Source organism: Chenopodium album, chromosome 4 (genome assembly GCF_948465745.1).
Source record: "Chenopodium album chromosome 4, dcCheAlbu1.1, whole genome shotgun sequence".
In the NCBI taxonomy this organism is placed as follows: Eukaryota; Viridiplantae; Streptophyta; class Magnoliopsida; order Caryophyllales; family Amaranthaceae; genus Chenopodium; species Chenopodium album.
Window position 1 is genome coordinate 58,156,281 of NC_137837.1, and position 72,089 is coordinate 58,228,369.

At 38.2% G+C, this 72,089-nt stretch overlaps 2 protein-coding genes across 2 annotated transcripts; both read right to left on the reverse strand.

Moving 5' to 3' along the window:
- Positions 1–9,792: 9,792 nt before the first annotated feature.
- LOC145627962 (uncharacterized) lies at positions 9,793–10,176 on the reverse strand. The gene has a single exon (XM_081680302.1). The coding sequence runs from the start codon at positions 10,174–10,176 to the stop codon at positions 9,793–9,795; it is 384 nt and encodes a 127-aa protein (XP_081536428.1).
- A 14,636-nt stretch (positions 10,177–24,812) lies between these two features.
- Positions 24,813–40,890, reverse strand: LOC145629150 (polyadenylate-binding protein-interacting protein 9-like). Its single transcript, XM_081681685.1, has 10 exons — positions 40,303–40,890; positions 39,478–39,588; positions 39,329–39,373; positions 32,339–32,411; positions 32,141–32,253; positions 31,987–32,046; positions 31,806–31,853; positions 31,646–31,714; positions 25,427–25,488; positions 24,813–25,280 (listed from the first exon to the last, which is right to left on the reverse strand). The coding sequence occupies exons 1-10, from the start codon at positions 40,576–40,578 to the stop codon at positions 25,223–25,225; spliced, it is 915 nt and encodes a 304-aa protein (XP_081537811.1). The 5' UTR covers positions 40,579–40,890; the 3' UTR covers positions 24,813–25,222.
- Positions 40,891–72,089: the final 31,199 nt, after the last annotated feature.

Sequence of the window (72,089 nt, forward strand, 5' to 3'; positions counted from 1 at the left end):
GAACGACGCCCCACTAACCCCAATATTCCTGAGGACGTTGAGATTCTTGACGTCAAACCAGTTAGCGTCCGATACCATTTGCGAAGTTTTGCCGACAAACCTGATGATATTGATCAATACGGTACCAACGTTGAAAATATTCATATTAAGACTTCGATAATGCCAAGGGTTAAGCGAACTAGTTATCAGCCTCAGGTTGCAGATGATGCGGTGGAGCCTAGTGTTAGGGCCGAACCGAGCTTTAGGGCCGAGCCCAGTAAGAGACCTGGGCAAGCACAGGTGATAAGTTCCTCTAGCTCTGAGTCCGAGAAGGGTTCAAAGTCTCCCGTTCATGATTCGGCCGTTAGATCTGTACTAAATGATGAAGGCGATACTAGAGAAGAAGTAAATCAGGGTTAAGATGCCAAAAGCCCTGAGAGGGCCAAGATGATTGATCTCATGGCCTAGGTTACCCATGAGGAAAGTTTGGATGAGGAGTATAACTCTGAGACCGATGATGGTGATTATCGGCAACCTCTTATTTTACCGTCTAACAACAAAGTTGCTGAAGCAAGCTACCGTCAGTGAGAGTTGATTGCAAATAGCTGAGGAGAATGAGTATTGCTGAAAAGCAAAAAGATTCTATCGCCTACAAGATGGGTATGAACTAAAATTCCCGCCGCCATCTGCAACTGTTCTTGATTGTCCTGATGACCATGTTGCCATTTGTGCAAAGCATTTTAAATTCGGCCTCCGCTTTCCCCTCCATCCCTTTATCGCAAAAATTCTTAGGGCTTGGAATGTGTGCTTGGTGCAGGTTTGCCCTCCTACAATTCGTGTTGTTGTTGCGCTTGTCTGGGTTTTGTTGCTTAAGAACTTCCTGCTAACTCTGAACCTATTTAGGAGGTTGATAACCTTGAAACGTGATGGACAATCAGAGGGTTGGTGGTCATTATATACAGCCTCTCACAAATTTACCGTAAATCCAAAATTGTCAAGCTGCAAAGGCTGGCAAGATAAATTCTTTTTTATGAGTGTTCCGGATGACTTTCCCATCCGGAGGGCATTCTTTCGGCCTCATCCTCGTTTCGGTCATATTGCCGAAAGGGACCTTGGCCCTCAAGAGCAAAGAGCTTTTGATTATTTTGATGTCGTTAAGGTAAATGTCGGCGGTGGAAAAACTCGGGTTGTTCCCAAAGTGTGGGTGCCAAATGTTAAATATATTTTGGGCAACGCACCACTATCTTATGTCGGTATATGCTGGACCGACTCTTATGGTACTTACCTTGCATATTATTATTGTCACTATACATTATTATTACTTGTTTGTACTTTGCTATTTTTGCTGTTTTATTTATTTATTTTATTTTATTTATTTTTTATTTTGTTTATCGGCCTTTGTTTCTTTCCTTTCCTTTCATTTTTTTTAAAAAGAAAAGAGTTATTTTAATGGCTTTTGGTGTTCGTAGGTCCGAAGAATTAGGACAAGAATGCCCTCGGCTTATCATCCGACGACAAAACAGTGATTTCTCGTTGCCCCCCATCTCCTAGACCGACTCTAGAGACTTTCGTGTCTTACTGTTCACGCGCCCTTACCCGTAATCCTAAAAGAAGAGCTGAAAAGATGCCTGACGAGAACATAAGGAGAAACCGACGCCTAACGTCACTCGACAACAGACGTGGTGGTAGTGTTGCCGCCGTTTCAACAAGGAAAGAGGATGAGCCGCCCTCTAAACGCTCTAGGGCCGATACTCAAGAAAAACAACCCCTTTCGCCCCCTAAGAGTTCTGATCCCAAAAAGGTGGTTAACTCAGCTGTGCCGACAACTAATGTTAATGCGAGTGAGACTATGGTTGAAGATCTTACTCTCTTTCCTCGTCCCACTCAGGTATTAGTTTCGGCCTTTGCCAAGCCTCAACAAGTCGGACCTGTTGGCTCCGACGTGAGCACTCCCGGCATCACCTATCGCGGCAATTAATGGATTGAACGTCCTAAGGGCAAGATTCCGAACAAGGTTTTGAAGAGGGTTACAGCTCCGGAGGGTCGTTCCTGTGACCGATGGCAACCCGAAATGGATGTGTTCCGAAATGAGCCTATATTTGCTGATGAACCTCTTCGGAGCGGAAAGTTGGGATACCAGCTGCTCCGAAACGCTGTCACCTCAGTTGACAGGCCATTAGGCCTTATCGGTCCTGTTGCCGCTCACCATATGCATGACTTGATGAAGGTGCACATTTGAATTTTTTTTGCTTATTCTATGTTGCCAGATTGTGTGTGCGTTGTTTTTTTTTTTTTTTTTTTACCATTTTAAGTTTATGTTAACTCCTTTCTTCTTTTTTTATTTTTTGAAAAATAGGTCGTTGCTTCTGGGACAAAGTTGGTCGAAATGTACAGGTTTTATCAGGAGCAGCAGCACCACCAGAACGTATCCAACCAACAGTCTTTGGAGACGGCCTTGAAGAATGCCGAGAAGGCCCTTGACGGCATTAAGCTGATAAAAACAAAAGATGACGCTGAGCTGAATTCCTTATGTGAGAGAGTTGGCACCGTAAAGAATCTCAAAGAGGAAATAAAGGACTTGAAATCTCAGCTTGAGGAGAAGAGTGTTGCCGCCAACCAGCTTTCTGCCTTGCAGAATGATCTTTCTAACGCTAAGGCAACCATCAGCAATCTGGAAACTAAGATTCAAAGATGGAAGCCGACAAGCCTGGGGTACGTTAGAGAGCCGTAGCATATTATGTGACGTCGACGAAATTCTGCACCAGACTCCAAGATCATTTTGACAGCGGGTGGACCGCTGCTCAGAGATGTGCCGCACATGCTATCGGCCTGAAGAAGGATGACTGGGCCAAAATTGAGAAGGTGTTTGAGAACGATGCCCACAAATACCTTCTGGCTTTGAACAACAAAAATTCTCAGATGAGGACATTTTTAATCTCATCCCTTCTACTGATGCCGACCTTTCTAACCCTAACATCTTAACTCTCCTGAGCCTGAGAACAAACAAGCTTAAAAGGGCGGGCAGTTATCACCGGTGTCATCTTGCGGCTCTTGTGTAATAGGGCCTTATCTGCTTTAATCTGCATTTTTATATTTATGCTTTTGACAATGCTGTATGTTTTTTTACAATGCTGCTTTATCGGCATATACCCTTTTGTGGTGGTGCATGTCGATTGTCACTTTGATTTGCTAAAACACTTTTTATCCTTTCTGCAATATATATAACTCCAGTATACTTATGTTAATATTTATGCAATTTCAATTGATGTTATAACTGCGTTTGTTCCAACTTTATCAGATTCGTATGCACGTTTTGCTTTTAAATGTTACTGTTAACAAATCACAATTTTTGCTTATAGACGCCGTTAACAAATCACGATTTTTGCTAATAGATGATAGGTTGTAATTGTTAGGGTGCAACCTCTTCTTCCCCCTTTTTAGTACAAGCATCATTTGCTTGATGCATGTACTTAAGGCTTATTCCAGGCTTGTAGTTGCTGTTTCAACCTAATCCATTGGTCACTTGTGGAGCTATTTTTACAGCTAGACAAGTACCCTTATCAGCGATCACTGTTATGGCTATGCCTCATATTGGCACATACCATACAATGATTCAGCCGGGATTATATGTTGAACCAGCAACCTCGCAAACTAACGAATACAACTGATTAGGTTATAAGTGCGTTAATTTCACGGAAGCGGTTTTTAGCTGTCCGTCCCACTTAACGGTGGTCTGTTAAGTGGAGGATATATGCTTTATATTTGTACACGTATTATAAGATGGAAAGCGATGTATTTACTTTTATTCACAGCCAACATTACATACAAGCCTTCCCCTTGACATATAGTTTTTTCTTAAACAAAATATTTCTTAAGAACCGCTGTATTCCAGACATTATTTAGCGGTTTTCCTTCTTTCGTTTCTAGATAATACGACCCTTGTATTACCATGTCTCTTATTCGGTATGGCCCTTCCCAGTTAGCCGTTAATTTTCCCTCTTCATTCCCCTTTCCAGTTGTCGTTGTTCTTTGCAACACTAAATCTCCGATAGCCAATGGCCGATGATTGACTCTTTTGTTGTAGGCCCTCGACATTCTTTCCTTGTATGCATCCGATTTAACTGCTGCCTTTTCTCTCACTTCTAGTAAAAAATACAACTGTTGTCTCAACAATAGATCGTTTTGCTCTTCACAGTAATGTTGCACTCTGAATATCGGCAAACGAACTTCTGTCGGTATTACGGCTTCTGTCTCGAAAACTAGGTTAAAAGGGGATTCTCCTGTTGCCTCCCTACTTGTTGTTCGGTTTGCCCACAAAATTTCGGGGATTAATTCTGCCCATTACCCCTTTGCATCATCAATTTTTTTCTTGACAGTCGTTATGATCTGCTTATTTGCTACCTCTGCTTGGCCATTCGACTGAGGATGGCATACTGCTGCGTATGCAAATTTGACGTTTGCATTCAAATTGTGATCCATGATCAAAGACCATTTCCATTGGAAGGCCAAATCTAGTGAAGATATTTTTCCAGATAAATTTTTGCTACCGGCTCCGCCTCAATCCATTTGGTGAAGTAATCAATTCCGACTCATAAGAATTTTCTCCCTCCTGTAGCCGACGGAAAGGGACCAACTATGTCCATTTTCCACTGCACGAACAGAACTGGATTTAGTATCGGCGTTAGATCATTCAGCGGCTGGTTTAAAGTAAGCGCAAACTTCTGACATTTCTCACACTTTCTTACATAACGAGAAGAATCTTCATTCATTGTCAGCCAATAGTATCCTCTTCTCATAGCTTCCCTTGAAAGGGCCCGTGCACCCAAATGATTTCCACAAGTCCCCTCATGTATTTTCTTGATAAATCTTGTAGATTCATTGGCTGTTATGCACCTCTGAAGTGGCAATGAAAATCCTCTCTTATACAACTGCCCTTGATACATAATGAACCAGACGCTATCCTTTTAACTTTCGGGATTCCCCTTTATCCACCGGTGATGCACCTGTCAGAAGATATGCTAGGATTTGGTCGTACCATTGACTTCCTGCTTCAACACAGAGAACCTGTTCCGCAGATTCATCTATACTTCTTTGCTTCAGAACTTCCACCATGAGGGTTCTCTCCAGGTCATTAAAGCTTAAGCTAGCCAACCTAGCTAAAGCATCAACCTGTGAATTTCGTGCCCTCAGTACTAATTAGACTTCAAAATGCTGCAACTAGGCTGTTAACTCATTTAATTTTTCCAGATATTTTATCATTGTTGATTCCTGTGCTTCATATTTCCCACTGAATTGACTGGATACCAACTGTGAATTTGTTTTAAAAATCAATCGCTTAGCGTCCGCCGCTATTGACAGCTGAATACCTGTTATCGTTACTTCATACTCGACTTTGTTATTGGTTGCTTTGAACTTAAATTTCATAACATATTCAAAAGTTTACCCGTCCGGAGCTATTATCACAATTCCTGCTCTACACCTAGTCGAGGTTGCCGACCCGTCCACGGATACCTGCCATGTGCCTAGTTCTTCCTCCTCATCATTGTAAGAAGTTTCTAGGCTTATAGTGCAGCTCATATTCCGATAACTCCACAGCCCATTTCAACAGTCTTCCTGATGTATCCATCTTTTGCAATGATTTTTCCAGAGGATGATTCGTAAGGATCTCTATCAGATGTGCATCAAAGTAGGGACGTAGTTTCCTGGAAACAATGACCATAGCAAGTGCCATTTTTTCTATCACATGATGTCACCGCTCAGCGGCATTCAAGACATGGCTGACAAAATATATCGGCATTTGCTGCTTTACTCTTTCAACTAGCAAAACTGCGGCGACAGTTTTCGAAGATGCCGATGTATACAACTGTAACTGCTCCTCTTGTTCCGGCCGAGCCACTGTCGGGAGAGACCTTAAATGATTTCGTACAACCTCTAAGGCATCAGCTTGATCTTTTCCCCACTCAAATGCCTTTTTCTGCCGTAAAACTATAAAGAATGGGAGTGCTTTATCGGCTGATTTGCTAATAAAGCGCGTTAAACCTGCCATTCTGCTTGTCAGCCTCTGCATATCTCGGATTGTTTTGGGCTGATTCTTCTCAAGGATGGCATTGAACTTATCCGAATTCACGTCAATGCCACGTTCACTCACCATGAACCCCAAGAACTTCCCTGACCGAACCCCAAACACACATTTCTCTGGGTTGAGCTTCATTTGATACTGCCGCAAAGTAGCAAAGGTTTCCTTCAAATCAGTTATGTGGTCCTTTTTCACCTTACTCTTCACTATCGTGTCATCCACATGTACCTCTACATTGCGCCCTTTTTGCTTTTCAAAGATCTTATCAACTAATTTTTTGTATGTTGCTCCGGCATTCTTTAACCCAAATGGCATTGCCTTGTAGCAATACACCCGGCGTCCGTTACAAACGCCGTTGTAGGCCTTTCTGATTCGTGAAGGCTCACTTTATGATATCCTGAGAATGCATCCAGAAATCTTAGCATCTCATGATCGGAGGTCGAGTCCACCAATCTGTCTATCCGAGGCAACGGATAGCAATCTTTCGGGCAAGCTTTATTCAAATCTGTAAAATCCACACACATCCGCCATTTTCCAGTCAGTTTTTTCACCATTACGACGTTTACCAACCATTCCGAGTAAGTGCACGGTTCTATGAACCCTACCGCTAAGAGCTTATTGACTTCTTCTTGTATTGCCTCTATTTTTTCTGTCGAGAAGTTGCGCTTCTTTTGTCTTATCGGCCTAAACTTTCGATCCACATTAAGCTTGTGTTCCATTACTTTAGGGTGTGTTCCAGGCATCTCATTTGCCGAAAATGCAAACACATCCGCATTTTCTCTCGGCAGGCTAATTAAATGACATCTCATTTCAACATCCATATCGGCCCCAACCTTCACCGTCCGACTTGGATTTCCTGGTTGGAGTTCAATTTGCACCGTCTCACCTCCCAGTGACGGTCTCGGTACAGTTTCTGGCCTTGCATCAAAATTCCCCATGGACAAGTCCCGCACCGATGAATCTCTTTCCCTTTTTGGATTATTCGCTGTCGACCCCTTTTGCACTGGATTTTTTATAGCCGTGACATAGCATGATTTCGCCATCACTTGTCCGCCGTGCACTTTTTCCACACTTCCCATATTTGACACATAGGTAATAGTTAGGTGGTAATTTGATACCACTGCCTGTATGTCATGAGTTATCGGTCTCCCAATAATCCCATTGTATGCCGATGGCACATCTACTACCAGAAATTCAGCCATTACATCTCTTGTCGTTATTCCATCTCCGAATCTAATTGGGAGAACTATACTTCCCTCTGGTCTCACCGTTGAGCCGTTAAACCCAATTATAGGGTAAGATACCGGCGTTAGGTATTGTCTTCCTATCATGAGTTCATTAAACGCCTGCATAAACAAGACGTTTACTGAGCTTCCCCCGTCCACCAAGACTCTTTTCACATCAGCCTCGTTAATTTTTGCTATCAGCAGTAGGGGGTCATCATGTGGGAAAACTATTCCCCTTGCATCTTCCCTTGTAAACACTACATCTGGAATCTCAGATGGCCGCGGGCGATCATTAACATCTAAGGCGTTAACGATGTGCTGATGTTCTGATAGGTGCTTCCGTGCCCCACTTATCATACCTCCGTGAATCGGCCCACAAGTTATCACATCAACTCTTTTTCCAACAGACAGGGGTGGTTGTCCACTATCCCCATGCCGACTTACTTGTCCTTTCCTCTCTGGCCTAGCTTCAATCTGCTGGCGCTCCGGTTGCCGATACAGTGGTGGCTGATTTCCCCCCGCATGTAGCCGATACTGAGCCAGATGACCCCTTCTTATTAATTCTTCAATATTATCTTTCAACTGTGTACAATCTTCAGTATAATGTCCCACATCTCGGTGAAACATACAATATTTTTTCGCATCCCTTCCTTTTTCTTTCATCGGTATGGGCCTTACCCATCCTTCTCGGTTTTGATTTACATAATATATTGCGACCCTTGGTGCGTTTAGCGTTGTGTATGAACTATATCGCATTGGTACTTTGGTGCTTCTGACCTCTTGCCGACTTCCTCCCCTTACTAGGGTCGTATTCCTCGGCCTTCCTCCTCCTCACGATCCCCATCCGATATAGGATGATTTCTATCGGAAGAGCCAACTCGACTACTTGTTTTCATCAATTCTTCACTCTTTATGTAATCGTGAGCTTTTTTAAAAGCTGCTGCCAGTGTCGACTGATTCTTCCTGGTTAAGTCACTACTAAAAAAAAGTCGATTTCCGACAGAAAAGTTCCGTCGGAAACACCCCGTTTTGCGTCGAAAAACCCGTTTCTGACGGAATTTCCATCAGAAAACTCGTTTCTGACGGAATTTCCGTCGGAACTGGTTATCGGAAAACAGTTCGTAGGAAATAGGACCTTTTCCGACGGAATTTCCGTCGGAACCACCTTTCCGACAGAAATTACGACGGAAATTAGTCTGTCGGGAGAGGTTTTACGGTCCGGAAAAATCCGTCGTAAATTTCCGACGGAATTACCTGTCGTCTAAAAGTTATGACGGAATTTCCGTCAGAAAATGCATTAAAAAAATTTTAAAAAAATCTGGTGGCACCACCGCCACCAACCCCACACCTGCACTTCACCACAACACGCTCTACCACCACACACCACCTCAAAACACCACTATAATCCGCCCACAACACCAAAATAATAAACAATAATATTTAAAAAAAATAATACAAAAAAGTGAAAAAAACACAAAAAAATCCAAACCAGTAGATATACATATTTGATCGGAATTTCAATAAAAAGAAAAAACGACAATTAACTATGATAATTAAAATTATTTAATAATTCATAAACTAACATTTACATAAATAATTTACTATAATCATAAATGTTCAAAAATAAAACAAGATCTAAAATTTAATCAAAATTAAAACAAGATCTAAAATTTAATTTAAGTTAAAACTAGATCTACAAAAAAACCTTAAATGCTCGCGACGGTGGGTTTTTTTTTTTTTGCAGTGGTGTTGTTACAGAGACCTTGAGATACTCATGACGGTGGATAGAGGCGGTGGTGTTAGTGCGGCGGTTGCTGTTGTTTGCGGTGGTTGTTGTTAGGCAGTGCACCGTTGTTTGAGGTTGATGTTGGAGGTGGTTGTTGAAGTGGTGGTATTGTTTGAGGTAGATGTTGGTGGTCGTTGTTGCAGTCGCGGTGGTGGGAAGAAAGAGGGGAAAGAGAGGAGAGAAGAAAGAACGGTGGTGGTTTTTGTTGCGGTGGTAAGAAACAAGGGAAAGAAGAGGAGAGAAGGAAGAGGAACAGAAAAGAAGATCCGGAAGAGAAAAGGAGAGAGAAAGGGGAATAAGGCAAAAGGGGAAGGAGAGAGAAAGAGAAAGGGAAATAAGGAAAAAGAGAGGCGGAAAGATAAAAAGGGGAGGGAGGAAGCTGCGTGCTTTAGGGTTTACTTTTAAATGGGCTTTTTGTTTTTTTCTTTTTAAAAAATAATATTCCGACAGAAAAATCCATCGGAAATTTCCGATGTTTTTTTTTAAAAAAAAAATATATTCCAACGGAAAAATTCGTCGGAAATAGTAATTTCCGACGGAAAATTCCGTCGGAAAGTGCATATATTCCGACAGATTTATATTTCCGACGGATTTGCGACGGAAATTTTAAATTCGTCGGAAATATCCGACGGAATAAAAATCCGTCGGAAATTTTGGCATTTCCGACGGAATTACCTGTCCGTCGGAATTCGACCTGATTCTTGTAGTGAGTACCTTTTGAATTCTCAGTCGTTAAGACCATTCATCAACGCCATAACCGCTATCTCTTGCTGCAATTTCGGGATTGTATTGGCCTCATTATTAAATCTCCTTATGTAGTCCCTTAGAGACTCATCTGCCTTTTGCCCAACAGCCATCAACTCTCCTAAAGTTATCTGCCGCACACTATTACTTATATATTGCCCTACAAATATCTCAGCCAGCTTATGAAAGCTATCAATTGTTCCATTCCCTAGATTGTTGAACCAATCCGCCGCAGCCTCGGTCAGAGTGGTTGGAAACACTTTACACCATACAGCATCCGAGTTGGTGTATAGGATCATATGTCCTTCATATGAAGTTATGTATCTACTGGGATCTCCTCTTCCATCATATCGACATGTCGGCATTTTAATTTTCTCCGTTGGCTGAGCTAGGATGCTCTGCGCAAATGGTGACGCCCTCAAGTGGACTATTGTTCACACCGCACCTTGCTGTTGAGTCCTTGTACTTACGGCAGGACCTGAGGATTGAACCTCTGATTCCTAGCGAATCGGTTGTGATCTTACTGGCGACTTTTCATGCCGACGCCTCTGCGAACTTCCGGCCTGATTAAAATGATTGCCATGATTTGTAATCGGCACCCCTCCTCCATCTTGGGTTGCCCCTACTTCCTTCCTTTTCTTTCTCATGGCGCTCATTACCCTTGCTGCCGTTTCCAATTCCTCTGATGTAAACTCAGCCATGGGGTCAGGATCCATCCCAACTTGCCCTTCCGGGGTTAACGACATATGAAACTGATTATCCTCTAAAGTGTGGGTTTCATCATCAATCTCAATTTCTGGGTCTGGAACCCCAGCCCCCACTATGACCTTCCGGTTAACAACCTTTTTCAGCTATCGGTGTGCCTTGATTTTCAGGTATTTTTTTTTTTTGAAAGAAGTGAGGTTCTTAGGCGATAGAAGCAATTACTTAGCTTCCCCTCCTTCTAGCGCCAATTGTTCCTGCAAGGATTCGACAACTCGATTCCAAGATCCAAAGCTCGAGTATGCAACCCGTTAAGCTCCTATCGGCCAGACGAGAACCTAAACAAAGAGTAGAGATTAGCTAACCCCGGGGTGGATCCGGGGATAACCACTTCGATGACAAAGTCAGAAAATGTTTGAAGAAGATAAGAAGAAGAGAGAGAATATAGAGAGAGAAAGGGAGAGAGAGAGATAAACAAATGCTACCTTAATTATGAGGTAAAACCTGATTATTTATAGCTTGGTTAAGTGACAGGTGGCTGCATGGCATGCAAACCGATTTGCGCCAGGTGTCAAGTTGAAGACAACACGTGTCGGTCGCTGACAAGCTGTCTACCTTTTGCGTAAATGCCGATATGTCTAAAGTTCCGGAGAACCCGAACCCGCTTAAGATACCGGCCTTTCTTACATCATCGACTCTTATTCAGTATCTCCCCATACAACCATTAATCAGTTAGATTATTGGTCCAAAAAAAAAAAAAAAACTCCCTCTGTTTCGCATTAGTTGCAACACTAGGTTAGGCTCATAGTAGTTTAAGAAAATTATAAACTTGGATTATAGGCTTATAATATAAAGTATTGTTAGTCTCATATATATATATATATATATATATATATATATATATATATATATATATATATATATATATATATATATATATATATATATATTGTGTGTGTGTGTAGACATCTAAAAATGTCTCCCCAAAATCCGATGATTAACAACCTTTCACCGCCATTATTAGTCGGGCTAAGTATTTAATCCCGAGAGTGCTTAAAGTCCATGTTCAATCAAGCTCAGCTCACAAAATAGTCAACAGGTCAGTCTTAATGTTTAGTCAAGGCATAATCCTATATGTATTTTGGCCCGAACCCTTTTTAATTCATTTCGTATTATTTATTAATTGAGCCTAATTAATGAATAATAAACCTAAATAACCCGAAATTATGAAACGACACTTAGAAATACCGAGCTTAATTAGGTTAAAAGTGAGTTTGGATGCATTTCTGAAAATATTGTACACGCGACACGGTAGAATACACCACGGTGGACAATGCCACGTCACTGTGTCCAGTGTCGTGTCATGGTACACATACTGTGACACGTGATTTTTCTGTGTTTTCTCCGCGTACACAACTGCACGCTCTTAATCCATCTGAATGTATTTAGGGAAAATAGTGCCCCGTGACACGATAAACTATACCGTGTCGCGGCAGACATGCCGTGTCACGGTCCCCCAAATTAGGTTTTTATCTTTTCTAGGGTTCTGTATGGTCCTCTACTCATTTCCTCTATAAATACGAGCCTCATTTCTGCAGTTCGGGGCATAAAACAATTCTCGATTCTCTCTTCTATGCTCTAGCCTAAACATTAGCCTACCTTATTATCTCACAATACTTCCCTTAAGCACTCCAAGGAGTCCATACTTTACCCGAGGTTCCATCCTTAAACCAAGGCGTAAAAAGGTAGAACTGTTTAAGGGTTTGACCTATAATCAACTTAATTTAATTTAATTTTTATTATTGTTTTATTAATTTCCTTGAAGTTACTAATGCGTTTATTATTTTGTAGTTGCAAGCAAACAAAATCAAAGTAAGGAATCATGTTCCTTTTTTTCTATTATTTTTCAAATGATTGTTGTTATGTTTGTCATATATTAATTGTTGGATTATTGTTGAATTGCTTCCAATATTAATGTTAATTTTATTATATTTATTGATAACCATATTGCATGTTTAAAGGGAATATGTAATTAAAAATCACACCTAATAAGATAATTTGGACGACCGATTTAGATTCCTTTTTAATCTTGTTATTAATTCAAGTGATCACAATATTTTAGAATTATGTGTTGCATTAATATTCAACCAATTTAGCCTAATAATAGTTTGGAGCGAATTGAATCTTTGTTTTCATGCCTTTGAGATCGTAGGAATACTTTTCACTATAAGAATCGAGTAGAGGCCAATACGGGCGAATGCGACTCCATGACTCACTTCGTACCATCATTCCCGATCCTTCTTTCGTGGTTCCAAACCAGATGGAGTTATTAATCTCATGGATTATGAATGGGGTGTAACCTTCACGGAACAATCATTGTTGCCTACGTTGTCCCTTTATTTGTGGTTCTCTTTTATGACCCGCGAACAGTTTACAAGTTCCTTAAAAACTTGTTGGCGGCTCCCTACTTTCTTTGTCCCTAATCGTATATGTCAATTCCCACTTCCTATGAGTGCCAAGCATATTATTCACAACATGCTAATGTAGGCGCGCTTCGAACGAAGCCTACACGTGGGTGAGATTGATAGGAAAGATAAATAATAAAATATTTGTAAAAGTGGGGTTAGTGGGAGAGAGAAATTATAAAATAATGGTGGGTCTTTTCCAAATACTTCCTCCGTTAACGGTTAATTGCAACAATTAATAAAAATGGGTGCTAAGCTTTAATTGCAACAAAAAAAATTCTTTCCTTTTTGGTAAGTTTTCTTTACCAAAATGACCAAAAGACCGTCACTTAAAAATTATTATTAACACATAAAACTATACATAACTACAAATCATTATAATCCTAATTTAACTTAATTAAAATCACATTCATCCCCATTCTCCATTATCTTTCTCTCTCCTCCTCCTTCTTCATCTTCATCTCTCATTTCCCCATTATATTTCTCTGTCCTCCTTCAACCATTCTCATCAATTGAAGAAGAAGACCACCTTTTTATTATTCAATTTCAGATTTGGGTTTTGGGGGTCAAGCAAGTGTTTCGTGGGTGGTGGTTTTGTGGGTTGGTTGTTCGTGGTGGTAGTTCGCGTAGGTGGTGGGTTAGTTCGTGGTGGTAGTTCGCGTAGGTGGTGCTTGGTGTTCTGTTTAATTGTGGTTTTAGTTTTTGTTGGATTAATATTAAGTATATGCCCTTACTTTTCATTAATTATAGTTAAGAAATTTTACCTTGGGTTCCGTGCACACCCTCTTTGTTGCAATTAACCGTTAACAGAGGAAGTATAATAGTTTTGCAACTAATATGAAACGGCCCAAAATGGAAAGTGTTATAACTAATACGAAACGAAGAGTAGTTACATTAAGTTCGTGGGCTGATAGCGAGCCGATGACCATGAGGCCCACCAAGAGAATATAGGTCATACAACCATGGCGCACGAAAAGCCTACATGGGCTATAGGGCCATAGATGTATGCCCAAGCACCATGAGCCTAACGGATTGTGTCACATGTGTGCACACATGCCGCAATTTCTTACTTGCACTATTGTGCAACTAAGATAGCTCGCCTAACTTAAAACACATCAATCAATCAATAACATAATACTAAAACAAACACCGGAAATGACACGTGTCACTTTCTGGTGCTGTTTTTTCCCTCCAAATTGGTTTTTTTTTTTTAATTTTTTTTAACTTCTTATGTTAAAATTTGTATTTATAATATATTCATCAAATCATTTAATTGTGATTCACTTCCAAAAAAAATAAAAATTTGTGATTCAGATATTATATTTTCCATATCTTTATTATATAGATTATTATTGAATGTTTATATTATTCCATCTATAACGTAATATTAAAATAAACACTAGCCTCTCCTCTTTTTTTTTTTTTTTTTTTTTTTTGCACAATGAGATAACTACTTATTGTAAGTTATACTAAAAATATTCACCAAATCATATAATTGTGATTCACTTACCTTAATTTATGATTCACAAAATTTTTTTTATAAAATATTAGTCTAATTTATATTACTTTGTTTATCATAGGGAGTATTTATTCTTTAAAATAAAATATTTATCTTTTAATATGACAACACTTTATATGTAATTTTTTATTTATTTGTTCAAATTTTCAAAATATTTTATCTATAGTAAGATTCCGTTCTCTTCACCTTATTTTTGCTGAACTGAAATTATTTTTACTGAAACAAAATTATATTTGCTGAACTTAAATTAATTTTACTGAACTTAAATTAATTTTATTGAACTGAAATTATTTTTGTTGAACTGAAATTATTTTTACTGATTTTCTATTATAATACTTCTTTAAAAAAAAACTGAATTTTACTGTACTGAACTTATTTTTATTGAACTGAAATTATTTTTACTAAACTAAAATTAATTTTACTGAACTGAACTTATTTTTATAGAACTGAAATTATTTTTACTTAATATTAGTTTTGTAAGGTGAAGAGAACATAGCCTAATTTTGTAACAAAAATAATAATAATGTGTTTTTGAAATAATAGATTCATATTCATATTCATATTCATATTATTGTTATTTTTAGGCCCCGTTCTCTTCACCTTATTTTTGCTGAATTGAAATTATTTTTACTGAAACAAAATTATATTTACTGAACTTAAATTATTTTTACTGAAGTTAAATTAATTTTTACTGAACTTAAATTATTTTTACTGAAGTTAAATTAATTTTACTGAACTAAAATTATTTTTGCTGAACTGAAATTATTTTTATTGATTTTCTATTATAATTCTTCTTTAAGAAAACTGAATTTTACTGAACTGAACTTATTTTTACTGAACTGAAATTATTTTTACTTAATATTTTTTTTAAGGTGAAGAGAACAGGGCTTTATTGTTATTATTCCCTTACAAATTATATATGTTTTCAACTATCCCAAAGTGTATGCATAATGTCGTAATTAAATTATGTTACAATCCTATCTTTTATCTTTTTAATACACACAACCTTAAATCTTATTATATCTGAAGAAATAAATCAGTATCCTACTCATAGTGTTTAATATACAATTTTAAAATACTTAATTATTTAGCTAATAAAATGAAAAACGATACCAATTCATTATTAATATTCTAAATTATTAATTTGTCTAATTCGGTATTTCATTATGTTTCATATTTCATTTCATTACGTAAATAAAAAAAATATACTATGGTTATAATTTGTCTACATCCAGTATACAAATGATTTTATTTGGATTTTTTAAAATATAGTTGAATTGTAAATAATAGTGAAATTACCATGCATGGCATGAGCCCTAATCTAGTATAATAACAAATAAAACACAAGGTTTTTTTTTAATTTTTTTTTAATTTTTTAATTTTTTTTTAATTTTTTAATTTTTATGTTTAGAGAACCATAAGGGCATGTGATAAGAATTGATCCCAAGATATTTTGGAACCAGGAGGAGAAATCTAATCAGTTGAGCTAACCCTCACTCTCTAAAATGCAAGCATACTACTCTACTTTCTTCTCCAACATTCTTCCTTTCTCAATTTTTTTATATTACACATTTATAAAATAATCAAACAAATTCATCAATCCTTCATCACTGTAATATCGATTGCAAATTATACCTAAATATAATGACACTAGATGAAGCCCGAGCGATGCACGGTTTGTTTGAATTTTTAAAAATATATTTTTTTAATGTATGTGCTAAAATTTGTTATAGATTTAGATAAAATTCATAATATCAAAAGATAATATTTTATATTTAATTAATTTAAACTTAAAAATCTCATTCGACAATTTTGCTTACATGGCATTTGAATTATTTAATTTTAAAAGAAATTATTAATCTCTTATTTTTTAAAATTGACCAAAGAGTCCTGTCCAAATAGGCCAAAGAGACTACCTTAGAGGCGGTCTCTAGCTAAGCGGTCTCTTTGGCAAAGAGACTGCTTTATTAGAGGCGGTCTCTAGAATTAAAAAACTTAGACCGCATATCTAAGATAGGCACTCCGAAAAAATGAGACCGCTTATTAAGCTATTAGGTCTCTTTGGCCTCATTTATAATAATAAAAAAAAAAAAATCAATTTATCAATATAACTTTTATTGTATTTAAATTACAATTTTTACATTTATGAAATAAAACATACAAAATAATTATTTAAATTTCATATACCTTAAATTACAAACATTTTACTAATATTAAATATCAATGAAAATCCAATACACAAAATATAATAATAATAATAAAGAAACTCTCTAAAAGATGACTTCGATCTTCAAAGATCTTCAATTACAAATTTCTTCACTTGAAACATGTAGATCGTTACCTACAACCTAAAAAAAAACACGCAAAATCATACACAAAATCAATAAGAAATTAAACATCAATCGGCAACTAATTACATACACAAAATTGGTAATTTTGAAAAGGTGTGAAACACTAGTTTGATCCAAAATCTTGTCTTGTAATCCAAACACCAGCCATAAACAATTAGAAAACACCCCCAAAAGATCAATTATTAATGGGTTAAAAAAAATTTACTAACAGGAACTTTCTTTTGGGTTACGACACAAAATGAATCTTTCCCACGAACAACAATCGATGTAATTCCACCTGATTTCACTGCCTTAAACGCATATTCTAATTAAAAAAAATTCAAATCCACAAAAATGTGAAAAGGGATATAAATAAAAATAGCGAAAAACCCTAGAAAATGATCGAAATATGAAAAAATTGGATTGAGATGATAGATCTTGAGGATGAAATTGAGCGTACCAACTTGAAAGAGACGACCTACAAGAGAGAAAAGAGTAATGTGTCGATCATAGCCTACTCCGCTGCCTCTACTCATGCTTGTTTGTTGTTCTGCTGAATCAAGTGTAAATTTAGGAGAGAGAAAAAAGGGAGAGAGTGAAATTGGGGAATGAGGAAAACAGATCAAACATTGGAAAATGTTGTGAATGTGCTTTGATTTTACAGAGATTAGAGAGAGGGCGAGAAGAAAGAAGGGATGAGATACGGCAAGGAGGAAGAAGGAAGGAGAGAGATAAAGGAGAGGATGAATAGAAAGGATTGAGGAGGCGTGAAGCAATTAGGGTTTTTTTTTTTTTTTTTTTTTTTGTAAATAAGGGAGACCGGTTAAGTGGCATAACAAGTCTCTCCTAATTATTTTTTTAATCTTTTTTTTTTTGAAAAAAAAGAGAGATCGGTTTCTTAAATAACGGGTCTCTAACTATTTTTATTAAAAAGAAAATAAATTTAAAAATACGCTAGAGACCCGTTTTCTTTGATATTAGGTCTGTCAAATATTTTTACCCTTAAAAAAGTTAAGTTTGAGACTTGTTATTAACAATAAACGGTCTTTTGGACCAAAGAGACCGGTTATGTAGATAACAGGTCTTTTATATTGGGTCTCTTTGGCCAATTTTGTAGTAGTATTGGCTACAATTAAAATTTATAATCATACGTGGCGCGTTAAGAAAATTAAATCATATGTGGCTCTCTAAAAACTCCCCTTTATATGTATATATTAGATTTATCACAAATTCAGTAATCGATTTGCAATAATTATCATATAATTACAATGATTTTCATCCTTTTGTCATTTAGTAAAATGATTCATTGAGTTTTAGAGAACCAATGGAGAAGACGGTGGGTTTTAACTTATTTGATTTTCTCTCTTCTTTTTTTTAATATTTTTATTCTTAACCAATCATAAATTGATAATTATTTTCTCTATGATGAATCAAGATTAGATTTTAGGTGTATATTCAATTTTTAAGAGTTGGAATAATTACAATTGAATTTTTGTATAATTTCTGTACAAAAATGAACATGTAGTAATTTTAAAATGAACATTTATTACAAAATGAATATCTATTGCATAAAAAATTAACATGTTTTAACGATTTATATGCAATGAATTTGAAATATGAAAATCATGTTCATTTTAATATACTAAATATTTATAATTTTTTTTAAAGTGTTCATTTTTAAATATTAAACTGTTTGTGGCTCGGGTGAGCCTCGAGTTTTGTTTAAATACAAAAATAATGCTTTAAATTTAAATAATATTCTGAAAACATTATCTTATAAATTTAATATAAATTTAAAATTTAGGAAAAAAGAGAGATACAGTAGTATACATGTACATATTAATTTGTTTAATTGTTTAACTATTTCTTAATCTAGAAAATTACTCGTACCATCCATGAAATCAACAACAATTAAATTACTATGTGATTAACTTCTTACACATTATATATATTGTAGTTTATTGTGCAATTACTTAGAAGTTACATTCTAGAGAAAATTAAATACGAAGGTTACACATATTAAAAGTTATGAGTGATGACACATAAGGTGACACGTGACACGTGACACATAGTGATAATGTGGTGCCAAATCATACTAATGCAACGGTAACACATGAGGCCTTCCAAAGGAAGGTTAGTGAGGTATGAGTAAATGCATAATTAATGAGGGGCATGAGGGTCATTTCATGAAAATGTATATTCTGAATTTAATAATATCATTGGGTGATCAATAGTATCACTCAATGATCAAATAGTACCATTAAACATTCAATGGTACTATGTACTCCCTCCGTTTTTAAATACTTGCTCCATTTTCCATTCCCTGTCTTTTTTAATACTTGCTCAAATTCCTTATTTGGAAAGTTTTTACAATATTTACTTTATTTCTCTCACCTAGTGGGCCCAAAATAAATCATATTTTATTAATTTCATATTCTCTCTCCTCCACTTTTTTGTATTACTTTTGCTTTTACAATTTTTTTTAATTCTTCCACCTACCCCTCTACCTCCATATTTGATTACTTTCTTCAATTTCTCCTAAAACTCCGCGCATAGAGAAATGAAGCAAGTATTTAAAAATGGAAGGAGTATATATGTAGTGGTACCAACTATGTATTGAAATAGTATCACTACTAGGGATGTAAGTAGGGCGGGTCAAGTAGGAGACCCGCCCTAGTGGGGCGGGAATGGGTCTTGGCTTGGTGGGTGATGGAGCGGGGATGGGGATAAAAATCATACTCGCCATGGGTGATGGGGCGGGGGTGGATTTTACATTGTACCAACCTCATCCCCGCCCCGCTCCATCCGCCCCACTTCGTACCCGCCTTATCCCCACCTCACACCCACATTTATATATTTTATAAAACAAAATTATACACTTTTATACTATTTTATATATAAAAAAATATGTAAAATAAAATAAAAGATATAATAATTTGTAATACACTAATTTTATAACTAAAAAAAGTGTGTAATATTAATAATAATTTTATTTGTTGTAATTTACGTAGTATTAAATATGTTGGATTGTGTATTGGGAGGTGGGTCTTAAGTGGGGATTGGGCGGGTCTTAGGTGGGGATTAAGTGGAAATGGATATCCAAGTGGGAGGTGGGGCGGGGATGATTTTGAAATTGTACCCGCTAGGGCGGGGATGTGGATGAATTTAAGACCCGCCGCGGGGATGGGGACGTGGATGGGGATGAAACTTTTAGGTGGAGATGGAAAGGCCAACATCCGCCCCGACCCGCCCCATTGACATCCCTAATCACTACATAGTCAATGATATTATATGAACTTTCAATGGTACATGTAAAAGTGATTCCACTTATCAATCTCTCTCCTCCTTTCTCTAACCCCCATGTGCTTTTCAATATTTTAGTATTAGTTATGCATTTGTAAATGCATATCAGACCTACAACAGTACTTCCTCGTAACACGTCTCTATGTGTTTTAATGGTATTATAGATGTTCATATTTTATAATGTGCTCGTATATTTTTATGAAATGTTCATTTTATTAGGTATATTTTATGATTGCATGATAAATGTTCATTTTTAATATACTTAATGTTCATATATCTTTGATGTATTCATTTTATATTACTAAATGTTCATTTTTTTAAAAGTGTTTATAATTTTTTTTTCTTATTAAATATTCATTTTTAAGGACTTGGACTTCGATGTCTACCATTCCGGTGATTATATGATAAATGTTTATTTTTTCATACAAAATGATCATTTTTAACGTATTCACTTTATAGTACTAAATGTTCATCTTTTAATGTGTTCATTTTTTATTACTAAATGCTCATATTTTACATTTTCAGATTTTTTTTACTAAATATTCATTTTATGGGCGTGGTGCAGCTATATTAGCTGCACTAGGATCGGTGAAGCTAAGACGTATTCAAGCCACCATGTGCCTAAATGATTAGGGATGTTAATAGGGCAAGTAGGGCTGTGCAGAGTGCGGTATAGACCGTACCAAACCGCAAACCAAACCGCAATTTTACGGTTTAGTGCGGTTTGCGGTTTGGAAATTACGGTGCGGTTTTCAAATTTGACCAAATCGCGGTTTTGCAGTTTGGTGCGGTTTTAAAAAAATTTCAAGTCGCACCGCAAACCGCAATTTAAAAATAAATATACTAAAATTTAAAAATAAACTAAAAAAAAAAACTAATATAAAAATAAAAGATCCTAAAATTTTTTAGGGTTACTTATTTTATTTTGCAATACCATAGTAGCCGACATCTTCACCTCTAATTCTCATCTATCCCTCCTCTCCCTCATTTTTCTTCCTCTCTGACTCTTTGTATCAATTTCACAATTTTTACATCTCTTTCTCAAACAATCGACCACCACATACAATCAGATTGTTAATTGTGTGGGTCATTATTAAGAAAACCAAAAGTTTTCCTTTCTTACTCTACGTTTCTAGTGCTTTGGAGTTGTAAGGCTTTTTCATTTGTGATATAACTTTTGGTTTTTGTATTAGTTAAGTTGTAATGCAGTGGTTGTGGTTTACTTAATGATTTTGCATTACTTCATGTTTGCCTTGGCATGTTACTTGGTTCACTATTAGCATTGAAGTAAATCACTACCTCTGATCTGTATTGAATCATCTGCATAGTTGTACAGTTTTAAGTAAAAATTTCATAAGAGAAGATAAGCAAATAATCATTATTTGTGAGGTAAAAAAATTGTGGAAAAACGGCAAACCGCACCGCACCAAACCGTATATTGCGGTGCGGTTTATATAATAATTGCGGTTTGAAAAAATCACAAACCGCACCGTGCACGGCCTTAAGGGCAAGCAGATATCATCCCCATCCTCACCTAACATTCTCATCCTCATCACCATCACCATCACCATCTCCATCCTTATCTTTATAGCTGGTCTAAAATTTATCCTCATTCTCGCCCTGACAGATACAATTCAAAAATCACCCCCACTTGGATGTCCACACCCATCTAATTCCCACCCAAGACCCACCTAATCAACGTCTTCCAAATACACAATACTAGATAATGTAGATTATAGACTACAATAATAAAATAAAATAAATCATTGTAGATATTACACATTTTTGTTTTGTTTATTGTATAAGTCTATTACAAAGTATTATATTTACTAATCTATACTTTATTTTACTTAATTTTTTTAATATACTACCTCCGTTAACAGTTATTTGCAACAAATGGGGTATGCACGGACTCCTAGACAAAACTTCTTAAATATGATTATTGAAATTTATGCACATGTAAGTAATTATTAATCAAATTTATTTAAAAAAAAAAAAACCAATTGCAATCAAACCAGAACCGCTCATACCACCACCACCACGTCGCCCAGAACCACCACCCATGCCACCTTAAACCTATGAACAACCACCCACGCCACCCACAACTCACCGAATCCGCCCACAAACCACCGAAATCCACCTGAGAACCACAAAAACCACCCTAAAGGACAAAAACCACCAGATCCGAAACCCAAACTCACCCACAAAACAGCCACCTAAACCACCAAAACCCACGAAATAGCTAGCCATAAACCACCCACAAAAGCCACCAACACCCACGAACCACCAACACCCACCCACGACCCACTAACACTCACACACGAACCACCAATACCCACGAACCACCTGCACCCACGAACCACCAACACCCACGAACCACCAACACCCACCAAAATCTACGAAATAGCAAGCCACGAACCACCCACAAAAGCCACCAACACCCACGAAATAACCACCCACGAACCACCAACACCCACACACGACCCACTAACACCCACACAAACCAGATTTAAATAAACCCACCCACAAACCAGATCTTCTAATCTCACCCACGAAACAAGTAGAGACGAAGGTGAGAAATGAAGATAATAATGAGAGATAAAGAAGGAAGATGATGAAGATGGAGCACAGAGATTGTGGGGAAACGAAATTAGGGGTGAATCATTTTTTTTTTTTAGGGTAAAAGTTTAGATAATTGAGTTAGATTAGAGTTATAATAATTTGTAATTATGTGTAGTATTATGTATTAATAATTTTTAGATGAGGATATTTTGGTCATTTTACAAGAAAAAAGTTACTCACTAATAATTTATAATCAAACAAAATCCAAAAATTAGTGTCGTGTGATTACCATACGGACAAATTAGCTTCAGACTACGACAAGAAATAGGTTGGGCTACATTGGTGTTCGTAGGCTTTGATATCTAAAATCCACCCCCCCCCCCCTCCCCCTTATTATGGCAAGTATGGTATTCATCTCTATCTCCGTCCCAGCACCTATCAAATCGAGACCCATACCCGTGTGTATATATTGCATATCAAGGAACCATGATACTAACCCTATGACTAGTTAGATTGATATAAACAAATACTTAACCACAAATCCTTGAAAGAAATAAGATCTCGATGGTTACACAAACTTTTGAAAAAACTCGCGTGAATATATTATATATATGTTATAAAAGTTTCTTAAATAAGTAAAAGTTACTATTTAAATTAAATAAAAGGTACCTTAATATATATATGAAAGGTACGTTATATAATAAATAAAGGAATCTATACTTAATTAGTAAAATTATCATCTTTCAATGAGTAAACAAAATTCCATAAGTAAAAGTAAATGTATAACTTATATATAAAACCATATCCTATACAATAAAATCATATGATTTAAATTTACCCAAAAAAGAGTTATATTTACCCCAAAATTTAACTAAAAGTTAGCCTAATACAGCATGATAATTATTGTAAATCAGATTGTAAACTTGTTTTAGGCTACCATATTCATATTGTGCCAGTGGGATACCTGTAAGGCTGTAAAATGACAGCAATTGGAGTCTTAAATTGCCAAAGGAATGCACACATTAAATGTATAATCAACTCTTGTTCAAGATTCATGCTTAGCAGGATTCTATTTAGGGTTAATTCCGCACATTAATCAGTAATCACAAACCCCAGCAACAATATATCCTTAGACTCCTAACCTCACTATGCCCACACCTCCACCATGAATTCTTCTTTCTTCCCAAGCATGACCATCCATATCACAAAGATCCCTGCTCATTTCTCATTGCATTCAAAACTAATTTGAGAAATATATAAAACGAAACAACATTAACATAGAAGATTGGGAGTAGCCTATATTACCTCTAATAGTGAGAAATAAAAGACTGCTCCCAGTTGATACACAGTTAAAAAGATTAACTATTTGTTCGCACGGCTTGATTCATTGTTCAAACGTTGTTATATGGATTGAAGCTCAAACCAAACTCCAAATATAACATTCAAATCAAGCTCGAGCTATAAACTTATACTCGGTGAAATAGTTGAGCTGTACTAGAGTTAGCTCTGGTATAATCTTGACTGATCTCGCAGTCTAACTCAGTCAACTCTGGTATGAGATATGTTGTGAGAGGAAACCCAGTCTAAGCAGTTCTGAATCTCATTATAGCAGTCTAATTAGTGTCAACGCAAAAACTAATGTCAAATAGGATCCTAATGCTTCTAACACCATAAAAACTCGCCATCTAGTTACTTCGTAGTGGCACGAAGTAAAGGACATATCAGGCAGGGACTGACGGATTGTATTAGCAGTTGTCATAGCTTCCACCAATAGCAACCCCTAAGACATTAATTTACTAAGCTACGGTCGGCATAAACATAAATTCTTATGAGGTTCAAAAAATAATGAAGGTTGCATTTCATACTTCGTAATATTTCAAAGGGGACATAAGAACCTTTACTGGTACACAAGTTACAAGGCTTGAGGGGAGTAGCTTTCAGAGCATCAGCAAGGTAGAAATGAGAGCTTGACGGGAGCAACTTGATCGGTTGTTTTTTTCAGGGAAAAACGAAAAAGTAAACAAAAAAGAATAACTGAATCTTAAAAGAACTGCTAGTGGTACAGTGGTACCCAAGTTATCAGGTTTTTCAGAGCATCACCAAGGGAGACAAAAGGGAGGTTAAGGACATAAAATGATCAATATCAGAATACTCAGGCTCAAGGTCATCCCTATTTTCGGTTGCAACAGAACCTCAAAATTTTTTCCTTTTACTAAACCAACCTAACAACTCAAGTAGAGGCGACAAAAGTACAATATTGTTGTGAGCAGGAATTATCGAAGAACCATAGATAAATGGGTTAGACAATAAAACATTAAAGTCGAGACTGTCCTGAAAAAACTTCAATTGAAGCAGAGCAGGGTCCTATATGTTTGAACCTCATGGCAGGATGACTATTGTTAAAGGAACAAGAGACGTCAAAGAGAAATCAAAGTTGTTCACCATCCCTTCAACAAGGTGGTCTTTTCCTGATTGCATTAACTACATGTTGGCCGCTATCCACGAATCGTGGATTTGGATGAGATTTAACTCAATTTGATGCTGGTCTAGGGAGTCTTGGCCTCACTGGTGTCTTTGAAGGACTCACCCTACAAATTTGAAATTTCACAAGATTTAAACATGCTCATTAGCACTATCAAACCATACAAATATCATTTTCTAATATATGTACGAAGTATACACAAAGTAATATATTCACAGCAAATGGAGCATTACTTTCGGGGCAAAACACTACCTGATGGGTTGAGTTCCTAAAATCATCCCACTACAGTTCAAGGCCATGATAGCACTTTCAGCCTGCAGGAGATATACAGAAAGTGTTATGTAATGGAAGCACCATGGAGAAAGGGGGGCAATATTAATATCATACAAAATAGAGCTGTCCATTGTATAACAGGAATAAATTGGGGAATAAATAAGTTGGGTAAGCATATGATTGTCGCTAGCTCGCCACCAGATTAAAAAATATATCAAGCTTACTAATTTACTATTAAAACATGATATTATTGAAATTTGAGGGAGCTTAATTTCCCAAATAACAACACTTAACACACCAAAAATACATGATTATATAGCAAAACAATTAGAGCATGTATCATCCCATGCTTTACTGATGCCATTTATAATATACGCAATATATAATAATTCAATAATATATGACCATAAAATAAGTTTTCACAAGTAGGACTAAAAAGCTGATAATAAGATATCAATCAATTAAAGCCTTAATCCCATAAGTGGGGTCGGCTACATGAACCAAATTTGATTATTCTGTATAATCATCGACAAAGATCCTCCAGCTCCATCCCTTACGATCCAATGCCTCATTCTCATGCAAATCCATATACTTCATATCCTTCATGAGTAAATTATATATCAAAAAAAGACCTAAACACTAATGAGGGTATTATATATGTAAAAACGTGAAAAAAATTATTTTCCATAAAATTATCTTTTAATTAAGTGTAACAAACATAATTTTTATTCCTTATCATAAGAGGGAAGGTAGAATTAACACTGCATTGAAGTGGAAAAAGGTCTGCTTGCTATTGACAATTGAATGTTAGTTGATTGACTTGACTTTACAAGTATTAGTTACTTTACTTTGGTCAGTTGTAGCATTAGTTATTTATAAAATTGTTAGGACAAATCAGGTGTTGGTAGAGAAGGCAATTAGTTAGAGTTGATCTATATCTGACTAATCAGAAGAAATAATCCGACCCAGATCCAAAAAAGGAATCTGAGTCCAATAATAAATTTTTTTGGTAAGGATTGGACCAATGGACCCTGTGTAGAGTTCAATTCAATGAAAAATGCGGCACAAGTGCTCGTATATCCTAGTCAAAGTAGTAGTTATAGTTAAGACCATTTTACTTCATCCATCTTAAATAAATAGGATTCCACAATCATAGCTAATGATATTATGTCAATTAACTTCAATGGAGAACAGTAACTACATTTTGTTCTTTGCTTGGTTTATCCAAATAGGGCAAAATTGGTAAGATGGTGAGACAATCGACCCAGCAAGAGTAAAAAATTACAATCTTTGAATTTTCTATTATTATATTAGTCAAGTATTTGGATTGAGTGTATAAATTTACTCAGATGCCCATGCTTGCTAGATTTCATACCCAACTATTTCCAGCTAATTTCATGCCCAAGTTGAAGGAGCTTTTAGACTATGGAAATGGAAGGAAGGAAATTTAGGTGTATGTTCTCCCCTTAAAGAAGGACGTGGGGAGTTGCATTGCTACTAGCTAATACAACAAGGATGACAATTGCATTGGAGTAGACCATAACTCAGAGGCAATCAAGTCCACTAATGATCAGATTCATATTTAGGTGTATGTTCTCCCCTTAAAGTTGCATAGCTACTAGCTAATACAACAAGGATGACAATTGCATTGGAGTAGACCGTAAAACTCAGAGGCAATCAAGTCCACTAATGATCAGATTCATATGTAGGTGTATGTTCTCCCCTTGAAGAAGAAGTTTAATAATAATAATAATAATAAAATAAAATCAGTCAAAAGATAAATAAATAGATAAAAACAATAAAGGCCAAAAAAAAAAAAAAAAAACAAATAATTGAAATTCTGGTTAGAATCAGATCAGTCCAAAAAGAGTCATACCAAGCTAGACCAAAATCAAGGCCTATTAAGACCAGATCATATGTTATCAGCGAAGAGAACAAAGCTAATTTAGGCCAGATTCAGATCAAACAAAATCTGACAGTCTCACACTATTACCCATTATTCATCAGGACACAAATGGCAAGCTCTTTAAGCAAAATTTTCATTTATATTAATGAAAAAAGCAAAAGTCAAAACGAATTAAACTACTAAAAAGACAGCTATATAACTAATGGAGGGAAAATAAAGATTTCTTCTTTCTTCAAAAAAGAAAATAAAGTTGCTTCATAAAGGAAAAGGTTAAAGGCTTAAAGCTCTTTTACCAACCTACTATATATATTTTTCCAATTATCAGAAAAGAGAGCAACATATTTTGATCCAATCGGATACAGCCTAAGAACATTGGTGCCACAATACTAAGAAGCTCAAGCAGAGCTAGCATTTTGTCAATGGTAAGGAACAAATTTTATTTGCCAACTAACAGATTGTGAAAAAATAAAGAAAAAATACACTTTAATAATCCCTACTATGGGCGATTTACTTCTATTCTTCTAATAATCCCAACTATGCTAAGTGTTTGCCTCCAATTGTCTCAACCGAACACCAAATCAACGACATGATATAACACGTAACCAATACACATGTCAACACATGATTGGTCCAAAATTATAATAAAATTAAAATAAATCATAAAACAAAAAAAATCCTAGCCAACCCCCTTTCCCCACCCCCTAACTATGCTAAGTGTTTGCCTCCAATTGTCTCAACCGAACACCAAATCAACGACATGATATAACACGTAACCAATACACATGTCAACACATGATTGGTCCAAAATTATAATAAAATTAAAATAAATCATAAAACAAAAAAAATCCTAGCCAACCCCCTTTCCCCACCCCCTAACCTCGTCGGAACCGGGCCGACCACCCTTTTTTAACCACCGAAACCAACTGACTGGCCAACCACAACTCCCAAAACCACCTGCCAGCAACCCTGACCACCAAAACCAACTGCCAGCCAACCTAGACCCCCAAAAACCACCTGCAGTCACCGCCACCACCTGTCACACCTTCGCAGCGACTTTTTGGTCGACGGAGGTGGTGTGACGACGGCCGTATTCTTTGGCGATGGCTTTGGAGTAGGCGGCGAAGACTCGGGCAGATTCGGTGACATTATTGTCGCTGGTGCCTTGAATATGAAGTTAAACCATTCGAGTTTTTGGGCTCGGGGTTGGCTGGGAGGTGGTTTCGGGGATCAAGGGTCGAGGGTAGGTCAAAGGGGGTCGGCCGGCCGGTTTAGGTGGTTAAGGGAGGTGGCCGGCCGGTTTAGGTGGTTAAGGGAGGTGGCCGGCCAGTTTCTAGCGATGTTAGGGGTGGGGTTAGGGTTTGATGGTGGGGAAAGGGTGACTAGGAATTTGGGATTTTTTTAGTTTTTATAATTTTTTTTTTTAAAGGACCTATCTCAAAATCTGAGTGAAACATAAATAAAAGCTTACCACAAACCTTCAGTTATAATTGATTCGCCAACCAAAAGACCGGTGATAATTGTGAAAAATCAACCAATTGATATACTCACGAGAAACAATGTAAAAAGCACAAAATAGATAGAATAATATATCATCATAAAAGATAATGAAATTAGTGCTATGCTTAGTTTTATCATATACACTCAGGGGGGAAAACGAAACAAATGACCTACATTGGAGATGAGGAGTGGCAGTTGGTTTTGGTGGTCAGGGTTGCTGGCAGGTGGTTAGCTCAAAATAAGTCGATGTTTTTATTAATTCAAAAATAAGTCTACTTTCAAAGGGTATTTTTTTTAATCAGCTAAATGACCTACAACCTACCAAACAGGTCATTTTTTAATTAAATATAATCTTTTTAATAATATAAAATTTAACAAGTTTCTATAATTATATTAGTTAAATAAACAAATTATAAAAACATATATATATATATATATATAATAAAAATAAAAAAAACCACCACCCCCTTCCCTCCACCCACTGCCAGCTGCCGGCGACCACCTCCATACCCCGACGACTTCACTCTTCTCACCTCCCTTTCCCCCAAAGCCCCAACCCACAAATTCTCTCTCCTCTTCCTCCTAACCACCATCACTTCTTTCATTCTCAACACCTCAACCTCAACCCCAACCCCAACTCTCGGCGTAAAAATCCACCACCACCCACTTTCTGCCACCCCTGAACACATCGCCGCCGCTGTCAACCAAAAGAGGCAAATTCTTCTTTCTTGATGAATATTCATCCCCTGTCCCCCACCTAGATCTATCAGAAACGTCAACCCAAAACCCTAAACCCAAGCCCCGAAACCACCCTAAACAGCACCACTTCCTCAACGGCGCGCCACAGCCGAATCCTTAGCCAAAGACGCCATCACTGAAGCCGATAAAGCAATCTCTCTCCTCTTGCGCGAAGGTGCTGCGCTTCGAGCCTTAGCGCTCGACGTTCACGGCCACCGTACGTCGGTGCTCCGTTCGCTCGATGCTGTTACAAAGAGAAAAGGGACATGCGCCGACAAGTGGAAGGGGGAGGGTGCTGGCAGTGAATGGTGACAGGGATTTTTCTTTTTTTTTTTTTTTTTTATTTATGTTGATATAATTAATTATTTAATTGTAAATAATTATTTAATTGTAAATTGATTTTTTTTTTAAGAAAGTAAATTGAATTTTTTTAAATAATCAATAAAAAAAATCTTAATTATTTTTTTAAAAAAGGACCAAGCACGTAATAACACGTGTCATACTTTACCTTAACAATCGGTCACCTTCTAAACTTAAGAGGTTTTGACTCATTTTGAGAAGATATCTAATAAAAAATAGACTTATTTTGAGTTAATTGAAAAGTTGGCTTATATTGAGGTAACCATACAAACGTTGGCATAGTTTTGACAAATTCCCCCACCCCCCCCCCCCCCCCAAAAAAAAAAAAAAAAAAAAAAAACATTCAGTAGGTCACTTGGACGGTTTGGACCATTGGAGGCAAACCGATAGCATAGTTAAGATTATTTAAAGTAAATCGTACATAGTTAGAATTATTAAAAATCATTTTTTCCAAAAATAAAATAATATATAGCAACCAATACTTCTATGAACATCTTCAATCAAAACCCAATTAGTAGGTCCAAACCTCAAACGCAATTAATCTCTTCAGCATTTACTAATTTCTGTCACACTAGCAAGTTTGGAAAAAGATTTAACCATTAATGCCATTGAAAAAGAGGTAGTAATTTAATTATCTATATTCCCAGCTAACACCTGCTAATTATTACTAAAAAATGCTTCCTTTGCTTTTTTTAGTCGACACCTTTCTATTATCACGCTTGCCAAGGCATGTTTTTAACGCTTAATAACTTCAATTATCAACATTGTAAAATTGTAAATAATGGATATCAATAAAATATACACATAGACGATTCAAACAAGATCTCACATGATTTTATTTTATCATATCCCTAAATCACAAAAGCGAGTCAAAGTGTAGTGTGTGAATAGTGTAAAAGTCGACGGGTGTCAACTAAAGAAAACGAAAGTAGTAATCAAGTCCACTGCTACCTCTAATTTCAAAAGTTAATAATTTAGCTTTTGGTAAATGCTACTACCTCTACCACTAAACACTACCCCCTACCACTACATTGTCAAACACTCAAATTTTTTTTTAATTAAATAGCAAGTCAAACAACTAAAATTTTCCTAAAAACTACTCAAAAATTACATCTAAAAAAAAATATGGGCCAAGTGTATCTATGCAATGGTATTATTCTTGCATTAACACCAAAAGATAATGCTCACACAAGCTTTAAAGTATGTAAGCCTATCATGGAAAACGTAGATGTCTACTATCAGCACAGCCATGCTCAAAATCAACTATTAAGGAAACCAACATTGTGCTAGGAACTGACATAGTTGACAACACTAACAATGGCAGCAAATAAGAAGAAATGAAGATTAAATTGATAAGACATAAATTACAGTAAATTGAAAGATAATTCCACTTTCAAGAGGCGGATTCTCTCCTAAGTATGAGCTTTTGAGAGGCTCACTCTCTTCCAATAACAAACCAAACAATTTCAGCATACCTTCTTTCCTCCTAATGAGGCCATTTATAGAAAATCCCTCCTAACAAACCTCTAGCTTATTCCCCAAGTTACAACAAATGAACTATGATTAACATGCCCTCCCCTAAATATTGATTCCTAGCACATTGACATATAAAAATTTAATTAAGGATAAAACATAAAACATACAATTAAAAACAGGTTCAACAAAAATTGCAGGCCTCCAGGTGAAGTGTGACTTACAATATCGAATTCAACAAAAGCAATACGAGTTGAATGCACATTATCCCCCAAAAGCCTCAAACGGGAAACCTGTGAAGAAAAAATCATCACTGTAAGAATATATTATCGAGGCTTTACTGTATTTGAATAAAACTGAGTTTAGATATAGATATGGGCATACCTCACCACAAGAACTTTCAAAGAAATTCTTAACATCCAACTGAGAAACCTGAAACAACACAAGATAAAAAAAAAATGTCAAGAAGTACCACATCCCAAGGTTCATCATTAATTGATAAACAAACAAGAACTTGATTGAAACATGCAGAGTAAAAACAATCATAAATTAGGATTTGTTATACCTTTTTATCAATATTTGTACAGTAGACAGTTCTTGCACACATTTCTCTCTCATCTTCAGACTGTTGTAAATCATTGAAATATAGAATGCTTTTATTAGTGTGAGTTATGAGCATAATACTGTGAATGTGGAAAGATATAACTAAGTACCCATACCCTGGGAAGAAATGTAGGATTCACAGGGAGTATAGCAGTTTTTGAAGGCAAAACCCTGACTGGATAGTAACCCAGCATTGTTCCACCAAGGCTTAGAGCAGCTCTAGCCCCATCTGCTTACCAAATTCATACAATGTGAGCATGAGCTCAAGGGAAACAGAAAATGGAAATCAAAGGAAAGTCAAGTTCATAACTTACGCTCATCAGCAAATTCTACAAAAGCAAAACGAAGAACTGAATGAGGGTCACCACAAATCCGGCAGTCAACAACCTGCAAATCACCACAAATATATGCCAATTAGTCAGACAAATTTGGACTTTTCATTTAAGCATACAATTCATGTAAACCAACCACTTCAACTACTATCAAATTATAAATCATACACAACACAATTCGTCCCAAAGTAAGTCAGAAACACGCTGTTGATTCAGTCCCATAATAACTGAGAAATTAAGAATAGCCTACATTTATATCCTATAAAAATAATTAAAAAAAAAAATACTAGTCATGTGAAAAATATAATGACTTAAGCACTATTCACACACTTTCCTTTGACTGTATTTTGAGTTTTACATATAATGAAAAATATAGTCATGTGAGATATTGTTAGATTTGTCACGATATATAATTTCCAATATGTCACTTTTTTATAATTTTTGTTATCAATAATTAAAGATATTAATGGTTGAATTTGTGCATTGGCAAACGTGACTCAAGAAACGTGTTAACTAAAAAGAAACGGAAGATATTAATGGTTGAATTTGTCACGATATATATTTTCCAATATGTCACTTTTTTATAATTTTTGTTATCAATAATTAAAGATATTAATGGTTGAATTTGTGCATTGGCAAACGTGACTCAAGAAACGTGTTAACTAAAAAGAAATTGAAGAAGTATAATATAAATTTTTTTTTTTTAAAAAAAAAAAACGTCATTTAGTTTGTAGTGTACACCGAGTCAAGAGAAGTTGTAGAAGGCGAAAACTTATAAACACAACTGATGTGGTTCACCATATACCAAACCCATTACAGGGCATAACGAAAAAATAGGTGATCATGGGTCCGAACCAAAGGAAAATAATGCCCCCACTATGTCGGCAGGCCAAAGTACAGCCGAAATTGTTAACCCAAAACTCATTAAATTGGGGCGGGCTTTCAGACAAAAAAAATAACTAGATATTTCCACACCTTTTCCATGGCTAGCCCAAAAAAAAAAAATCAGGCCAGGCCGGATTTTTATGTCCAAAACCGGCCCAAAATAAGGCCGGACCGGGCCAACAAGCCAGGCCTATCTTGATCACCTCTAACCAAAATGATAAAAAAAATTTTAAAAAAATAATATAAAAAAAAAAAAAAAAAAATCCCACATCATACACTTAAACAGAGAGCTAAGATCTGGGTCAAGAATAATCTTCTTCAGTTATTCTTCAAATAGCCTCAACAACCTCTATTATTTATCAAATCAAGACATAGAAGAATGAAAGGAGCATGTTATTTGTGATATCACCCATAATTTCTTTTACTACTTCAATTATCAAATTTGATAAACTTTACAAGAATGTAAGATCATCTGGATATAGAGATATTTGGGAAATACCAAGGACTAAGAAAGTAATATCATTTTGAGAGTTTTGAGACCCGGTCAAACCTTAGATCTCTCATTTAATCAGATATGTTGTTCATCACTACAATAAAACTATCACAGACTGCATTACCAGATATCATGTAATTTCACTGAATGTTATTTGCTAATACATGTCCTACAGCTTTCTTCAAGTTAGAAAAATGAGCAAGACCCCCAACAGTCATGACTAACAAAACTTACAGTGACAATTATCTATGAGGTGACAATTGTACACTTGTACATAATTCTCTATATAATACAGAAGGAAAACCTAATTTTCATGATGTAAAGAGACCAAATGAGACTATATTAGAACACCATTCAACCTACCCAAGACCCAACAAGCAGCCAAACAAAAGAAAGGAAACCAGAAGCTCCAGAGCAGATAAGTTCTAAATTTAGGATAACCTGCCCGGTATCAACTTTTATGGAGGGTTTTTATGTGAGATAAAAACCTTTTATTATTTAATTTGTATCAGGGAAACTAGTTTTTATGATGGTTTTGGTAGAAAAATCATACCTTACACCGGATTTAGGTGAGAAAAGTAAACAATCCGGCATTGACCTTCACCGGTATGGTTTTTAGCCTTCGTCTGTTGCCTTTTTCTTCCCTTTCTCCTCTTTTCATCCTTTCCCTCCCTTCACTATACTCCCATCCATCCTTTTGCTTCACTTCTTACTCCCTTTCCTTTGATCTAGTTTTTGTCATCCTCAACCTCATTAACTTCTAATTTTATTCAATTACGAAATAGTTAGAGCTCCATCAAACAAAAGAGTAGCAATTGAAATAAGGTGAATAATGTGTTTCTTTCTTTACACAAAAGGTTTTGAACAAAAATTTTACAAGAAAGCTTTCAAACAAAGGAACAGTATGAACCTCTTTGCAACAATCAAAACAACCATAAATTTTTTTTTACAAAAGTCTCCTCAATTCAAATATTGTCCCAATCTTCCTCTAGGCTAATTACCTCAATAGTCCTTCACAAAATAAGAGAAAATTGCCTAATCCCAAAATACAAAGGTGGAATTCTTGCACTCCAATTTAAAAGTTTAAATATAGGAAAGACATAGCAAAAGCCATGATAACTATACAAGGTAACTGAGAATCATTGGGAAGTGATTTCAACCAACTCAGTCTTTGTCTTTGTCTCATCCATAAATTGGAATAGTTTCTCCCCTTCCAAGTATCTATGAATCAAAAATAGAAGAGAAAGAAGCAAAGAATTGTTGCAAATATAGAAAAGAGATATTACAAAGAAGGGTAATGAATCCTTGATTGATTAAGCAAAATTGACATAACTTCGGTTTATCCCAAGAGAATTAAAAGATACAAAGAACAAAAAGACCAAAGGAACATGGGTACATCAGCTTTGTACTTGGTAAGATGAGAAAAGGAAAGCATATTAGCATAAGGAAGATGAGCTACATATCTCAATAATACAACTAGGGGATACAAAAGAGATGACACTAAGTATAAATTAATCCCTTGGTATACAGTTTGAATTTTTCACTATTCACATGTCTCACTTTGCAACTATTTCAATGTATAATTCTAGCATTTAAAATTTCACAATTTTTGCTGATAAAAAAATTATATGGAGATTAAAAGTATCAAATATTCATTTGCATTAACCTAAAATGAAGGGAATTCAAATTAATAAAATATATAGAGCCAGTACAATAACCTTTTTCTAATCAATAGAATTGATAATTTGATATAATAAAACACATATCATTAATACATCCTATTTTTACCTTCATCTCCTTGTCAAAAAGATAAATATTAAAAAAATTATCTTCATCTTATAAAATAAAATAAATAAATCAACAAGTAGCTTTGAGGGAAAAAAAATTGGCTGAATTATAGAATTCAATCAACTATGAATCATGGCTATAGATTTAATTATTTTATTTGATTGTTGAGTATGAGCTATGACAATTTAGCATATCATTAACTTTATTTTCAAATTATTTCGAATTAGCAAAGTTTTGAGGAAAGAATTATGGTTTTTTCTTGATAGAATTATAAACTTTAATCAACTGTGAATCATGGTTTAATATATTTAATTATTTTAATTTCTTTGTATGATAACATCCAAGCATTGATATAATTAATTTTTTAATTTGATTTACTTATAAAGTTAGCATATCATTAAAAAACAGATCATTGATTTTAACTTTGAAAAAAAATAAATAATTTTAAATCAACATAGTTGTTTGACTCACTAGCTGTAAACACTTGCTACTTAATTTTAAAAAATAAATAAATAAATAGCGACGAATTCATGAGTGGGTGTAATAAAAAGATGTATCAAAGTAGTAAAAAGGGTTTGCCAAAATAGAATAAAGTAAAAGTGAGTCAAACTTTTTAAAACAACCTACAATAGAAATTGGAAATTAAGTTAAGCATTAGTAAAAGAAGGGAATACATTGAATTAATCTAGTTATGAGAATAAATTGGATAGAGAATGGTCAACATGCATGAAGCCAAAAATGGTCCATACATAAAGACAAGAGAAACAAATCTGTGCACAAAAGGTATTTGAATGTAAGAGTTATTCCGAAGGATTGCTTAAATTACAAATGATTCTTACTTTATTTCTACCTAAATCTAGAGCATCATCATTCCTTTGCCTCACACAAGCATTTCCTTAATTCTATGATTATTCGTTCTAGTGAAACTACAAGTTTCGTGACAGAGAATATTCACAATGGCTAACCTCTCGATAAAAATTTGGCAACAAATCCTATAGTTTCATACCAAAAATAACAGCATTTTAAAATGTAGATAGTTTAAAATGTTGTTTACCGCATTTATATTCAATTTTTATTTTAGGTTACACTTTCAGCGTATTAGCATGTACTACTCACTCTTGTAATGAAAAAAGATAAAATTTCCAAATTCTTTGTTTTATTTCACAAACAAAACTACTAATAAATTCCCTTTTTACGTAAAATCCACCGAATAAAGTAACAAAAAATATCAAGAAACATGCACTCAAAATTTTAAGGACTTAATTACCATACAAGAGAGATTTCATTCCACAAGAGTCCACAATTAAAGCATGTTCTAGGGGCTTGGTTTTATATATAAGACAAATCATTGCAAGTAATGCCTTTATTTTACTAACTAGGTTCGCCCGTGCGATGCACGGTTTTAAATTAAGAGATAAATTATAGACTCTTTCGCACATATTGAGAGAAGACAACTATTTCCTTCGTTTTCCTAATTATAATCTAATTAAATATGAAAATACAATTCCCAAAAATCCATTATTTTTATATTTAATTAGGGAAAATCAATCAAATTATATTATTAACTATTTTTAACTACTTGTAAATAACTAAATAGCATAGTGTGCGTAGAAAACCCAAAATTTAAAATTCAATTTGAATATAATTTTCAAAGCATGTTAAATACGTGGCTAAAAAAGGAAAAAAAATATATATATGACATCATTGTTGCATTTTGGCGGGAAAAATTAAATAAGAAAGTGACATATAGGCATTGATGACATCAGCGGTTGCTATTTTAGTAATATTTATAGATTTACAACTATAAAACTAGATTGATTTATTATATGTACATCTAAGATCTTTTCTTTCAATAATTATTAAAACAGAGAGTAAACCCTAAAAACGAAAATCATATCACAGTTTGTTGCCACTATCACCACTATCACCCGCCACAAAGCTACTTCACCCAACACCATTAAACACCTATTTAAGCATGCAAAAACTATCACCAACACCACATATGGCAATTGATGGGTGGTGTGGCCTTCACAATTGGAGTTTTACTTTGGATAAACACAATCGTAAAAACCATATAACCAAAGTTATCAACATTAATAAAATTACTTAAATCAATAAAATTTCATTTTTTTTCCTTCATGACAATATTTTGTATATAATTGGTATAAAACAAACAATAAAATTACTTAAATCACTAAAATCATATTTATACCAAAACTTATACTTATACTAAAATTTGTTTATGATCATCTCAAAAATAATGCTCCTTCATATATAAAGAAAATAATTATATTCAAGCATTAGGATAAATCAATCTAATTTAAAAGCATATTTTGAGATTTTTAAATTGTATAAAAATTACAAAGTATTATTTTCAAATTGCGCAACAGCAGCTATATTTATTTCCACACATGCAGATTTAGGCACAAACACACACACTTTACTGCTGTATGAACTCTGGCAGCCTTCTTATTATGCAAGCAATAGTGGTTTTTTTTTTTTTTTTTTTTTTGACATATAGATGAATGATCAGCAACATTGAACTCTAGAACAATTTACGAGTACAATTTAGTGTGCTATACAAAACCACCTTCCATAGAAAGTGCATAAGTTCTAATGATTCACACAAAATAAACTTCACTTTTAACAACGATATCACGTTGAAGTATACTAGATGAACAACTGAGCATCAACTTTAAAGTATTCACTAGTTTTGTGCCCCGTGCGATGCCCGGGTGGTTTATGACTCTATTTAAATCTATCCAACGTGGCGCGACACTCAAATTTTATTTTATCAAAAATAAAACTCTAAACTAACAATTTTATCCTAAAATTTTATCAAATTTTGATTCAAAATAGAATTATAAACTAACTTTTTTATCTTATGAAGTCTATTTGAACCTATCCAACGTGGCGCGACACTTGGCGAAAAGTTAGAATGCCAAGTGTCGATGCCTCGTGACCTGGCTAAAAGTTTAGCTTTATATATTAGTTAGATGATTAGGGCAGTGTTTGGAAACATTGGTTCATTCGAAACAGAATTCATCTTTAATTCCAATGCCAAATTCTTGTTTGAGAAAAGGTAATGATCTACATTCTGAATTTTCAAATATCACCATGTAGTTTAGGAAGCAATTTTTTAACTATGGAATTGATAATTTGGTACATCCAAAAAAATAAACTTTCAAGTTGAAACTTTGAGAATTGCAAAGACTTGCATCATTTCCCCATAAAATAATAAAAATTGAAAAGGAAAAAAAAAATTAAGAAGGCTTTTAGAGTGTAGCAAAGATGAGAGGAGATTGTCCTTGATGATAGACTAAATTTAGAGAGATGATTAGAGAATGACAAACTAGTGAGAGAAAAAATAAAGGAAAAGGAGAAGTCCAATGGCTGTAAATTGCTATTGAGCAATCTAGCGGTCAATAAATAGTGAGAGAGAAAGCGATACGACAGAAAGTGAGTTTTTAAAAAAGGAGAATGAGCGAATTTAGGAAAGAAGAGAAAGAAATCTATTGAAGTGCATGATGCACTACGTGATTCAAAAAGAGAGAAAAATAGAAGGGAATGAAGAATATGTGGTTTGGCGGGAGTATTTGAAATGAAAGCAAACAATATGCATTTGGATATACACATTCATAGGTCTCTAACACTATTTAAGAAGTTAGGACAACAAAATCCTACGTTTCCAATCACCTCATTTCACCGAATCCATATCCACACACAACATAAAAGTTTGGAAATAAAAGGAAGTCAGAAAGAAAAGACACAAGAATAAGCCAATACTGAGCAGCCATAGAAATTACCTGTCCACAACTACTAAACAAGGCAGCTAATCGCTCTTCAGTGACCTAAATAGAGATTGTGAAAAAGAGTTTCATCAGCACAACTTCTCTTGATTGTCCAGTAAATAGCAATTCATAAATCGAAAGATACTATTATTCAACTTCCTTACATGCTGGTCAATGTCAGAAACATATACTGTGCGCCTAATGCTTTCTTCTCTCTGAGCCCGGAAAGATCTTCCATTCATCCGTCTCCTCCCTTGGTTAAAGTTATTCCTCCTCTGGAATAGATTGTATGATAATAAATAAAACTAAAAGAACGAAATAGATACAGAAATAAAAATGATGCAAACCTCTTCAGTGACCCCTAATTTAGTCATAATACAACACCACGAATTATTCTTTTACCTTTAAAGATCCAAAGAGGATTAGTACTCAATTAATTCAAATACTGATTCCATTGCTTCTTGATACTATGTACACACAATTCTATTTCAACAACTCCAAAATGTAATCTATAATATGATAAAGACCAGCTCATGCACAAATGATCAAGTTGAAAATTCACATATAAGCCCATAAAGTCTGCATGAACATTTACAGTGCAATTAAAGGGGGCAGGGGCTGCACTTGTGCAAGACATAAAGCTACTATGGCAACTCGTTTTTACAAGACACGCCCACCAAGACAAAAAAAGCCCATGATTCCTAACAATATTCACAGAATAAACAGCAATTTAAACCCCCACAATTATGCTAAGAGTAATACAGACTCATGAACACAAAGCAAAATAGCAGAAAATCATCCAAAAAATTTTCTGAAAGGAATCCCACAATTTTAAATAAATATAAGAACACAAAAACCCGAATTATATGACGAATTTACCCATTTTATACAAAAATTACCGAAATCAAATAACTAAACAATAATTTAAATGCAGAAACAACGACAGTAGTATATCATACAAGATCAAAATATAGATAAAAGACAAATACCCTCCGATTATTAGGAAAATTATCATTGCTCGAAACCTTCGAAAAATTGTTCTGAACAGACTGATCATTCTTGAGACGAAAAGAAGAAGGGATAAATTCCTTAGCCCAAGGATTCAACTTTGATAAAATATCAGCAAGCTCGCTAATATTCTTCTGGAATTCGGATTTTGAATCAGAACTCTTATTAGTGTCAGTCTCAGAGTTCTGGGTAGGTGAGTTACAATTTTTAGTGAACTGATCATCAGAATTCACAACATTTTGAGCAACAGCAGCCATTAAAATTGCAAAATAAAAAATTCCCGAAAAAATTAGATGAAATTGTGAAAAGGGTATTAAAGAAATTACAAATTGAACAAGTAAATTACCAAAAAAAAATAAAAATTATGTTAGAAATAGAGGAGGTTAGATTCCTTTTTTCCTCTTTTATTCTTAAAGAAAAATCTAAGGTGTTAGATTACACCGAAAAAGAGACAGAGACCCATTTTCAGAAGAAGAAGATGATGATGATCAGAAAAAAAAGGAATTTAATTAAGAGAGAAAAAGGAGGGGAGAGTGAAGAAAAGATTCTAGGGTTTTTGAGGAAAAATAATAAAAATGGAAATTAATATTATTATTTTTTTTAACAAAAAAGGCTTTTATTGTTTTAATTGAATTTTAAGGATACAAGCTATAAGACACAAGCTACACGCGTACATTTTTGGAAATTTATTAATTTACTCATAATATTGTTATAGTGGATTTTTTTCGAAAATCAATACTTACATAAACTTTAAATTTAAGAATGATTTTTTTTTTTTTTCGTCAATAGGACATCTACTCCACTTCGTGTACCTCAGTTAACCTTAAAAAATATTGTTGATCGTTGAGTTTTTATATAAAAGATTGAAAACTATAGAGTAAACATCTACGGTAATAGTACGTATATAGATTAGATTGATGTATAATTTTTCCTTTTATTTTTTCTAATAAATTTTAAGGTTTTTTTTTTCTTTGTAATGTAGATTTATTTGAGGGAACTATATTGGTATTTTTTTTTTTTAAATAAAATCATGATATAGTTATCTTTTAACAAAGTTTAACGTGGTTTTTTTCAATAAAAAAAAATGGTAAATGTGGTTTGTGGTTAGTTACATTCTTTTTTATTTATGAAAAGTAGATAATTTTTGTTGGGAAATTCTCAACTGTAACCCCCAATTTATGCTACGAACCAATAGTAACCCCAATTTTTTTGGATTATACAAAATGACACTATTAATCTTTTCTCTCCTAATGATGACATCAATGATGGTTTTTTAACATATATTTAAACCATGGTTAAGGAAAACTGGAAATGACAAAATGGCCCCCTTTTATTTCACCCAACCAACCGAATTTAATTCCCTTCATTTGTCTCTCTCTCCTTCTTTCTCCCTCTTCATTACTCTTCGTGTTCTGTCTTCTCAAAGCTTTCCCATCAAACTGTTCATCGAGACGCAAAACACAGAGAGCATTGAATTTTACCCCAATATTTCCATCAAAAGGAGACGGTGATCGTCATTTTTCTTCTGGGTTGAAGTGAGGTGTTATTCAAAAAAGTTGATTTCAAAACTTGCGACTAGGGTATTTAAGTTTGGGCTAAGAATCGAGGGTACCTGGTGAAAGATAGGATCTTTCTGCACCATCTTGATAAAAACAAGTTCAGGTATGCACCAAAACCCTAATTTATATATAAATTTTGAGTTTTGCATGTTATGCACTCTGTTTTGTCATGATCGTATGTCTGCTTGTTTGATGGGGTTGTTTTGTTGCTTTGATTATTGATTATGTATTATGAACTTTTTTTGTCTGTGTTTGTGCTTGGAATATGTTATGGTGGTAGTGATTTGGGTATTTTTATACCCGGCCAGGTGGCCCAATCAGAAAGCGCCACGTGTCCTCCATATAGGTGCCATTTGGACCTATGGAATGATGACACGTGGAGGGTGGACTCTTCTCCGTCCTACGTGGACTGAAGGTCCAGCATGGACCATTCAGGTGGCGACACGTGTCACTCAAAAGGTGCTTCAGAATCCTTTCGGGCACAGTAACACGTGTCACTCAGGCATTGGCCCTGGGATGGCGGCCTTCTAAGGCCCAAATCCCGAGGCGCCGCAAAACGGCGTGACCTAATTCCTAGGTCACCAGATCCTAGGAGGGCACACTTTTCAAGAAGACCCTATAAATAGGGACATTATGTCATTTATGATAACACACACGAAAAAAGAGAGAATTTTTGACACACAACACGAGACAATACGTCACTTACCACAGAGTTGTCGTTTTCAAGGAACACACAGCACTTTACCTAAGCTTGGAATCCAAGCAGATAACTTTACTTCCGCACGTTTTATCTCCGAATATTTACTGACTTAATCTTCGGAGGCGGACCACCGACCATCCGGTGGTCCGTTTGCTTTGCAGGTACAGGCATCCTCAGTTGAATCCAGTTTCAGTGTTGTAACTCTCCCGAGGGACAAAAACCCCCGAAACATTTGGCGCCGTCTGTGGGGAGAGTACCTCTGAAATGGCTTCACAAGAGCTTGTACCAAATCCGGAGACCATTCGGCCTCCAAATGATGTACTGGTCCAAACGGACCATGACTCAGGTGACGACGCTGATGTCGAAACCTATGTGGATCCAAATGGATCCCTCATCTCTAAACGCATCCGCAGTAAGGAACGGCGAGAGCGTCCCCATGTTCAGGCAGGACCAAGCAAAACTGCTGGCCAGCCAAAGAAGCCCTCGGGGCGGCCGGTTGATCCTTCCCAGGCGGCAGGATCAACTCCCGTCACTCGGGATGAGCTAATGTCACTCCTGAGCAGCCTCAGGGGTGAAATCAAGCAGCTCGCCTCAAAGAAGTCGCCTACTCCTAGAAAGGAGCAGTCGGCCAAGAAGCCAGCCCAAGATGGCAAACAGAAGTCGGTCAGGGACCGTCAGCCGACTCCTCATCCTGCTCCTAAGGAGAAGGCCAGGCCCCAATTTGACCTTAATCGGCTCCGTTTCCCAGAAATGGGCGCAAGAAAACCCATCCGGCACATACAGCCGGATGGTAGCAAGAAAACGTTCTCTGACGCTCGGCAATACATTGAGGAGAGGAGAACCCAGCAATCAGAGTCGGCTTCAACGTCGACTTATCATGATAGCTTTCGGAATACCTCTGTGAGGTGTTCCCAGTCTGTACATGAGACCCCAGCAAGCAGCCAAAGGGTTCAGTCTGGGCCGCATGTGATTCAGTCCACCCAGTATATGGCACAGCCATTGTACCAGGCGCCGGTTGTACCTTACATGCAACCTTCCCTCTATGGAGGACAGGCGGCATACGACTATCAGCCGATGGACTGGCAGCTTAGGCTGCAACACCTTGGAGATCAACCCTCTGCTTTCTCTAGGGAAATAACTGAAGCCGCACAGCCGACCAAAGTTAAAAACGTTCTGGTTGGAGCCTATGACGGGACCTCCAACCCAGAAGACCACCTGCTAGCATACACCCACCTCATGTATTTACAGGGGTTGGATGATGCTGCATGGTGTCGTTGCTTTCCAGCCACCCTGAAGGGCATAGCCCAGCAGTGGTTTGGCAACCTGCCGGCTGGCTGCATAAATAGCTTCAAGACACTTGCGTTCTTGTTTGCATCAAACTTCTCTATGAACATCCCTGCCAAAAAGACAAGTCTTGACTTGGGCAATGTACAGCAGGGAGATAGAGAAGGTTTGCGATCCTACGTCAGGCGGTTCATTCTGGTCCGAATCCAGATTCATGGGCTGTCTGATGAGGTCGCCTTCACAGACTTCTTTAAGGGTCTGAAGGACGGGTCTACTTTTAAGTACGAACTCGTCCGCAAACAAATCTTTACTCTGCAAGGAGCCTTGCGAGAGGCGGAAGCCTACATACAGGCGACCGAACTCTGCTCCTCCAATAAGCAGTCGGACCATAAGAAGTCCGACCAGCAGAAAGAGACTCGGTCTGCTCAGCCGGCTCCTAAGCCAGAAGAAAGCAAAAAGAAAAAGCAAGTCTGGGCCATTGATAACTCTGATCAACCGGCCCAGAAGAAGAAAAAAGAGTGGAAACCGTACGTCCCAAGGTACGAATTCCACAAGGACTGCCGCTCCATCCTTTTGGAAATTAAGGATCGGCTAACTCTTGAAAAGCCGACTGCTATGAAAGGTTCCGCTGAAAATAGGAACAAGAACAAGCATTGCCATTTCCATGAGGATGTTGGCCATGACACGAACGACTGCTTTAGTCTCAAGCGGGAGCTCGACCGTCTGGCCGATAAAGGACAGCTGAAGTCCTATGTGAAGTCCAAAGTGACTTCAAAAGCAAATCCGGGGCAGTCCAAGAAAAAGACTCCCCAGCCTACTGTGAGTGCCGAAACTGATGAAGAACCGGTGTATACCATAGCAGGCGGATTTGCCGGTGGTGGCCCGACCATTCGGGGTACCAAGGACCATCTGAGAAAGATGGTCAATTCTGTTGAGGAGGGGGATACAGCTAGCACATCCACCTTCCCTAAAGTTGTCATCACCGAGCAGGACAGAGGCAAAGTCCGTCGGCCGCATGATGACCCTGTTGTCATTGAGTGTAAAGTCGCCAACCAGCTGGTTGGCCGAATTCTGATTGACACAGGAAGTTCCTCTGACCTCATCAGCCTCAAATGCTTGTCCAATCTCAAGTACAAACCGGATATCATGATGGAGGTCACCCACACTTTAGTTGGGTTTGGGGGAGGACTTGTTCACCCAGTCGGACGAATCGACCTACCTGTCCGCCTGGGAAGCAGGGGAGACGGTCGACACATGACCATCCGTCTCCTAGTGGTTGAAGAGCTCACGGCTTACAACCTCATCTTTGGCCGACCCACTCTTAATGAGTGTAAGGCCGTCATCATCCCTGCTCTCATGCTACTCAAGTATGAGAAGGATGATGGAACAGTTGATTCCCTTAATGGGGACCAAAAGACGGCTCGAGAGTGTTATCTCTCGGACGTCAAGCCTGCGGCCGCAGCATCCGGCCGGGGCAAGCAAATGATTGACCTCGACGATGTCGAGGAAGAACGGTCGGCCCCACCAGCCGGAAAGAAAAGAAAGACTGATCAGCTGGTGGTGGTCAAAACAGAAAAGCAATAGCAATCACTGACCGGGGAAAGGTCGGATGATCTTCGTCCCCAGCCTACTGGAGAGCACATTGATATCCCTCTGGATGATAGCCGTCCAGAGCGGACTGTTAAGGTGGGGACGATTGCCTTTGCAAAGTTGGGTGAAAACCTTTACCAGCTGCTCAAGGAATTCAAAGACATCTTTGCCTTTGAAGTGGAAGAGATGCCGGGCATCAGCCCGGATCTCGCCGTCCACAAACTCGCCGTGGATCCTAAAAAGAAGCCCATCCGGCAAAAGAAAAGAAACCACGGCGAAGAAAGAAGTCAGGCGGCAGCTGCCGAAGTAAAAAAGCTGTTAGATGCCAAGTTCATTCGGCCGTGCAACTTCCCTGAGTGGGTGGCTAACGTTGTGTTAGTAAAAAAGCCGAATGGAACTTGGCGGATGTGTGTTGATTACACAGACCTCAACAAGGCATGTCCAAAGGATAGCTATCCACTGCCTAAGATCGACAGTCTGGTCGACTCAACAGCCGGACATGCCCTGATGAGTTTCATGGACGCCTATTCAGGTTTCCATCAGATCCCCTTGTGGAAAAAAGATCAAGAAAAGACGGCGTTCGTCACTGATCAGGGGTTGTTCTGTTATACGGTGATGCCGTTTGGTTTGAAGAATGCGCCTGCTACCTTCCAACGAATGATTAATACGGTCTTCATTAATCAAATCGGAAGGAATGTAGAGGCGTACATTGATGATATGATAGTCAAATCCAAACAGCAGGCGGATCACCTTGCTGATCTCCGAGAAACATTCGCCACACTCAGGCGGCACAAGGTCATGCTTAACCCAAAAAAGTGTGTGTTTGGTGTTGAGTCTGGGAAGTTTCTCGGATTTTTGATTGACCAAAGAGGAATAGAGGCCAACCCTGAGAAAATACAGGCGGTAATCGACATGCAGTCGCCCCGTACTGTGAAGGAAGTGCAAAAACTAACAGGTTGTCTGGCGGCCCTGGGGAGATTCCTCAGCCGTTCAGGCGACAAGTGTCTCTACTTTTTCCAGGCAATCAAAAAGAAGACAAACTTTGAATGGGGGGATGATGCAGAGGCGGCCTTTCAAAGGCTAAAAACTCATCTGCACTCTTTGCCGAGGCTTGTCAGCCCTTTGCCTAAAGAGAAGCTCTTCATGTACTTAGCCGTCTCTGATCATGCCCTCAGTGCTGTCCTCTTAGCTGAAAGAGACGGCATCCAGCTCCCGGTGTATTTCATAAGCCATGTTTTGAGAAATGCGGAGCTTCGGTACCCCATGGTTGAGAAATTCGGCCTTGCCCTTTACATGGCCATCAAGAAGCTTAAACCTTACTTCTTGGCGCATGCGGTAGAGGTCTATACTGACCAACCGATCAAACGGCCACTCACAACCTTGGAGTCTTCTAGACGAATGCTCAAATGGGCAATTGAAATACAAGGATTAGAAATCACTTATGAATCAAGGAAGGCAATAAAGGGACAAGCATTCGCTGACTTTATTGTCGAAATGACAAGGCCGGTTGTTCCGGACAATACGGACCAGGTCTGGAAAGTGTATGTGGATGGGAGCTCCACTGTGAACGGCTGTGGTGCGGGGATTATCTGTCAATCTCCTAAAGGAGATAAGTACGAATACGCACTACGGTTCAAGTTTCAGGTCTCTAATAATGAGGCCGAGTATGAGGCCCTGCTGGCCGGCATCCGGTATTGCAAGGCGGCAGGGGCGAAGAAGGTATCCGCCTGCTCTGATTCTCAACTGGTCGTACTCCAGGTTAATGGAACGTACGCGGCCACTCATCCGGCCATGATAAAATATTTGCAGGCGGTCAAGAGTGAAGTTGGGTCACTTGAAGAATTTCATCTAACTCAGGTGCCCAAGTCTTCAAATAATCAGGCGGATGCTCTGTCCAAGTTGGCATCATCCGCCTCCTGTGAAACGCCTCGGTCAGTCTTCTGGGAGGTCATGGAAAAAAGAAGTATATCTGAGGAAGACCCCATTGGAATTCTTGACCGAAGCTCAACCTGGATGGACAGCATCCGAACCTATCTTGCAGACGGCACGCTCCCTGACTCACCACGGGAGGCGGCTGTTCTAAAAAAACGAGCAGCTAACTTCGAGTTACGGCAAGGAGAGCTCTTCAGGGCTGGCTTTTTGAAACCCCTGTTGAAGTGTGTTACCCCTGAAAAGGGGAAGGAAGTTCTCGAAGAATTGCATTCGGGATTCTGCGCCTCCCATATAGGCGGCAGATCCCTCGCGGCCAAGGCCAGGCAGCTTTACTTTTGGCCAACTCTGGAGTCGGATGCCATGGAAATGGTGAAAAAATGTGACAAGTGCCAAAAGTTTGGCAAGCTCATCCATCGTCCGGCTACAGATCTGACGGCCATCCACAGCCCAATACCCTTTGCCAAATGGGGCATGGACATTCTGGGGCCATATACAACTGCACCAGGCGGCAAGCGCTATATATTGGTGGCTGTGGATTACTTTACCAAGTGGGTAGAGGCTGAGGCAGTCAAAAACATCAAGACTAAAGACGTCATTTCCTTTATCTGGAGGAACATAATCACTCGTTTCGGGGTGCCCATGTCTATGGTTTTTGACAATGGTCCTCAATTTGAGACGCCTCAACTCAAGACTTGGCTGGGAGACCAGGGGGTCTCAAGCTTCTTCGCATCAGTCGGCCGGCCGCAAGCAAACGGCCAGGTCGAAGCCTTCAACAAGTTAATCTCAGACGGGATTAAAAAGAAGATTGAGCGGGCTGGTGGCCTTTGGGCGGATGAATTACCACACGTCCTTTGGTCCATCAGAACGACTGCTAAAGGGGCAACGGGAGAAACCCCATTCCTAATGGTGTATGGTGCAGATTCTGTTCTGCCCATTGAGCACTATGAGCCGACCCTTCGAATCATGTTGTATGATGAAGAGGCAAATTGGGAGGCCATGCGCCTAGCATTGGACTCACTTCCAGAGCGCAGGGGCAATGCTGCCTTGCGTCATGAGATATACCGTCTGAGAATGACTCGGGCTTACAACAAAAGAGTACACAAGCGTCCTCTCAAAGTAGGGGACTTTGTGCTACGGAAAATGGAGGCAGTCGGTAGGGCGAATGAACAGGGAAAGCTAACCCCAAATTGGGAAGGCCCCTACCGAATTTATGAGGAGGTAAGAGACGGCACCTACCGCCTGGAAGAACCAGACGGCAGGAAGCTGCCCAGAACTTGGAATGTAGACAACTTGAAAAAGTACTACTTCTAAGTACGAATGTAAAGACCTCAATTTTGTAAATCTCACGTATTGTTAATGAGAATATGCCTTCATTTCCCAACCTCAGTTTTTTAAGTGCCGCCTGTACCAAATACAGACGACCAATATGTTTGGAAAGCGTCTGTCCCAACAGCAGACGCCCCAATCCCTCTGAAGGAGCCGATTGTTTTAGAACAGTCGTTCCTACTAAATTCATCAAGTTTACACCAACACTTGACGAATATTAACTTAATCATTAGAGGCCTAAGGCCAGATAAAATCATGATAAGGCCCATGGCCGGATGTTAATAAACAAAAAGAGACCGAATGGTCACAGTCTGCTCCAACATGAGCATGACCGTCTGCTCCAACATGAGTCAGATAACCGGCGACGTCCATTTGGGCGAATTCGTCGAGGAGAAGCATCTCCCATTTGGGTGGCACATTGCTCTACGAATATATCAAGCGGCCCTACCGAATGCTAAGGCAGCATTCGCAGTCGTTTGTTTTAATCGAAAGTGAAATCTAAAAGACCTGAATTTTCTATTTAACGTAGTTGTCACTGTTTCATGAGTAGAGGCTAATTGAGGCATAAAGCCGGATGCACCTGTTATTGCTCAGGGGCAAAACAGGCGGAATATTTTATTAATATACAAGTTAAGTTAACTACTTAGCAATTATTGAGGCTATTGGCCGGATGATGTCTGATCCTTGCCTATGGGGCAAGACAGGCGGACAATTATTTTTAAAGAAAATTGGTTAAGTTACAAACTTAGCATTTTATCTCAAAGAGGCCTATGGCCGGAGGCGCTTGTTTTTGCTTATGGGGCAGAACAAGCGGAGGTTTACCCTTAGCAAATTAGCTAAGTTGGAAATATTGAGTTAGTTCGAGCCAATGGCCGAATGAACACTTATGTTTGCCAATTCTGGATGGACGTCTGCCGCGTGGTTTGGGGCAATCACCATAGTGATTGATTGACTTAGAAACCATGCATACTCTTCTAAGTATCAAAAATTTCTAAGTCAATCAATCCAATAAACCGAAACCACTCGACATCCGTCCAGGGGCAAGAACATTCGCATGGTATACAGGTTATAATACTTAGCCAAAAACATGCAATGAAAAATTCAAAATGCAAAGGACAACAACAATATGGATAACTTCAGCCAAATGGCCGAAGGATTTAAATTAAAAAAGACCAATCGTCACCAGACGATTGGTTAAGATTGTTATCTGGCAAAGCCAGAAAGATTGTCAAATTACCCGACCCCTCGGTCGGTAAAGATACAAATACTCAGCACACAGGCCGAAAAAGAAAAGTACATGGCCATTCGGCCGCAGAAAAGCATAAAAGCTTAAGTGATCAGGGGAGAGCCTCTTCAGTGGCAGCCGGCTTGTCGTCCTTCGGCTGCTCTTCCTCCTTTTTCTCTGGCTCCTCCGCCTGATCCTCCTCCTCGCCGCCCGAGGACGACTCCCCAGAAGAGTCGGACCCAGAACTTTCCTTGGCCTCAGCATTCTCAGCCTCTTCAATAAGGCGAGCGTCGAATGCTTTGCTGGCTTCGTCAAATTTGGATTTCCAAATCTGATAGTCCGAGTCCGGCTGTACAGCCGCCCAAGTGTCCCGCATGATGGCTTCATAATCGCTCATCATTTGCTTAACAAGAGCCTCTCTCTCTTGATCAGCCACGGACTCAAACTTGGACTTCAGCTGATGCTCCTGGTTGCTGAGGCGCTGCTCCAGGCGGCCCACCTTCTGCTTGGCTCTCTCGGCCTCTTCTTTGGCATCTTGAAGAGGCTCGAGCTTCTCCTTAAGAGTTGTAATCTCTTTCTTAAGGGAAGTGATGCGCAGGCGGGCCGAGTCCATGTCCTTCTTCACCTGCATATTGGCTTCCGCCTGCGAATACATCATATCAAGCGTTAGATACTCATTCTGAGCAATATCAAATTGAGCTCGATCCAAGGCGGACTCGGCCCGAGCTTTAGCGACTGTTACCTCTTTGGATTTCTCCTTGAGGGGTTGCCTGAGCCCTTGGACGCGCAGCATGGCCTGCAAAAGAGCCGAATGGTTAAAACCAGGCGGAAAAAGAAATAATGCTAAATAAAAAAAAAAAAAAAGTTGCTTGAGCTAACTCATACCTCGCAGAGGTTCCCCAAGATGCCATCCAAGTCAAGGGTGCCGACTCCTCTGACAGACGCCTTGTCGTCAGGATCAACCGCCCTCAGCATGGACTTGGCCATCTGGACTACAGTCGGCCTCTGCACAGGAACTGAGAAGGAGAGAAAGTTAGAAAAAATAACTCAAGTACATCTAAACGGAAGAACAATAGGGGCGAATGGATTTTACCGTCGTCCTTCTGTTCCTCCTCTCTCCCCAGGCTCCTCTTCTCTCCTGCTGAGCCGACAGCAGTGGTGGGTTGCTTAAAGCCACCCTTCGATGCCCTCTGGGCATCCGGTTTGCTGATCTCCTTTTCAGCATCGAGAGAAGAGGCGTCTGGGCCCTTCTTGGGCCTATGAGCAATGTGCTTCCGGCCGCCCTTGCCGGATGCGCTCACATCACCCGCCCTAGTCTTTTGGATTTTAGGGTCGGATGGTTTTGAAGGAGATTTGGAAGGCGCACCCTACACCAACACAAGATAAACGCAAGTTAGAAATCATTCGGGCAAATTTAATATTGGTCAGAAATGAAAGTATAACAATTTTCTACCTTGGAGGTGCCGCCAGTTTTCTGTTCATCCACTTTGGTGTGAGTGGTTACTTCTGCCCTGTTTAAAACATTCGACCTGTATCGAGCAGCAGATACAGCTGGCTTCCTTGTGGCCGAGAGCTTTTCCATTGCTTTGTCTGCAAAAATGAACAAGTGATTAGCATCATTAAATAAGTACTGAAAAGCAGAAGTAAATTGCATATAAAACAGACGACCGACTACCTCTCGGCATCTCAGAACTTAGCCCACAGGCGGCTAAGAATGTCCCTTCTTCAAACCACTTGTACAAAGGGAGATAGCATTGAGGGGTGACCTCCTTGTCCCCCTCATCATTCGTCCACACGGACACGGTAAACAACCCCGCGTCCATGATCTCCTCCTTTTCCCGCCTGGGAATAGGCGGCAATGCGCTCCTGCCTGCTAGGAGAGGTGGATCCTTATTCCACCTGTTATACTTTTGGTTCAGACGGCTGTCGGTAGACTTGACTATATAAAACTTAGTCCTCCAGTCTTTCCACTTGTTCTCTTTGCCAACAGCCATCATGTACCCCTTGCAAGTGGTCAAGGTGTACCAGCCTTCACCGCCCCTAGCAGGCGCCCTGCTCAGATAGTGCATGTGGGCGAACGCTTCAAAGCTCGCCTCCACCTGCAGCATCTCACAGGCGGCAACGTACCCCAGAATATTGATCCAGGAGTTGGGTACAAGTTGTCAGATACCCAGTTGGTATCCGTCCAAGATCCTCTCCACGGCCGGATGGAGAGGGAAGCGGAGGCCAGCCTGGAAGGCCGCTTCATAGCAGCCGAATGCTTTGTCTTGATAGCTGGCCAGGCTCGGCCAGGTTATGGTGTCGCCCTCGTTAGGGACCGACAAAGTGTAGCCATAGCCTAGGACGACCTTGCGGCTAAAATTGGCAAGGCCAGATGCCATGGCGCTCCGCCTGCCTGGCGGAACATGCTGATAGTAGGGGGCTCTCTCCAAGCGCCTGGAAGCACTCGGCTCGGCCCAGCTTTCCCCCCTATCCACTGCCAGGGACTCTCTGGCAGAATCTATGTTTGATCTAGCCTCCTCTGAAGTTACGGAGGCATTCTCTGAAGAAGATGACGAGGCCGACTCGTCATCAGAGCTCTCATCAGAGCTAGGGGACCGCCGACTGGTGCCAGCGGGGTCCTCCCCTAGACTCTCTTCCGGCGCCTGTCTAGAAGGCCCGGGTTGATATTCTTCATCCGCCTCCCCCAGGATTCCATCACTGGGAGTTCCACTAGATGTGGGCGAATGGTAATAAGTGGGGGTAGGAGGAAGATAGGAAGGGCTGTCAGGGTGTTCTGACAGCTCACTTCGAGGCACTCTTATTGAGCCGTCTGAAAAAACAGTCGACCCATCCGAATGGTAGAAAACTCCATCGGAGCTACACTGCCTTGCTGTTCTTTTGATTCTGGCCATAGTGTCCTGCACAAACACGGAAACGGTCGGATTCGGAGAAGTTCGCAAAGCAGGGTCTTTGGCCAAGCATTCGGCACTGCTAGTTCTAGATTCAGCCGTCCCCGGTGACCGGCTGATCACTATCCTACGCCGTGCCGCATGCAATTGGGGAACCATTTTTTCGAAAACAAAGAAAAAAATGAAGAGTAAAAAGAAAATACAGGCGTTACCTTTAGAAGAAGGGAGAAAGACGCCTGGTTGACTAAAGAACAGTCGAACTGGTAGCCGAGTGTCGGATGCTTGAAAAACGCTTAGGGAATTTTGAGATTCTTTAAGTCAAAAAGTCCAAGATTCTCCAGAGATTCGCCAAGGTGTGAATCCAAGAGGGGGGGTCAAACCTTACTATTTATAGGGGGGTAAAAACCCTAATTTTTCCCTCCAGTAATTTTTGAATCTGACCACTCAGATACTGACACCTGTCACAGGAGTCACGTGCAATGCACGTGTCCCCTGTGAGGGGCAAATGATTTGGGTATTTTTATACCCGTCAGGTGGCCCAATCAGAAAGCGCCACGTGTCCTCCATATAGGTGCCATTTGGACCTATGGAATGATGACACGTGGAGGGTGGACTCTTCTCCGTCCTACGTGGACTGAAGGTCCAGCAGGGACCATTCAGGTGGCGACACGTGTCACTCAAAAGGTGCTTCAGAATCCTTTCGGGCACAGTAACACGTGTCACTCAGGCATTGGCCCTGGGATGGCGGCCTTCTAAGGCCCAAATCCCGAGGCGCCGCAAAACGGCGTGACCTAATTCCTAGGTCACCAGATCCTAGGAGGGCACACTTTTCAAGAAGACCCTATAAATAGGGACATTATGTCATTTATGATAACACACACGAAAAAAGAGAGAATTTTTGACACACAACACGAGACAATACGTCACTTACCACAGAGCTGTCGTTTTCAAGGAACACACAACACTTTACCTGAGCTTGGAATCCAAGCAGATAACTTTACTTCCGCACGTTTTATCTCCGAATATTTGCTGACTTAATCTTCGGAGGCGGACCACCGACCATCCGGCGGTCCGTTTGCTTTGCAGGTACAGGCATCCTCAGTTGAATCCAGTTTCAGTGTTGTAACTCTCCCGAGGGACAAAAACCCCCGAAACAGGTAGAATGAGTGTTGCGGTGGTATTGAAGTTTCAGTATAAGGGTGTAGATGTTGATGTTGTAGTTGATGATATTGACACAGTCAATCTAGTTGACCTAGTGATAGAGTATTGGGATAAAGCTGTTGAGAGTAAGAAACCTATTCCAAAACATGCTTCTTTTGCTTATATTCATAAAATGAAACATGTGTACTTGAATAATGATAGGGACTTGATGCAAATGTTTACTAACTTAAGTGGAAAAGACCTTATATATATATGGGTGGGTGAGGCTAATTCACCAAATGAATTACTGAAGGCTGCTAGGACTTTGAGGGCAAGTAGGGTAGCTGCTGAGTTGAAGAATAGTGTGGGACGATTGGGTTAGACAGAATGTGATCCTGAAAAGGGAATCCCAAGGAGAAGTCTACGGAAACTAGAGAGTAGTTCAAGTAAACCTGAGATTGATAAAGTAGAACTTAAGAAGTTAACCCCTAGGAGAAACACTTCATCCTATGTGGCAGAACCTGATGTGGTAGTTCCAGACCCTATTCTTGAGGGGCAGACTGAGGGACAGACTGAAGAAGATGAGGATGATGATGGGGAACTTGTTGATCAGCCTATAGTTGAAATATATAATGCAAAATGTAGTGATGATACCTGGGCTGATATGATAAGGGATTTGGAAGCAGAACAGGAATACTTGAGTAGGGGGAGAGGAAGAGGGAGGGGGAGAGGTATAGGGGGAGAGGTAGGGGTAGGGGTAGAGGTAGGGGTAGATCTAAGGAGGAAGAAGAACCTGTGAGACTGGTGGGAGGTAGGATATGGCACAGTGGACCTCCCAGAGACTTGAAGAAATGGTATAGGAAGCAGTTAGAGGATGCAGTAGAGACTGAGGCTGAGAGGTTGGCTAGGGAGAGGTATGATAAGAGGGAAGAAGAAATAAGGAAAGAGTTTAATTTGCCACCTATTGAACAAGCCAAACTAGTGCAGGTACTCAAAAGAAGTCCAAGAAAAAGGTTCCAAAGTGAGGCCCAGACAGCAGCTAGGACAGATGTGATTGTAGCAACTGTATGTGGTAGAAATTAATGTCATCACAGGGCAAGCTTCAGTACCTTCTGGGGATAGAGTGACATCTTCTAAATCATCCAAGACCTCTGTTACAATTGGTAAAAGGATTCCTAGTACTACAGCTAGGAGGAGAGGATTGATTATCAAAACAAGTTCAGATGAAGCAACTGAGCCATCAAACACACTTGCTGTTAGCTTGGGTAAAGATGATTTCATTGAGAGTTTGATGAATGTGGACAGGGATGAAGTGGATGAAGGGGATGTAGGGGATGATGGTGAGTTTGATTCTGAGGAAGTTGAAGACCAAGATGATGAAGAAGATGGTGAAGACCAAGAAGATGACTTTGAACCAGTTGAGGATCAATTTGATCCTTGGGAGGGTCCTGTCTGGGAGAATGAAAAAGATGCTGAAGAATACTTTGCCACATTGTACAGAAATGGGGAGTTGTATAATGATGAGGATTTTGGCAAAATTGTCATCAAACCATGGCAATTATTTACAGATAAACAACATCTGAGAGATGTTGTCAGAGATTACTGTATTCAAAGTGGGTTCTCTGTTGTGGTTCTTAAAGCATCTAATATGAGATACACTGTTAAGTGTTCCTCTAGCAACTGTGAATGGAGGTTGCATGCATCTAGGCTTCCTGATGGTGTGACATGGGCAATCAAGTCCATTCAAAACATGGAACACACATGTTTTGGTATAGAGGTGAAGAATCCTATGGTGTCTACCAAGTGGGCTGCAAGGGTGCTGCTTGAGGATATCAGAGCCAACAATGATATCCCTGTCAAGGCATTGAACCAACTACTTTGGCAGAGATATGGAGTATAGATGGCTGCAAGTTCTCTATACAGAATGAGGTCTAAGGCTTTAAGGGAGATAAATGGGGGTCATGATATATCCTATGCCCAACTTCCTGATTACTGTGAAATGATCAGAAGTACTAATCCAGGTTCCTCTGCCTTCTATGCTTAGACACCTCATGACCACATTGATAGGCCTCTGCTGTTCCTAAACATATTCATATCATTCAAGGGCTGTATAGATGGATTGTTAGCTGGATGTAGAAGCTTCATTGGGGTGGATGGGGCTCACTTAAATGGGAATTATGGTGGTGTCCTGTTATCTGCAGTTGCATTGGATGCAAACAATGAGCTATTCCCCTTTGCTTGGGGAATAGTATCAGTTGAGGACACAGAGAATTAGAAGTTCTTTGTGTGGCATTTGAAAAACTTACTAAATGATTACTAAATGACAGTGGGAGAGGTGATGAGTGGTGCATTATCTCTGATAGATAGAAGGTATGATACATGTGCTATCTATTTTTCTTTCTTCAATTAACTAATTTTTGAATTTTTTTTACTAACATTTGTCTATCTTTGCATAGGGGATTGAAGCTGCATTGATTGAGTTATGGCCAAAGGCTGACAGAAGTTATTGTTGTAAGCACCTATGCAAGAATTGGAAGAAGCCATTCCCAGGTCCTTTGATGTTTAGTCTGTTCTGGTTGGGTGCTGGTGCTTATTCTGCTTTCACCTTTAAGAAGGCCATGGAACAACTGCAAAAGGTGAATCCAGCAGCCTTGATATGGCTGTCTAAAGTTGGAGATCAATCAACATGGACCATTCACAAATTCAATGAAGCTATCAAGTGTGATGTAAACAAAAGCAACTTTGTGTAAAGCTTTAATTCCACAATGGGTATGGATAGAGCAAGACCTGTTCTAACATTGCTAGAAGGTAACATTATCTACACTACACATGTGTTGTGACTACTTTATTCTGAGTTATCACTGAATTTTGTGGTTGTTATTGTTAGGAATTAGAAGAACAATAATGGTCAGGATGTGCACTAGGAAGCAAGCTTCTGAGAATTGGGTAGATGATGATATTTGGCCAAGAATAAAGACCAGACTTAAAGTGATCACTCAAGAGTCAAGGGCCTGCAAGGCATACCCTAGTGTTGATGGGTATGAAGTCACTGATGGCAAATCTGTTCTATTTGTAAGTTTTGCAGAAAGAAGGTGCCTTTGTGGGAGATGGCAGATTTCTGGAATCCCTTGTAGGCATGCCATTAGAGAAATCTTGTATGCAAGGCTTGATCCAAAAGACTTTGGGCATGAATGGTACTCAGTGAGAAGGTACAAAGCTGCATATGCCGGTGGAATCAAGTCCATTCCTGACAGTGATCAATGGCCAGACTTTGACATGCCTAAAATTCAACCTCCTACCATGAAGAGAGGAGTAGGCAGGCCTTGTAGAGAGAGAAGAAGGGATGAAGAAGAAGATAGGAAGGGCAAGAGAAGCAAAACCATTAAATGTAGCAAATGTGGAAGCTATGGCCACAACTTATTAACATGCAAAGGAGGCCCCACAGCAAAGCAAGTTGCTGCTGCTGCTGCTGCCTCTAAAAGGGGTAAGGGGAAGCAGGCTGGTGTTGCTTCTGGTTCTGCACAGGGTCAAGCCAAAGCACCTGCTGGTGCTCCAGCTTCTGCAAAGAGCAAAGGGAAAGGACCATCTGCAAACGACAAAGGTAAGCAAGCCATGTCTTACTCACAGCCTTCACCAAAAATGAGGAAGCAAGGTGGAATTAGGTTCTACACCCAGCCTGGTATGGATAGCTGATTTATGTGGTTAATTAGCATAAGTATATAGCTCTGTCACCTGTTTTTTGGGTAGTTTTATCAGCTATTTGTGGACAGTTTGGGGAGAAACAGGACAAGTTAGTAAAATAGCAATAGAAGCTAATTTTTTAGGTATTTGTGTTATTTTTTTTGGATATTTGGAGGGAACATGCCATCTTTTGATAGTACTTGTATGACACTAATTATCTGCTTAGATTGTGAACAATTGATTAAGTGTTAATCACCAACTATGCTTCTTTTGATAGTACTACCATGGCAATTATTGTGTACATATTGTTTCCCGCCATAACAAATCACAGTTCAATGATAAAGTAGAATAACAGAGCAAAAAACCAAAAGAAATTGGGAGAAATTAGATGTAAACAAAGTTCTGATTTTTATTGAATAAGGATGATTAGTACATCATTTAACTACCTACATTGTTAAGAAATAACTACAACCACCTCAATTTCCCCTAAATGAAACCCTAATTTCAGCTAATTTACCCCAAATAACCAATTCTAGGGTTTACAAATCAATCATTTAATTAAAGTAAAGAAAACCCAAATTAAAATCGTCCAATTGCAATCTTCATCATCTTCTTGCCAAAGCCATCACCACGATCTTCATCAGTGACCCCATCAACCATCCTCACAATATTTTCCCCAGGAACCCACGCAAAAAGTGACACCTGCTGCATTTGTAGTATGGCCTGTCAGGATTAGAGCGTGTGTCAGAAAAACGCACATCTAAATATCGCTTAAATGAACACTCGCACTGGCGAACCTTGATTGCTCGATCTCTTCCCATGGTGACTGCGTATAATAGAAGGAGGAAGAAGACAACAATGGAGGAATTTGGGGAAATTAAAGAAGAAAGGGTTTTTAAATCCTGTTTTTTGACTTTTGGGGTGAAAAATTTAACCATAATTAACATAAATAATAATATATGTGTTAAAAAACCATCATTGATGTCATCATTAGGAGAGGAAAGATTAATAGTGTCATTTTGTATAATCTAAAAAAAATGGGGTTACCATTGGTTCGTAGCATAAATTGGGGGTTACCGTTGAGAATTTCCCATTTTTGTTTGTTTTTAGTGATAATTCTGGTTAGTGGGCAGTTAGTTTTTAGTTTTTTTTTTTTTTTTTATTTGAAAGAATAGATATATTTTTTTTTGGAGTAGTTATGAATGAATTTTTTTCTTTTAAAAAAAATATTTTTTAATGAATAAGTAATTTTGTAAATTGAGAAGGGTATTTTGGGGAAAAACAAATTTGTCACCCAAAAGGCTCTTTCTCTTTATATAGTAGTATAGATATGTGGAAATGAAAAAAGGGGGGGGGGGTATGTAAATGTGTAATGTGTTGATTTTGGTTGCTGGTAAATGGCGAAGTTGGTAGGGGCTGTTGGTGAAGAAGGAGAAACAAGTGGCTTTGAGAGTTGGCCACAGTCTATAGACTGAGGAAGAAAGAGTTGGGTAGGTTGTCAGGTTGCTGCTACTATATAATGTTAACATAAGATTATTTGATAAATATGGACCAAAATTGAAACTTTCTTTTGTTATCGGTTCGATTTTGGGTTTGATAAGAAATGGTTTGGCTCGGTTTTATTGATCATACAAGAATTGTAAAGTTCCGATGAGTAAAGTTTTGTAAAGTTTGTACCCAATATTAAATTGTAAGTGACTCGAAACGTTTTAAACCTGAAGTTGTTTGATATCGAGAAAAATACGTTTAAATCTGACTCGTTTCAACATGTGAACCATTTAAATGGAGATTACAAACAATGACTTGTTTATACAAACCAATTACTACAACCTATGACTAATAGCTTTGGAACCACACTTTAATAAAAAGTTGGTTGCCCGGAGAACTTCCACCTACAGACTTAATAACGACATTATTTACGCTCCGAAAAAACAACTCCTCCCTTCGAAAGGTTATCTTCCTCTTATGGAGTATTTGGAAAGAACGGAACTCTATTATTTTTAAGAATGAGACTCTTGACATCCCTAGAATCTTCCACCGAGCGTAATTTGCATTCAAAGAGTGGAATTATTGCATTCTCATAGATACCTCTTTAAGCTCGGGTCTCTAATGTAGAGATCCCAAACTCACATCTTCCTCACCTAAACCACCCTTACCCACAATTAGTTGCATGGGAAGCTCCTCCTCTCAACTCCTTCAAACTCTCAACTTCGACGGTTCGGTAAAAAACAATTCAGCAGTAGCAGGAGTCATCATCAAAGACAGTGAAGGTAAACCCATTGCAGCACAAGCTTTCAATCTTGGAACCACCAACGTCTTCATAGATGAAGCTTCTGGTCTTCACAAGGGAATTATCCTCGCCCTCCAACAAAGAATTCAAGATCTTCAAATTAAAGGGGACAATCTCCTCGTTGTCAACGCAGTGAACGGTATTTGGTCGACCCTGTGGCAGATTGATCACATTATAGTAGATATCAAGATCCTAATTCGCAGATTTCCCCATTGGAAAATTCGGCATGTCTACAGAGAAGCAAACAAAGCAGCATATTGGATTGCAAATGTTGGTCATCTTGTCACCAACAAATTGGATATTTCTTTTTGTACCTCTTCAGCTTTGTACCCCATTCTCAACTCAGATGCTTTAGGATCGCCCCTCGTGAGGAGAGGGTCCTAATTCTTTCCTTTTTTTTTCTTACCTTACACAAAAAAAAGAAGCATTTTATAATAGCTGATAACAAAATGTGACAATTATACCCTTTAAGATGTTTATTTACTTATTTGAATTCATGAATGTTAATTACCTCCTCTTTAAACTACTATTGTTTCAAATAAATAAAAAATAATAATAAAAAAGGAGGGAGTATAAAAATAGTATGCGGACACCTACAAAAATCTGTTTACATATATTCACTCATCAATTTTGACAAACACTAAATTTGTGACATAAGTCAAACCAAAATAGCTCCCAAACATACATAGATAGCTATATTTGGAGACGAAAGTTCCCCCGGAGTATGAAACCTTCATAGACTACCACACGGAGGGTCCATTCATGGTCACAATTCATCCATTAGTGAACAAGATAAACATCCTTGTTAGCACCTTCTTGCCACCAGTGCATTGTGCCGGAGATGATGGCTTTGTTCCAGGTACCCACAGTGGCAGACGGTCCAATGAAAGCACTCAGGGAGGAGTAACTTCAAATGCTTCCTAACATTCCCCTCAACGTGTATGATATATTCCCGAATTTTCCAGAGTTTATTATGTCGATAAAAATTATGATATGTGTTTCGGGGTTTTTTGGAATCCCTTGGGACACTTGTCACATACTGCCGACAACGAGACTTAACACCTGCTAAACAACGAACACCGGAATATTCGCCTCCGACGATTAAGTTAGTAACCGAGAAACAGAAAGGCTAGAGAGAGAGTAGAGAGAAGCTGGAGCTTTTAGTGCTCCATTAATTGTTATGTCACAATCCACCCCTCCCATCATAAATGATTGGGGTATTTATAAGGGTGGGAATTTATGCCCCTTTAGGGGTTGTGCCCTAAATTTCCGTGTCCTGATTGGCTGCGCAATCAGGTATTGGCACGTGTCAAATGGGGGCGTCGTTTTGCGGCTTTCTACAGTAATATCGGGATTTGGGCTCTGATGTAAGAAAGGTCATTTTTCTCTTATTTCAGGTGCTCTTTGTGAGCTTATTACACGTGTCATCTTCCCATTGGGACACGTGTCACCCTAGGATTGGGCCACGTGTCACTATGGGATTAGACCACGTGTAAGGTGTATTTTTACCCAAAACATTTGCCCCTCAGAGGGGGTGACTCGTACGCTACGGGCCGCCTCCTCTGATCCTTAGTCCTTACACTTCCTACCGCGTCCGCGTAAGAAGGCCTAAGGCATATGGTGGAATAGGCAGACGGATCCGATTGCCTACTTTGATGGATGACTGTCTTTGGGCATAAGGCATATACCGTCCGCCTATAATCCCTCCATTGAACAGTTAAGTCTGGGAATTGAGCGGCCGGAACCCGACACATCATCTCCTTAGAGGGGAGCTCAAACGCCCAACTTTTTAGGATGGCAGTTTTCATTCTGCTGACGTGGTCATCTATTTAGACGTGTCGTTATACATCCGTCTCTTTTTCCGTCTAAATTAACAAGGGGTTCTTTTTAAACCTTTTGAATTCTAGGTTAAACTTTTCAAATAATAACCGTTCGAATTATTTGGCGGGAAAGACGAATTTACCATCTTGCCCCCATAAATTTTGCCTATAAATAGAGGGGGTTTGACCTAATTTTGGCACTTTGGAACTTTGCGAATTTTAGAGAGAAGTTAGAGATTTTTAGAGAGAGAAAGTAATTTTCCTCTGAATCTTCAAGAGCTCCGCCGTCCGCTTGAGTTTTCCGGCCAGAGTTTGAGTTATCCGACCACCTTCCAAAACTTTCTACACGGACAAAGGTAGGCCGACTGCTTTTATTACTTAGTTTTTTTTTTAAAATGGCTCTACACTCGGCTTCGTTCGTTTCTCCTCATGCGGTCGGCCGTTTGCCTAAGACAGAGGAGTTTAGAGTGGACGGAGACGAGTTGTCTCCTTCATGGAGTGGATCCATTTCTAGTGAGTATTAACTCTTATCCACCTCTTCTTCTCTGTCCCCGCAGTCGAAGATGGCCCGTACGATGCAAACATACGACAAGATTGCAGAGAGAAATCCAAACGGTAGTCTGGTTCATCCAAGGATCCCTTATGACCCGGACAATGTAAACTCTCAAATCGAAACTACTACTAATACAACCTCTACTGGAGGATTGGGTGCTCAGTTGTAATCCCCCATAATTTTGTGAAATTTATAATTATATTTTATTGTAATTATGCAAATACTTTTATAAATATGTATTTGTATAAATTATTTTAATATAATTTCAGTAATGATTTATGTATGTTTTATGAGAATCACTCAAATGAGAAAATTATTTCATTTTACTAATCTATTTGGACTAATTATTCTTATCTCCTAAAACCTACTAAGGGCCTGTTCTCATTGACTGAACTCAGCTGAACTGAATTGAACTAAATTGAGTTGAACTGAACTGAACTGAACTAAAATGAATATTTTATAAGAGAAGGAAATTAGGAGTTGAGCTGAACTGAACTGAACTGAGTTGAACTGAACTGAACTGAACCGAGCTGAATTGAACTGAGCTGAACTGAACTGAACTAGATTGAACTAAACTGAATTTCAACGTAAGAGAGCAGACCCTAATTTGAGCCCAATACTACAATTCTAGTCCTATTAAAACTACAGAATCACTAAGCCCATGTTTGATTCATAAAAAACCCCAAATTCATCACCTATTCTACGTACATAAGCAAGGAAAAACCCCAAAATTTCTCCTTTGCCTTCCCCCTTCATTCACGATCAGCTAGAAACAAAAAAAAAAAAAAAAAAATTGAAGCAGCCTTGCAGCCACCGCAGTACCACCGTCAGCGACCACCCTCTACCGCCACCATTGACCTCGCCGCCTAGCCACCTAGCAATAGTTCGCCCCTCATCTCCTTACTCTCTCTTTCTTTCTCTTTTGTTAAATTATTTCAAGTTTCAATCTTTATTAAGTTTTTGTTTTTAATTATTAGTATTATGATTTGAATATATATATGAATTGTACGTAAAAGACTACAAATTTATGAGTTATACTATGTTTAATTTATTGAATAAAATTTCAGATTTGTATAATTAAGAAAATAAGGGTTTAAACCTTGGTTTTTTCATGATTTTAGGGCTTAAAACGTGTTAGTCAAGTTTCTTAAGTATATAGTATTTATATTATGTTAAAATTATATTTGAGTAAAACTAATTTTCAAATTATTAAAAATGTAGCTTTGGGAATTTAAAGCATTTTAATCACGTTTCTTAGAGTTTTCTATACACTATATGACCGTTATGATTGATTTATGTTAATAGCTCATTAATGTATCAAGTTTAAGGTTTAAATTAATTTTCCAGATTTTTGTAATATGAATTTTATTGTTTTGGTATAAAAAATAATAGGTTTTGATGTTTCTACATATATATTTAAGCTATTATTCCATTATTACAAGTATTGGTTGTTAAATTTGTAAAGGATGCGTATAAACTATATTTTCAGATTTGGTTAGTAGCTTAAACATGCTGTAGTTTCATATACAAAGATGTATTTTAATGTTTTTATGAAGGAAACTTTAGAAACTATATATAAGCTTTTGATTTCAATTAAAGGGAAGGTTTTAAAGTGTTGTTTAATTGGATTTTAAAGGTTTTAAATTAAGTTAGTATTGCTGTAAATTTGGTTGTTTGGATATTGATTGAAATCTTATTGTTTGGTTTAGGAGAAGACTTTATAGAAGGTGTTTTTAGTAGGAAAAGCGGTTTACCAATTTGTTTATTACTCAAGGTATGTACAAGTTACGAAACCTTGCTTTTAGGTGCATGTTTAAGGACAGATCGAGAACTTAGTATCATGTATAGGGATGACTGGGTTAAATTGTTTGGTTATACATTGTGAATTTCATATGATGTGCACTATTCTATATTGCAAGTATTGTTTATGCTCTAATTATGCAAGGTGCGCTTAGAGGCAAAGGTATGTGATTGGTGAAATGATTTATTTATTACTCATTCATGATTATTGAAATAGGATGAGTAAAGAAAGAATTCAAGTCTTATAAGACGAGGTTAAGGTTTTGGGGTGCCTTATGCACTCAAGGTGTCTATACAGTGAGGTAGTTAAAGGAATAAATAATAGATGTTGCTTGTCACTAATAAATCAATAATTGAAATTGGAAAGTTGTTTTACTTGATTGAATTGATATTGGATTGATTGTATTGTTTGCATATGAGTCATCACCAAGTCTAAACCTGCAAATCACGTAAAGTGCAAGATGGATGAGCAATAAAACTCTGGATTGGTGCACATCTGAAGTAATGACAATCAAGGGTTGGGGTACACGGGGTATTAGCCGTGCACTTTTCTCGAGGCCGTCTAATCTACGAGTCTCTTATTTCAAATACTTTTCAAAACTAGGAGTTAGATGAGATCTCATACTAACTACGGTCACGGAGGTGCGCCCGTGGTCGTTGGATGTTTATTGATGTTTCCAAAAGGAGGCATGGGGTTTTTCTTTTATTGATGTTCCAAATGGAACATGGGTTGGACAACCTTGTCTATTGCTAAATCCAATGAAATGAATAAATGAGTTAGTTACAATCAACTAGTGAAGTCTTAATAAATTTGATAGTTGAGTCATGTGTTGAGCCCATAATTTGATGATGCATAATGTTTGATTATTAGTAGCATGTTAGGGATTTCTTACTTTATTTCGCAGCTTGTATGTAGTCAGCTTTGCTGATTGCGTGCTTTTGTGTGTGTCTTTCTTTGGTCATGGCCTTCGCCTTTTAATGACCCTGTGACGATCCAATTTTTACTCTTGTAATATTGGGGAGCAGATTTACCACAGGTTCTTACACATGCAACATTCACATCAGGGTTGTGGGATTTTGAGTGGAGAGTTGGTTAATCTTCACAGTTTATTTCTTTTCATGAGTTTGGATTTATTTTAACTCGGTTTTATTTTACACTACTTCTTCTAGTTTGGATTTTGAATAAGGGCCATAATGGTTCCAACTTGTAACACTTAATTTGGTTTTATTTGTTGGTTTTGAAATTTATTTATAACAGATTTAGTTCTTCCGCTGTTAATTTCTGATGTAGGCTTAACGTTTGAACACGTGGCGGTAGCACACCAGTAATTCTCTTGGATTTTTTTCAGGGTATTTACAGGTTTTAAGAGAGAATTATTGGGGTGTTACATCAGTGGTCAAGGTGACCGCCTCCTTTGAGGTACGCCAAAGGACTTAGGGAGTCTCTTCTTCAAGGGGTGCGTCTGGGAAAACCCTGGAGCTAAGGTATCCTTAATATGCCAACACAGTCATGGACCCAGTCGAGTTGCTATCTCGGGAGAGACATCCTTCCTCTTTTGGGGCGGACAGTGCTGGATCGTCCGTCCCAATTCCTGAACCACCCCATCTCCAACATAGTGTAGACATCTACTTTTGGCCTCCTGTCCCAACAGGAAGTGCAATGACGATAAATAAAGCCATCTTCGTGTTGGATCAAAGTGAAGAATACTTATGGATAACTGGTTAAGCCACAAAACACAAAAGACTAGCCCGAATAAAAGAACAAGGCCAATACAAGGTCCAATTAACTAAACCCGATCATAATTAGGCTTAAGCTCGTGCTTAAAACCCAATAATGACGGATTTAGGAGCGTCGAGGTTAAAATTTAAGCTGCCGCGGAAAATGTCGCGCGCATCTCTCAAAGTCGCGCTCAGTTGTCGCGCACAACTTATTCAGTTGCGCGCAGCATTCCGCGCAACTTCTGGAGATGTGCTCGCGAAAGATTCAGAATATCAAAATATTGGAAAATCGAATCTTACCATAGAGCTGTGCGCAAGACAAATAACTGCGTGCATCATCCGCGTGCGACTTATTCACTTGCGCGTGACAGCCGCGCGCAACTCATCCAGTTGCGCGCGACACCTGCTGCGGCAGAATACTCTTAACCCTAAACCTAATAATTCCCTATAAATAAGACCCTAATCCGAGGCTTAAACACAAAAAAATAACCTAAAACGCTGGAAAAATACTTGTGAACTTGTGCTTCCTAACCCTCTTGTCCTAAACACTCACCCCTTTTTATACATTGTTACTACGGTGGAGGTTCCCCAACAAGAAGGAATCCATAAGTGTTCTAAACGGAGATCTAGCAAAGAGAAGTGGTAAATTCCCGAGCACTTAGTTAAATCACATTTATTTTCTATTTTAAAAGAACCTTAATTAATTAATTAGTGTTGTTTGATCACCTTTAAAATAATTAATTAATCAATTTTATATAGTATCTTTCTTTAAATAAAGATTAGAATTGAATAAAATAATAGTTGCTTGATCACTTAAGCCAAGGCAAATATTGTTTATTTTCTTGTTCTTTTCACGAATTTAATTAAATAAGAATAACGACCTTACGATTTAATTCCTACGTGAATTTATGTGTGTAAATAAAATCAATTAACATAGTTTTAGGTATCACGTTGCATATATTGTTTGGTGATGAAATTGTGCAAAGGAAGAGCTAGTAGAGGCCGCACTAGGGCTAGGATCGTGATTCCCCTATAAAGGGAACGTTATCTTGGTACCCTCGCTCCCGAACTCATTTCTGGTTTATGTAGACCAATTTGGGCATGGGTAAACTTATGATTCATGCTAAATATCCCTTGAACTCTACTTGGGAGAAAGGCATGAACGAGGTTTATGGGTTTTCCTAAAACTCATTGGCGACTCCTACTTGTTCCTTACAAAAAAGCGTGTATGATAGAATCATTTCTAATTCAAGGTCCCCCAAACAGCCAGGAATTCAAATCCTAATACACCCTAACAAGTGTAAAGTCCTAGGCTTTTAAAGGGCCATGGGCATTTAAGGAGAGTACCCCTTACGATTCGCCCTCCTTATAGTGGTGACTCCACTGGGGACTTAGAGGTTACATGATTAGTTCGTAGTTATGGTCCAAGGTTTCCAACACCAGGTTGCCTATGGGTTGTAACAAGAACTAACTTGGATAATCTCTAGTTAGAGAGTGAGACTTGAACGCATAATATCTTCCTTTTACACAAAAGTAAAAACCAAACAAGCAACATTGCATCATGCATAAGTATAGCACACTTAAACAATGGGGATTGGCTCATTGGCTAGGGGTTGCCAACACTAGACTACTATCCCGAAATCAATAACAATCATCCCACCCATATCGCCAACAAAATGTTGGGAGGACGATGTCATAGGTCAACTCGTTGAGTGATTGATTTGTGCGTCGTTTCTTAAGATATGGTACCTTGGACACCCAAGCCTTTTGACCTTAGAATAGAAATACGTGAATCTTGACTTGTGGCATGCTTATGTGATTATGTGACTATATGCAACGTGTTAGGATAGTCTTCTTTTTTTTCCTTTTAGTTTCGTCTAGGTTCCCAATTACGAAGTCGTCTCTTCGTGATTTTGAGTCATGTTCGAAGGGTAACATAAAAAAAAAAAGAATAATGCAAAAAAAAAAAGAGGGAAAACAAAAAAAAAAGCGCTCGAATTAAAAAAAATTCATACGAGCAGGTGGCGCGCGCAACTCATTGAGTTGCGCGACCCCTCCCAGCGCAAGTCATTTCGTTACGTGCGACATCCGCGCGCAACTGAATCACTTGCGCGCGCCCACTGTACGAATCAATTTTGATTTTTCAAAAAAAAAATTGACTCGTCAAGACGATATCTTTATTCAAGAATTATTAAGGGAGATGTTATCCGTTCGAATATATCTTGCGTCATTTTCTTTTTCTTTCCTCCCCTTCTAAGCAAGCGTATCGGTTTACTTATTCTTTCGTACTTATTTTAGGGCCGGTTTCCAATTTTGGGAAAGAAGACTCCCGGGCACTCGCCTTCTACGTTAACCATCCAAAGATCAATCCCTTTCAAACCATTTTTCTTCGACAACTAGTCCTAGTCCAACAACAATGTCAACCATTGAAGAACTTCAAGAGGAGATTCTTCGTTTGAGAGAGGAAAAGGCTCAAGAACCCGAGGAGAAAAGAATTAAGAAAATTGCAAAGGCTAATAAGAAAAATGTTGAAGCCTTAGCCTTGCAAGAAAAGATGGAACAATTATCCATCAAAGAAAAGTCGTTGGAGAAGCTAGTTCTTCGTTCTACAATGGGGAACAAGTACTTCGACGCAGAAAAGTTTGCTCCTCCCGCAGGACTTGCTTTACCAGAAAAGTTCGTAGATACGGACTTGCCAATATTTAAGGTGAACAATAATCCACAAAATCATTTAATGTGTTTTACTGGCACCATGGCATTAAAGGGAGTTAATCCTAAGCTTTATGCTTTGACTTTCCCTTTATCTCTAGACCCAACCGCAAGAGAGTGGTACTATGGGATAGATCCAAAATTCTAGAAAACATGGGAAGATGTAGTTTCGGCTCTCATTACCCAATATGAGAGTAACGTAGAGTTCAAATCCACTCTACGTGAACTCGAAATGCTAAAGCAAGGCGACGATGAAGGTTTCCTTGCTTTCTATGGTAGATGGCGAGAAAAGGCGGCCCACCTTGCCCAAAGGCCACTCGAACTAAAATTAGTAAAAAAATTCATTGACAACTGTCATGAAAAGTACAACAAACATCTACGTTACCTTGGTTTAGACACTTTTCAAAAGGTCTATTCCGTGGCTACTAGGATTGAAGATGATCTTGCTAAAGAAAAAGCAAATAAACCCCATCATCATCATCAACCTAAAAATAACTACAAGAAGGGGAATGATAGCACATCATCCTTTATTGACGTATTTGCGACCACCACGCAATATAATAACACGAATCAATATAATGATCCTAGGAAGATCGACAAGAGAAAGAAAATTTACTCCATTTCCTGTGAGCTATAAAGAATTGCAAGAGAAATTAAATGAAAAAGTGTAGACACCCATTTGTGTCTCCCCAAAACCAAACCCAGTGATGAGTACCTTTCACGTCGAATCATAATCGAATGAAGTGAAAGTGTGGAAATTCTAGTGTAGCGGATAGTTTTAATATCTCTTCTTTTCTCTCTGTTTTTGAACACCTATTTTAATAAAACAGCCAATCCAGTTTGTTTGGTCCATGATATGGGTCCAATAGTAGAATAGTTGTATAAGGCTTGAAAAGAGCTTTCCAACGATATATTATAAGCCCAATTCCGATGGTTCTTGAGGAAGTTATGACCAAATTACTAAACTGGGCCTGATTTGAGCCTTATATGCGGCCCAATGATCTAGAGGAGGGCCTAATATGGATTTATCATTCCTAATGCAATTAGGAATGGTTTTAGTCTTCTAGATTCTTCTAGAAGGTTCTTTTCATTCCTAATTCAATTAGCATTGATAAATTGACTTTTGTTGACTTTTTAGAGTTTTAATTAGAATAAAAGAATGTTTTTGAGGAAAATGCGATTTTATCCTCCTGTACAGTCAATTTCTATCTGATTTTAAGAAAACGAGTCAATAATTAAGTTAGCGCCAAACGCCAGCATTAGCGCCTGACGCTAAGCTTGGCGCCTGACGCTAGCATTAGCGCCTGGCGCTAATGTCAGCGTTTGGCGCTAACCTCGTTTTGCGCGTCAGAACTTTGTTTCGATTTTCTATCTTTTTGGCTGATTTTCTCTATAAATAGTCTTCTAAAAACTCCGTTTTCATTCATCAACTCTCATCAAGAAATTCTTGATTCTCTCTCTCTTTCTAGCCTAGCTTTTTACAAACACAATTCCTCATACATTAGCACTAGACATACCTAGCATTGTTCGAAGTTACCTTCGCCCTAGACGTGAAAGGTTTTAATTTATGAGGGTTTGGTCCCAAATCTTTATTTCAATTATTTAATTTAATTATTGTTTATTATTTTCCTTGAAGTTACTAACGTGTGTATTTTGTTATTAGAAAGAGGTACGAGGCATCCAAGTAAGTGCTTTAATTGTTTGCATTGTTATTATGATATAGAAATCATGTCTAGGTTGTTATTATGATTCCTAGTGTCATGTTAGGGCGTTTTGATCTTCCTAGTATCATGTTTAGGGTAACAACTATAATTTCTAATATCAAATATGACAATTGTGTTTCCTGCGATGCTTCCTATTTTCTTTCCTAATAGCATGTTAGTATCATGTTAGGGTTAAATATTTTATTTTTATTGTTTAGTGACATGCTAGGGTTTGTTATTAATCTTGTTAGTATCATGCCTAGGATCTTGCTATTATTATGCTTTAACATTATTATGATTATTTTTATGATTTATGATTATAATAATTATAATTATTATTTTGATTATTATTATGTTGCTTGATATTTATTGTTATTGCTTGATCACGCCTTTTATGCATGTTTAAAGGGAATTGGTAATTGTAATCACGCTTAATAAGATAATTAATAATCTTGATTAGGGTTAATTTGATTATAATTCAAGTGATCGCCAATAATAGATTTGTTTGTGCATTAATATTCAACCAACATAGATAAACAGGTTTAGGGTAAACCTATTGATTGCATGTTAGTCAGAAAGCGCACATGAATATGATCAGAATAAAGTAGAGACCTATTATTAGGGCAGGTTCAATCTCTTTTAGGTTGGATTTGTACCTTCATCCCCGAACTACTAGTCATGGTTCTAGACCTATTGGAGTTGACGATCTCCTTGATCGTTAAGGGGTGTAACCTTCACCTCGTGAACGGTTTACAAGTTCCTAAAACTTGTTGGCAACTCTTTTGCTCTATCTTCTTTCCCTTTGGACGCCACCATGATTTAGTGTATGATCACAATGGGGTTCAAGCTAGGGGTAATGCTTGAAATATTCCCTACAGTTTTTGGCGACTCCACTGGGGAGGATTTCTATTTTAATTCCTGAAATTTATTTCGGCAATGATTTAGAATGAGTGGATGAGACTCGAAAAGTTCTAAGTATTTCATGTGCGTAATTTTGATTAACATTATTGTCATATGCATAAAAAATATCTTATTAGAAAGACAATCCGTAATGAGTTAAAACATAGGATTTTTACACGTAGGAAATTTGAGGAATATCTTTCACAACTAGGACCGAAATATTGCTGCGCGAAACTGGAAAATTTTATCGAGCACGGAAAGCTGCTGAGGCATGTAGGAACTAGCGTCAGGAAACAAAGTATAGCGCCACTTATTTCACTTTAGCGCTAGGCGACAGCTTCTGTCGCCAGGCGCTAAAGCCAAATTGTGGCGCCGACCTCTGTTTGCTGGCGCCAAGTTCTTCTAATACCGAGCCAGAAATATGCGTTCTAATTTTGACCAGTTTTTAGCACTGTTTGCTCGATCCTACTTCCTGATTGAGTTTTTCTCACTTTTTTGAAACCCATATGTGTTCTACATATGGACATAACCCTCTGGGAATTCATGCTCCATCTACCTGATTGAACGCTCTGAGCAACAAAGGGTACATCCGAGAATGTTGAATTCACCAAACCATGGAAGCGAGTTTTTCTAAATTCGCGGTGTCCCATCCACTCGCGCCAACCCTTCACGGTTAGGCTTCCGCGCGGTGCATCCGGACAATTAACCATGGACCCTCTTTGACTAACCCATATCCCGAACTTTAGAGAACTAGAGCCATGGTTAGGTTGCAAACTCATTGCATCATATTGTGCCTACTTGACTAATTGTGCATTATTTGTTGTGCATACTCTATGTGTTTTTTCCTAACCGTTTGGTTTGACTTGTGATTAAGCCTAAATAAACTAATTAATAAATAAAGGACTTTAATTAATTAATTGACTAATTAATTTGAGCTAATAAATAT

Excerpts from the sequence above, each read along its gene's own strand:
- LOC145627962 (XM_081680302.1), bottom strand. The coding sequence starts at position 10,176 with ATGCCGACATGTCGATATGATGGAAGAGGAGATCCCAGTAGATACATA.
- LOC145629150 (XM_081681685.1), bottom strand. The coding sequence starts at position 40,578 with ATGGCTGCTGTTGCTCAAAATGTTGTGAATTCTGATGATCAGTTCACT. Across the intron at positions 32,412-39,328 it reads TGTTTAGTAGTTGTGGACAG|GTTGTTGACTGCCGGATTTG; the intron begins GTAATTTCTATG and ends GGTGATTTGCAG. Across the intron at positions 31,854-31,986 it reads GTACAAATATTGATAAAAAG|GTTTCTCAGTTGGATGTTAA; the intron begins GTATAACAAATC and ends GTGTTGTTTCAG.